Genomic DNA, 72,089 nt, shown 5'->3' on the forward strand with positions numbered 1-72,089 from the left:
ATGGTTATGTGAACTATTGGTGTTAAATCACATGGCGATGTGAACTAGATTATTAACTCTAGTGCAAGTGGGAGACTGAAGGAAATATGCCCTAGAGGCAATAATAAAGTTATTATTTATTTCCTTATTACATGATAAATGTTTATTATTCATGCTAGAATTGTATTAACTGGAAACATGATACATGTGTGAATACATAGACAAACAGAGTGTCACTAGTATGCCTCTACTTGACTAGCTCGTTGATCAAAGATGGTTATGTTTCCTAGCCATAGACATGAGTTGTCATTTGATTAACTGGATCACATCATTAGGAGAATGATGTGATTGACTTGACCCATTCCGTTAGCTTAGCACTTGATCGTTTAGCATTCTGCTATTGCTTTCTTCATGACTTATACATGTTCTACAGGTGTCTCCGAAGGTACTTGTTGGGTTGGCGTATTTCGAGATTAGGATTTGTCACTCCGATTGTCGGAGAGGTATCTCTGGGCCCTCTCGGTAATGCACATCATCATCAGCCTTGCAAGCATTGCAACAAATGAGTTAGTTGCGGGATGATGTATTACAGAACGAGTAAAGAGACTTGCCGGTAACGAGATTGAACTAGGTATTGAGATACCGACAATCGAATCTCGGGCAAGTAACATACCGATGACAAAGGGAACAACGTATGTTGTTATGCGGTTTGACCGATAAAGATCTTCGTAGAATATGTGGGAGCCAATATGAGCATCCAGGTTCCGCTATTGGTTATTGACCGGAGACGTGTCTCGGTCATGTCTACATAGTTCTCGAACCCGTAGGGTCCGCACGCTTAAAGTTCGATGACGGTTATATTATGAGTTTATGTGTTTTGATGTACCGAAGGTAGTTCGGAGTCCCCGATGTGATCACGGACATAACGATGAGTCTCGAAATGGTCGAGACATGAAGATTGATATATTGGATGACTATATTCGGACACCGGAATGGTTCCGGGGGTTATCAGATATATACCGGAGTACCGGGGGGTTACCGGAACCCGCCGGAGGTTATTGGGCCTCATGGGCCCAAGTGGTGGAACAGGAGAGTCGGCCAAGGGGCAGCCGCGCGCCCCTCCCCCCCAAGTCTGAATTGGACAAGGAGGGGGGGGGGGCGGCGCCCCCCCTTTCCTTTCCCCCTCTCTCTCCTTCCCTCTCCTCTCCTACTCCAACATGGAATGGGGGGAGTCCTACTCTCGGTGGGAGTAGGACTCCTCATGGGGCGCGCCAAGGGTGGCCGGCCCCCTCCCCCTCCTCCACTCCTTTATATACGGGGAGGGAGGCACCCCCTAGAGACACAACAATTGATCATTGATCTTTTAGCCGTGTGCGGTGCCCCCCTCCACCATAGTCCACCTCGGTCATATTGTAGCGGTGCTTAGGCGAAGCCCTGCGTCGGTAGAACATCATCATCATCACCACGCCGTCGTGCTGATGGAACTCTCCCTCAAAGCTCGGCTGGATCGGAGTTCGAGGGACGTCATCGAGTTGAACGTGTGCTGAACTCGGAGGTGCCGTACGTTCGGTACTTGATCGGTCGGATGATGAAGACGTACGACTACATCAACCACGTTGTGCTAACGCTTCCGCTTTCGGTCTACGAGGGTACGTGGACACACTCTCCCCTCTCGTTTTTATGCATCACCATGATCCTGTGTGTGCGTAGGATTTTTTTTGAAATTACTACGTTCTCCAACAGTTTGTTGAGTTGGCATAGATCGAGATTAGGATTTGTCACTCCGTGTATCAGAGAGGTATCTCTGGGCCCTCTCGGTAATGCACATCACTATAAGCCTTGCAAGCATTGTGACTAATGAGTTAGTTGCGGGATGATGCATTACAGAACGAGTAAAGAGACTTGCCGATAACGAGATTGAACTAGGTATTGAGATACCGACGATCGAATTTCGGGCAAGTAACATACCGATGACAAAGGGAACAACGCATGTTGTTATGCGGTTTGACCGATAAAGATCTTCGTAGAATATTTAGGAACCAATATGAGCATCCAGGTTCCGCTATTGGTTATTGACTGGAGATGAGTCTCGGTCATGTCTACATAGTTCTCGAACCCGTAGGGTCCGCACGCTTAACGTTCTATGACGATTTGTATTATGAGTTATGTGATTTGATGACCGAAGTTTGTTCGGAGTCCCGGATGAGATCGGGGACATGATGAGGAGTCTCAAAATGGTCGAGACGTAAAGATCGATATATTAGAATGCTATATTCGGACATCGGAAAGGTTCCGAGTGATTCGGGTATTTTTTGGAGTACCGAAGAGTTACGGGAATTCGTATTGGGCCTTAATGGGCCATACGGGAAAGGAGAGAAAGGCCTCAAGGGTGGCCGCGCCCCTTCCCCATGGACTGGTCCGAATTGGACTAGGGAAAGGGGGCGCCCCCTTCCTTCCTTCTCCTTCTCCCTTCCCTTTTTCCTATTCCATGTGGGAGGTGGAATCCTACTAGGACTAGGGGGTCCTAGTTGGACTCCACACTTTGGGCGCGCCCTATGAGGGCCGGCCTCCTCCTCCCTCCATCCTTTATATACGTGGCCAGGGGGCACCCCATAGACACACAAGTTGATCATTGATCCCTTAGCCGTGTGCGGTGCCCCCTCCACCATAATCCACCTCGGTCATATCGTCGTAGTGCTTAGGCGAAGCCCTGCGCCGGTAGCTTCATCATGACCATCATCATGACGTCGTGCTGACGAAGCTCTTCCCCGACACTCTGCTGGATCGTTAGTTCGTGGGACGTCACCAAGCCGAACGTGTGCAGATCGCGGAGGTGCCGTACCTTCGGTGCTAGGATCGGTCGATCATGAAGATGTATGACTACATCAACCACGTTGTCATAACGCTTCCGCTTACGGTCTATGAGGGTACGTAGACAACACTCTCCCCTCTCGTTGCTATGCATCACCATGATCTTGCGTGTGCGTAGGATTTTTTTTGAAATTACTACGTAACCCAACACTATATTCTAGTGACAGAAAGAGACAAGACACGTATTTGTATTGTTTCTGTTAAGGATAAAACGATGGGAACAAGAGGATCGTCTGCGCGAAGAATACCCCGCAATGTTTCCTTCTACCTCCTAAATCTCGGGACGAGATTTTTTGTAGTGGAAGAGATTTGTAACACCCTGAGAATCATGCTACAGTAACTCCCTGTGATTAAGCTAATCATGTTGCTAAACAGGGCTTGATCACATTTGAATCACCTTCCTTTTCAAACTCCTAGTTCAAACTTCAATTAAAATCAAAGTGGAAAATAAAAGTTTTCAAAAATTTGAACAAAAATGTTCGGTGGGTGCCAAATAATACACTGGTAATTATGGTGGAGAAAACACATTTTTATAAAATATCTAAATACTTTTAAATGAAATAAAACAGAAAAGAAAATAAACAAATAAAAAGAAAACAGAAAACAGAACAGACAACGAAAAAGAAAAAAAAGAGAGAAGGCCCTTCCCCCCCCCACTGGACCGCTGGCCCAACTGGGCCGACCCCCGGCCCAGCCGGCCAGCCCACCTCTCCCCCGCGTCCCCTTCCCTGTTCCCCCGACCGGGGTCGGAACAGGGGCCGTCCCCGCCGCACCCCCTCGCCGGCGACGGGGAGGATAAGGGCGCCAGCACCCCCGCCTCCTCGGGCCTCTCCCCCACTCACCCCCGCTCTCCCTCTCGGCCTCTGTGCCTTCCCCCGCCAGATCCACCTCCCTCTCCCCTTCGATCCCCTCTGCCCGAGTGTGCTCGCCGCCGTTCACCGTCGTTCCCGCGGCCACCGTGCCCCGATTGCCCCAACGACGTGCCCGAACGGCTCCCCGCCGTCGACTACGTCGACTACGCCATCGGGAACGAGCCGAGCGCCTCTGCACCGACCTCCACGAGCTCGTCTTCAACCTTCGGGTCGCCGGCGTTCGTCGCCGATTCCGGCTACCCCGCGCCCTCCCCGAGCTCACTGCCACTCCCTACGGCTCCGCTGTGAGCTCCCGCTTCTCCTCCCCCTCTCCGTTAGCTCGCCCGCGTACCGTAGCCGCTGTTTCCACGCGCGCCCGAACGCCGCGCCGCGGAGCTCGCCGCCGGCGGGTCTCCGGTGACCAAATGGTCACGGGCGTAGGCCCGCTAGTTCGACCGCATCGTACCGCACCCGCCTAGCTAGATAGTTCGGCCGCTCGCGCGCTCTAACGCCGCACCCGCCCCAGCCCGTAGCACCTCGCCGCCGGCGAGCGCGTAGCGCTCGCCCCCGCCCGTTCCAGCCCCTCCGGCCACCACCGTTGGACGCGTGGCGCCGAGCCGCGTCGAACGCGCCCAGCCACGCCCCCGCAAACCCCCTGTGCGTGAAACCCGCACCCCTCCCGAGCCGCGCCGCCGCGTTTGGCTCGCCGGAATTGCTCCGGCCGCCGTACTGACCTGCCGCCGACGTGGCTGGCCTGGGGCCACCCCAGTGCCCCTGCCAGTGGGCCCCGTGGGCCCCGTTGACTGGGTCAACGTGCTGACTGGGCAGGCCCAGTCACTGACGTGCGGGCCCCGCCGCAAAAATTAAAAAAGAAAAAGAAAAAGAAAAATGTTTTATAAATAAAAATAATTAGATTAACTAATCACTCACTGACATATGGGGCCCACCCCTCTAATTAGACTGTTAGTTTAGTTTAAACAAATATTAGACTAACAGAGGCTGACATGTGGGTCCCACTGGACCCACCTGTCTGGTTTGACTGGTCAGCCGACCTGTTGACCTGCTGACGTCAGCATTGCCTCATGCTGACGTCATAATTCATTTTTGCTTAATTTAAATAATTCCAGAAATTCAAATAAACTTTGAAAATTCATATCTTTTAAACCGTAACTCGGATGAAAATGTTTTCTATATGAAAGTTGCTCAGAACGACGAGACGAATCCGAATACGCAGTCCGTTCGTCCACCACAACCCCCTAACCTATCGAACTAGCAACTTCCCCCTCCGGTCCGTCTGTCCGATAACGCGAAACATCGGGAATACCTCCCGGATGTTCCCCCCCCTTCGCCGGTACCACCTACTGTCGCGTTAGGGCACACCTAGCACCGTTCATTGGCATGTCACGCATCGTCGTGCTTATGTTTGCATTGTATTTACTGTTTCTTCCCCCTCTCCTCTCCGGTAGACTACGAGACCGACACTGTTGCTGCCCAGTTCGACTACGGAGTTGACGACCCCTCCTACTTGCCAGAGCAACCAGGCAAGCCCCCCCCCTTGATCACCAGATATCGCCTATTCTTCTCTATACTGCTTGCATTAGAGTAGTGTAGCATGTTACTGCTTTTCGATATCCTATCCTAATGCATAGCCTATCCTTGCTACTACTGTTGATACCTTTACCTGCAATCCTACATGCTTAGTATAGGATGCTAGATTTCCATCAGTGGCCCTACATTCTTGTCCGTCTGCTGTGCTATACTATCGGGCCGTGATCACCTGGGCGGTGATCACGGGTATATACTTATATACTACATACATGACACATGTGATGACTAAAGTCGGGTCGGCTCGTAGGAGTACCCGCAAGTGGATCCTTGTGGCGGAGCGACAGGGCAGGTTGAGACCACCCAGGTGAGAGGTGGGCCTGGCCCTGGTCGGCGTTCGCGGTTACTTAACACGCTTAACGAGATCTTGGTATTTGATCTGAGTCTGGCCATTTGGTCTATACGCACTAACCATCTACGCGGGAGTAGTTATGGGTATCCCGGCGTCGTGGTATCAGCCGAAGCCTTCGTGACGTCAGCGACTGAGTGGCGCGCGCCGGATTGGACTGGAACGCCACTAGGCTAGGTCTGCTTCCGGCCGCGTACGCAACGTGCAGGTGTGCATAGGGCGATGGGCCCAGACCCCTGCGCGCATAGGGTTAGACCGGCGTGCTGACCTCTCTGTTGTGCTTAGGTGGGGCTGCGACGTGTTGATCTTCTGAGGCCGGGCATGACCCAGGAAAGTGTGTCCGGCCAAATGGGATCGAGCGTGTTGGGTTATGTGGTGCACCCCTGCAGGGAAGTTTATCTATTCGAATAGCCGTGTCCCTCGGTAAAAGGACGACCCGGAGTTGTACCTTGACCTTATGACAACTAGAACCGGATACTGAATAAAATACACCCTTCCAAGTGCCAGATACAACCCGGTGATCGCTCTCTAACAGGGCGACGAGGAGGGGATCGCCGGGTAGGATTATGCTATGCGATGCTACTTGGAGGACTTCAATCTACTCTCTTCTACATGCTGCAAGATGGAGGCTGCCAGAAGCGTAGTCTTCGACAGGATTAGCTATCCCCCTTTTATTCTGGCATTCTGCAGTTCAGTCCACTGATATGCCCCTTTACACATATACCCATGCATATGTAGTATAGCTCCTTGCTTGCGAGTACTTTGGATGAGTACTCACGGTTGCTTCTCTCCCTCTTTTCCCCCTTTCCTTTCTATCTGGTTGTCGCAACCAGATGTTGGAGCCCAGGAGCCAGACGCCACCGTTGATGACGACTCCTACGACACTGGAGGTGCCTACTACTATGTGCAGGCCGCTGACGACGACCAGGAGTAGTTAGGAGGATCCCAGGCAGGAGGCCTGCGCCTCGTTCGATCTGTATCCCAGTTTGTGCTAGCCTTCTTAAGGCAAACTTGTTTAACTTATGTCTGTACTCAGATATTGTTGCTTCCGCTGACTCGTCTGTGATCGAGCACTTGTATTCGAGCCCTCGAGGCCCCTGGCTTGTATTATGATGCTTGTATGACTTATTTATGTTTTAGAGTTGTGTTGTGATATCTTCCCGTGAGTCTCTGATCTTGGTCGTACACATTTGCGTGCATGATTAGTGTACGGTCAAATCGGGGGCGTCACAGGTTTATTCATATTAGTTGGGTTTACTTTGTCTACATTATGTCATCTTGCTTAAGGCGTTACTCTGCTTCTATTAACTTAATACCCTAGATGCATGCTGGATAATGGTCAATGTGTGGAGTAATAGTAGTAGATGCAGACAGGAGTCGGTCTACTTGTCTCTGACATGATGCCTATATACATGATCATTGCCTTGAATATCTTCATAACTATGCGCTTTTCTATCAATTGCTCAACAGTAATTTGTTCACCCACCGTATGCTATGTGTTCAAGAGAGAAGCCTCTAGTGAAAACTATGCCCCCGGGTCTACTCTAATTATATTAAAAAAATCCAAAACACCTTTGCTGCAATTTTATTTCCTTTATTTTGTTTTGCAATTTATCTATCTACCATTACGATATTTGATCCTTGCAAGTAACGAGTTCAAGGGGATTGACAACCCTCTTGCCCGCGTTGGTGCAAGTATTTGCTTTTGTGTGTGTAGGTGCTGTTCACGAGGCTTTGTGTGACTCTCCTACTGGTTCGATAACCTTATTTCTCACTAAGGGAAATACTTATCTCTACTGTATTGCATCTCCTACTGGTTCGATAACCTTGGTTCTCACCGAGGGAAATACTTATCTCTACTATATTGCATCTCCTCTCTTGTTCAGGGAAAATCCCAACGCAGCTCACAAGTAGTAGGTCCTCGCAGCTTCGACGGCTACTCGCGCACTCTTGGCGGCTACTCTAGTGCTCTCAATGACTGTTCTTGCGCTCTCGGCATATGCTGCAGCGCTCTCGACGTATGCTTGAGCGCTCTCAGTGGCTGCTCGAGCACTCTCGACATAGGCGAGCACGATCTTTGTGTATTGAGCCACCCTCATGACGATGTCTACGGCAGTAGGAGTTCCGTTTACGAGTGTAGGAGTCCTAACAAGGTGTCTCGGCTCCTCCATCTAAATTGCATTAAACAAGTTGGCATTTAGATAAAAGACATTTTTATGACAATAAAAAAGATAAAACTGTTATGACAACACTCCATATTTGTCCTTCGGGTAGACATTCCTCGCTCTTATGTTAGGTACTTCGACCGTCGATGATGGTCATTCTTCCCCCTATCCTCCTGCTTTACCAAGGTCTTAGAGGAAGAAGATGGAGAGGAACGATCCCCTATGACAACAGTATGTTCATCTCTCAAGTGGTTGTGTATATGGTGTACACTCACTCACCGTATTTACGACCGTGGGTGATGACCCACAAGTATAGGGGATCAATTGTAGTCCTTCCGATAAGTAAGAGTAAGGGTGTCGAACCCAACGAGGAGCAGAAGAAAATGACAAGCGGTTTTCAGCAAGGTGTTTTCTGCAGGCACCGAAATTGTCGGTAACAAATAGTTTGGTAGCAAGATAATTTGTAACGAGCAAGTAATAATAATGATAACAAAAGTGCCCCTCCATCCTCCCACCTACACCCTCCTCTACGGCAGCCGCGATGGAAACGGCCCGTGTGGCCCGCGTCTTCCTCCCGTAGACACGCGCTATGTCGGACCAGGAGCACGAGGGGCCGTTAGGAGGCTAGCGAGGATCTACAGCTGGCTAAAGAAGGGGAAGAAGCTGGCGAAGAGCATGGGAAACTTCATGGCGAGGAGGCCAGCGAACTTCGAGAATCGCGTGCTCGCGCTCTGCCCCACGTCGCACTTCCTCGACCTGCATGCCTTGATCGAGCGGCTTGTGCGGAGGGATGACGCCCTTACTATGGCGGCAGTCCTCGCCGGGGTGCTCCTGGTGTACCTTCTTGCGAGTTGGGCCGTCACCGATGACGCCACTGCCGACGAGGAGGTGGAGGCGGACGAGATCGTCCTCATGGGGCGTCTTCCGCCATCCACACAGCGCCACCTGATGTTCATAGCCCTCCCATTGGTGCCCCGGGGATGGCAGGAGGAGCACGTTGACCATACGCTTTGATGGGAACTTCGCCGCCACCCTACACCCACAGGTATGTGGTATTCTTGCTGATTCCTGCCCGATCCTGCTCTGTTCCGTGAAAATAGCTTTGTCAATCTTGCTGATTCTTGCTCTTGCTGATTATTTTGTTTGCTTTGCCAATTTGTTTTGTGTGGCAGTGCCTCGCAGGGAGCCATGGACGTACGCCTCTTCTTCACAGGACAAATTAAAATAAGAATTACATACCAAATATTTATCTAAAATTATTTTATCATACTAATAAATTAATGACTTTAATTTCTATTATTTAGCGGAGTAACCACATAACAACATTGTGTAATATTAATTAAGTTTTTTTTTACCATTTTAATGTTTGTTACTCCCTCTAGTCCATATTACTTGTCATTGGCTTAGTATAAAGTTAGTACAACTTTGTACTAAACCAACGAGGATTGGAGGGAGTACTAAAACAAATCAACTATGCAAAATTTTAATTGTATGTTTTAACCAAACTTGTGTTTCAATAAAAGTTGGAAAATTATAGAAATTGTATGTTTTAACAAAAACTTGCATATGCACTCTATGCTATATATATTGAGAACCTACCATTCACTAGGACGGAAGTGATCATACTCATAGAAGACACCCCATCAAAGTGAGATCTCTCAGGGTGGGACTCGCCATGATATGAAATATTGCAGATAAAACCTTCAAAAAAATATTGCAGATAAAAGAACAGGTAAATTTAACAATTAAGGCACCCGTAACCGAACATAAACATAACACACACGATGGTCAATTTTTTTTATGTAGGAACCAATCCTTGTAAATCCGTGTATAAACTAAAAATGACTAAACAATCATGTGCTCAAATACATTCCAACCAACATGTTTGTCAACGTTTCAGATGAGCTTCTAAACTAAATGTTTCTAGCCAACACGGCGTGTAGGTAAAAGAATATCTGATAATGGGGGGTTGGCTAGAGAATCCATTGAACTGGGTATAGTTTGTTGGCCATATGTTGCCTATGCCTTCGACCTTTGAGGTACTCAAATGATAGGCCACTCCCTTCTCCCTGGATCCACTAGTCAGGAACACGATCTCTCTATAAGGGTGAAATCCGAGTATTATAATATCAGGATTATAACCATAAGACACTTCATCATCCATTTGAAAATCTTCGACAGGGTTAGTATCATTGAGTTTCCATTTATTTTTTGCTTTCTTGTTCTCCGCTAGGTAACATCCTTCAGTCTTTACTTCATCGTCATCGCTATCGGAGTTCCATTCAAAGTTATCTCCAACTGTACCTTTCTTTTTGTATCCTGGAAGATGGGAGCAAAATGAGTTGTAGTTAACATCTTTTAACACCCAAGGTCCATGGAATTGTCCGCGGTGATGTGATAGAGCGTGCTCAAGGTCATTGTCATGCTTGAATACCCACTCCATTTGACCAGATGATTCGCTAAGGACCCAAACCCGAAGTCGATACTTATCAAGAGCTGCAAAGTACACCCCTTGTTCTGACCTTTCTAGATAACGAGTTGGATGTACGCTCAATCCCATGCCCATGGCTGGTTCAATTAGGCAGTACTTGTTGTTGGACAGGGACATTCTGCAAAACCAAAGCATTGTTCGAAATATGTGAACATAAAAACTTACCAAAGTAAAGAAATCCTTCCACCAAGGGAAGGCAGATGAGAAAGGATAAACAACAAACCTTAACACGAAATTAGCCTGGCGTTGCAAGTAAAGTGCTCCTCGCTAGTAGACCGCGCGTTCTCGCCATTCCACCGGCGAGTATGCGATGTTGGTCCCTGGAGCACCCCCTTCTCGAACAAAGGACCTCTCCTCCCATTGACCTGTCTTTGAAGAGAAGACACGGAAGATCCATGAAGACGACGAACCCGACGTCCGCCTAGATTCCTTCACTAAGGGATCAAAATACTCCATCTCTTTCCCATGACCGACGAAAAACGTACGGGGGGTCACGAGCACCTCGTAGTGTGGTGACACCATCGGATCAAAGACCAGGTACCTATTGAACGTAATTTGTCTGACGTGGCCAACCATCTGCAAGGGAAGCTCGGGCGCCGGCGGGCACAGGGGCAAATGATCGCAACGTCGTGTAGCAGGGTTAACCACGTATCTGCTGAGCAAGAGGAGGCCATTGCAGTGATCCACAATGCCATATCGACAATCCTTACGATAGCCGTGCTGAGGAACCTTGATGGACGTGCTGGTGTCCGGAAGGAAGTCGAGCCCGCCGCTGATGGCGAGGGCGCCCGTGGAGGAGGAGGGACGGGCGAACAACTCGGGGAACGTGTGCGGGTCGAAGTGGAGGAAGATGCCATGGAACGAGAGCGGGAGGAGGTCCGCGCGCAGGAGCCGGCGGGCGTCGACGGTGGCGCGCCAGTCCCGGCAGACGCAGCGGGACGCGGCGAGCCAGCGCGGCACGAGGTGGCGCAAGACGTTTGCTGGCATGTCCTCGGGCAGGATGCCCGTCAGGTCCTGCTGCTCAGCGAGCTCCTTGCCGTGGTCAGCGGAAGCAGTCTCCACATCGGCCTCCTGCTCGGAGGAGCCCGTGGACGGCGCCCAAGGTCGGGGCTCGAGCAGCTCACCGTCCATGGCCATCACCGCTCGAGGTTCGTTAGTAGCCTTCGATCCTATTTATTGGGGGCAGGAGCGCCGTGCACGTTTTAAGACTCGAGTCTACTAGGTCTGACTCTGTCCACCCTGTTTCAGGGTTGCAATTCCTCCGGATCTGTTGTAAATACGATTTGTCTTTCCTTTTTCACAACACGACTTTTTATAACAGAAAGAAGAGTGCTGCGCGTTGGCCCGTGGATCTTTCTAAAAGATCCGCTGCCTGGTAGCCACTGGATTAAACACGGGGTGGTCGTCTGATTGACCTGCTAGCTTTGCAACAAGGATGATATTGTACTCAGATGTTTGTAACATAATTCAAGTTGCAGAACTTCTTCAACAGAGGTATTTGTTGGAACCGAAGCTCCTGCCCTAGCGCGCTCTCTCTCTCTCTCACCCCGTAGCCCTCTCTTCTCTCTCTGCTGCGCTCAAACGACACAAGGAAGAAGAGGAAGGAAGGAAGAAGGGAGCACACAGTGGACTCAGTGATTTCTGGCGCTCGAACGCCCAGCCGCACGTACGGCCTTTTCTTTCCCCGAGCTAAAACTCCGGCACAGCAGTTACAACGCACACAGGAGGCTTTATACCATGGACACGCCCAGGGCACTATCCCACGTCCCATCTACGCGGAGCACTCGGTCCAGCCTGCTCAGTCCGTGCCCCCGACACGCACGCACACGTCCCGGTCGCGTAGAGCCCGCAATAAACCAACTCACGCACCCCCTCCCCCCTCTCACATTCACCAACAGACTGGCCACACACGCACGCACCCTGTGCACTAGTCGGACACACCCCAGACCATGGCAAGACCATACACAAGTCGGACCATGCCTGGACAGCGGTTAGACTATGCCTAGACACTGGCTGGACACGGGCACGGACGACCTGACACTCCTGGCGCGCGCACGCACACACGCTCGACGCGTCCCGCCATGGCTTATACCCAACACACACCCCCTAAGCCACGGCTCAGAGGAGGTCGGCGTCCTCGACGTCGACGTCCGCCAGCCGTGCCCGCTCCGCCGCCGGTGCCTTCTGCAGCTTTGGGCATTCACGCTTGAAGTGGTTGCGCTCGCCGCAGCTGTAGCAGCATCCGCGCCGCTTGCCTCCGCCGCCCGATGCCGTGCTGCCCGCGCCGTCGTCGTCGTGGTCGAAGCTGCCTCCGCCCTACCGTCTGATAATCCCCAAGTGCAGGGAATCATCGTAGCAATTCCCAAAGGTGGAAGTGATAAGTATGGAGTGTCGAACCCACAAGGAGCTAAAGGTAAGATCAATATTCTCTCAAGTCATATCTGCCACTGATACGACTCTACGTACACCGAACGTTTGCTTCCAACTAGAAACGAGAAATAAAACTACGTTGTGGGTATGAAGAGGATAACTTTGCATGATATCGGAGAGCTAAAACATAAAAGTAGGTGTTGTTATCATAAAGTTAGAATATATTACTAAATATTATAAATAGCGAGTGTGGAATAATGATGAATCGGTGTGCGGAATTATCCTATGCAATTGTTAACAAGACCGGTAATCACTATTGCAATTTCATATGAGGGAGAGGCATAAACTAAGATACTTTCTCTTCTTGGATCATATGCACTTATGATTGGAACTCTAGCAAGCATCCGCAACTACTAAAGATCATTAAGGTAAAACTGCATTAAAGCATCAAGTCCCCTTTATCCCATACGCAACAACCCCCTTACTCGGGTTTATGCTTCTGTCACTCAAGCAACCCACTATAAGTGAATCATGAACGTATTGCAACACCCTACAGCAGGAATCCCTCACGCTTGCACGACACGGAGGGCACAATAGGACAGCACCAAAATAAAACATACAACTCATACCAATCTAGATCATCAATCAACCCAAGGACAAAGGATATCTACTCAATACATCATAGGATGGCAACACATCATTGGATCATAATATGTGGCATAAAGCACCATGTTCAAGTAGGGATTACAGCGGGGTGCGAGAGAGTGGACCGCGTAAAAAAGATGAGGATGGTGATGTTGATGAAGATGATCACCGCGGCGATGATTCCCCTCCCGATGGCACTCCGGCGCCACCGAGAGAGAGGAGGAGAGGTTCTCCCCCTTGTGCTTCCTCCTCCATGGCCTCCCCCTAGATGGGGAGAGGTTCTCCCTCTGGTCCTTGGCCTTCATGGCGATGATGGCCCCTCCGGGATCCTCCTCCATGGCCTCCGGTGATGATGGCCCCCTCCGGCAGGGTGCCAGAGAGGGCCTAGATTGATTTCTCGTGGCTATAGAGGCTTGCGGCGGCGGAACTTCTGATCTAGGTTATTTTCTGGAGGTTTGGGCATTTATATGGGAGGTTGGCGTCGAGAACAAGTCAGGGGCCCCACGGGAAGTCCACGAGGCACAGGGGCGCGCCCCAGGGGGGTGGGCGCGCCCTCCACCCTCGTGGGGCCCACAGGACTCCCCTCCAGTAACTCTTTGTTCCATTATTTTTTATATTTTCCAGAAAAATTCTTCGTTGATTTTCAGCGCATTCCGAGAACTTTTATTTCTGCACAAAAACACCACCACGATAGTTCTGCTGAAAACAGCGTCAGTCCGGGTTAGTTCTAATCAAATCATACCAAAATCATATAAAACTATTGTAAACATGGCATGAATACTTCATAAATTATAGATACGTTGAAGACGTATCAGCACCCCCAAGCTTAATTCCTGCTCGTCCTCGAGTAGGTAAATGATAAAAGAAATAATTTATGAAGTGTGAATGCTAGCAAGTGCTTAAGTTTGATCAATGATAGTTTCAATCACTTTTTCTAGCATCATTATATATGATAACAGTAGCCCAACTCATAAAACTTCTCATAATCAAGTAACAAGCTATTCACATGTTAAAGTATAGATCATAAACTTTCTTGAAACTAACAAACCATGCTCTTAGTCATCAAACAATTGCAATTCATCTTATTTCGGGAAGGGTCTACGTAAGATCTTTGATTCAGCAAACTCCACATACTCAACTATCATTTAATCTCTCACAATTGCTAACACTCACGTCATATTTATGGGTTCAAAGTTTTAATCGGACATAGAGAAAGATAGGGGCTTATAGTTTCGCCTCCCAACCTTTTACCTCAAGGGTAATGTCAACAATAACACTTTATGAAAACCTACATCCAAGTGGATATATATATCCGGATTGCTCCAACACAAAGTGCTTGCTGCTACCTCTTGAGCACTGCGTTGGTTTTTCCTTGAATAGGAAAGGGTGATGCAGCAAACTAGCGTAAGTATTTCCCTCAGTTTTTGAGAACCAAGGTATCAATCCAGTAGGAGACCACACGCAAGTCCCTCGTACCTACACAAACAAATAAGAACCTCGCAACCAACGCGATAAAGGGGTTGTCAATCCCTTCATGGCCACTTGCAAAAGTGAGATCTGATAGAGATAATAAGATAAATATTTTTGGTATTTTTGTTGTATAGATTGAAAAGTAAAGATTGCAAAATAAGCGGCGACAGAAATAACACGTTGGCGGGAGATTGATATGATGGAAGATAGACCCGGGGGCCATAGGTTTCACTAGTGGCTTCTCTCAAGATAGCATAAGTATTACGGTGGGTGAACAAATTACTGCCGAGCAATTGATAGAATAGTGCATAGTTATGAGAATATCTAGGCATGATCACGTATATAGGCATCACGTCCGCGACAAGTAGACCGAAACAATTCTGCATCAACTACTATTACTCCGCACATCGACCGCTATCCAGCATGCATCTAGAGTATTAAGTTCATAAGAACAGAGTAACGCATTAGGCAAGATGACATGATGTAGAGGGATAAACTCAAGCAATATGATATAAACCCCATCTTTTTATCCTCGATGGCAACAATACAACACGTGTCGTTTCCCTTTCTGTCACTGGGATCGAACAACGCAAGATTGAACCCAAATCTAAGCACTTCTCCCAGTGCAAGAAATATCAATCTAGTAGGCCAAACCAAACTGATAATTCGAAGAGACTTGCAAAGATAACCAATCATACATAAAAGAATTCAGAGGAGATTCAAATATTGTTCATAGATAATCTTGATCATAAACCCACAATTCATCGGATCTCGACAAACACACCGCAAAAAGAGTTACATCGAATAGATCTCCAAGAAGATCGAGGAGAACTTTGTATTGAGATCCAAAGAGAGAGAAGAAGTCATCTAGCTAATAACTATGGACCCGAAGGTCTGAGGTAAACTACTCACACATCATCGGAGAGGCTATGGTGTTGATGTAGAAGCCCTCCGTGATCGATGCCCCCTCCGGCGGAGCGTCGAAAAAGGCCCCAAGATGGGATCTCACGGGTACAGAAGGTTGCGGCGGTGGAAATAGGGTTTCGTGGTGCTCCTGGATGTTTTCGGGGTATATGGATATATATAGGAGGAAGAAGTAGGTCGATGGAGCTGCGAGGGGGCCACGAGGGTGGGGGGCGCGCCCAGGGGGGCAGGCGCGCCTCCCTGCCTCGTGGCCTCCTCGCTTCTTTCTTGACGTCCAGTCCAAGTCCCCTGGATCACGTTTGTTACAAAAATAACTCTCCCGAAGGTTTCATTCCGTTTGGACTCCATTTGATATTTCTTTTCTGCGAAACACTGAAATAGGCAAAAAAAACAGCAATTTGCACTGGGCCTTCGGTTAATAGGTTAGTCCCAAAAATAATATAAAAGTTCTTAGTAAAGCCCATTAAACATCCAAAATAGATAATATAATAGCATGGAACAATAAAAAATTATAGATACATTGGAGACGTATCAAGCATCCCCAAGCTTAATTCCTGCTCGTCCTCGAGTAGGTAAATGATAAAAACAGAATTTTTGATATGGAGTGATACCTAGCATAATTCTCAGTGTAATTTTCTTTATTGCCACATGAATGTTCAGATCCGAAAGATTCAAGATAAAAGTTTAATATTGACATAATAATAATAATACTTCAAGCATACTAACAAAGCAATCATGTCTTCTCAAAATAACATGGCCAGAAAAAGTTATCCCTACAAAATCATAGTCTCACTATGCTCTATCTTCATCACACAAAATATTTAAATCATGCACAACCTCGATGACAAGCCAAGCCATTGTTTCATACTTTTGATGTTATCAAACTTTTTCAATCTTCACGCAATACATGAGCGTGAGCCATGGACATAGCACTATATGTGGAATAGAATGGTGGTTGTGGAGAAGACAAAAAGGAGAAGATAGTCTCACATCAACTAGGCGTATCAACGGGCTATGGAGATGCCCATTAATAGATATCAATCTGAGTGAGTAGGGATTGCCATGCAACGGATGCACTAGAGCTATAAGTGTATGAAAGCTCAACAAAAGAAACTAAGTGGATGTGCATCCAACTCGCTTGCTCACGAAGACCTAGGGCATTTTTGAGGAAGCCCATCATTGGAATATACAAGCCAAGTTCTATAATGTAAAATTCCCACTAGTATATGAAAATGACGGCATACGAAACTCTCTATCATGAAGATCATGGTGCTACTCTGAAGCAGAAGTGTGGTAAAAGGATAGTAACATTGTCCCTCCTCTCTTTTTCTCTCATTTTATTTATTTGGGACTTTTCTCCATTTTTTTCTTATGGCCTCATTTTTTCTCTTTTTTTTCTTTTCATCCGGAGTCTCATCCCGACTTGTGGGGGAATCATAGTCTCCATCATCCTTTCCTCACTTGGGACAATGCTCTAATAATGATGGTCATCACACTTTTATTTACTTACAACTCAAAAATTACAACTCAATACTTAGAACAAAATATGACTCTATGTGAATGCCTTCGGCGGTGTACCGGGATATGCAATGAATCAAGAGTAACATGTACGAAAGAATTATGAGTGGTGGCTTTGCCACGAATATGATGTCAACTACATGATCATGCAAAGCAATATGACAATGATGGAGCGTGTCATAATAAACGGAATGGTGGAAAGTTGCATAGCAATATATCTCGGAATGGCCATGGAAATGCCATAATAGGTAGGTATGATGGCTGTTTTGAGGAAGGTATATGGTGGGTGTATGATACCGGCGAAAGGTGCGCGGTATTAGAGAGGCTAGAAATGGTGGAAGGGTGAGAGTGCGTATAATCCATGGACTCAACATTAGTCATAAAGAACTCACATACTTATTGCAAAAATCTATTAGTTATCGAAACGAAGTACTACGCGCATGCTCCTAGGGGGATAGATTGGTAGGAAAAGACGATCGCTCATCCCCGACCGCCACTCATAAGGAAGACAATCAATAAATAAATCATGCTCCGACTTCATCACATAACGGTTCACCATACGTGCATGCTACGGGAATCAAAAACTTTAGAACAAGTATTTCTCAAATCCACAACTACTCAACTAGCATGAATCTAATATCACCATCTTCATATCTCAAAACAATTATCAAGTATCAAAGTTCTCATAATATTCAATGCACTCTATATGATAGTTTTTATTATACCTATCTTGGATGCACATCACTTAAGGACTAAAATTTTAACCAAAGCAAATTACCATGCTGTATTAAAAGACTCTCAAAATAATATAAGTGAAGCATGAGAGATCAATTATTTCTATAAAATAAAACCACCGCCGTGCTCTAAAAGATATAAGTAAAGCACTAGAGCAAAATTTTCTACCTCAAAAGATATAAGTAAAGCACACATAGTATTCTAATAAATTCCGATTCATGTGTGTCTCTCCCAAAAGGTGTGTAAAGAAAGGATGATTGTGATAAACTAAAAATCAAAGACTCAAATCATACAAGACGCTTCAAGCAAAACACATATCATGTGGTGAATAAAAATATAGCATCAAGTAAAGTTACCGATGGACGAAGACAAAAGAGGGGATGCCTTCCGGGGCATCCCCAAGCTTAGGCTTTTGGTTGTCCTTGGATTTTGCCTTGGGGTGCCTTGGGCATCCCCAAGCTTAGGCTCTTGCCACTCCTTGTACCATAATCCATCAAATCTTTATCCAAAAACTTAAAAACTTCACAACACAAAACTCAACAGAAAATCTCATGAGCTCCGTTAGCGAAATAAAACAAACCACCACTTTAAGGTACTGTACTGAACTCATTATTTATTTATATTGGTGTTAAACCTACTGTATTCCAACTTCTCTATGTTTCATAACCTCCGATACTAGCCATAGATTCATCAAAATAAGCAAACGACACACGAAAAACAGAATCTGTCAAAAACAGAACAGTCTGTAGTAATCTGCATCTAACGCAAACTTATGGAACTATGAAAAATATACCAAAATAGGACGACCTAGACAATTTGTTTATTGATCTACTGCAATTGGAATCAGTATTTTATCACGTTCTGCTGATTTTTAACAATTGTTTTCGTGAGCAGAAAGTTTCTGACTTTTTCAGCAAGATCAAATAACTACCATCCAAGAAGATCCTATAGGTTTTACTTGGCACAAACACTAATTAAAACATAAAACCACATCTAACCAGAGGCTAGATCAAATATTTATTACTAAACAGAACCAAAAATCAAGGAACAAAAAATAAAATTGGGTTGCCTCCCAACAAGCGCTATCGTTTAACGCCCCTAGCTAGGCATAAAGGCAAGAATACATCTAGGTATTATCATCTTTGGCATTGGGAAAGAAAAGAGAAAATTTCTTATCTATAGAATTTATCTTTGTATTTTGAAAAAGCACGTGACCATTAATGGAGGAATAAAGATTAAGCACGTTACGGAAATTTGCATCCAAGCTAGCCTTCATCTCTTTGATAATTTCATTTTGGTAAAAGCACAAAAGAGAGGTGGATTCAACCCTCTCACTCATGGGGTGCCCAAATATAGTTTTCATCTTTTCATAGGTATCTATGGGATCCCCTTCAAGTAAACCTTCTTCAAAAATAGAATCTAAAACTTGCTTGAACGAAGAGGGCAAGCCAACATAAAAGCTTTTTAGGTATATCTCAATTTGATATTGGGGCACATAGCTAGCTCGGATCCTTAATAGCCTATCCCAAGCATCTTTCAAAGACATCAGGTAAATAACGAAAAATTCCGGGATCATCTTCATCGAATTTATTCAAACTCTCATTGATAACCCCGGTAGGTCTTTCCATAGCATCATTATTTATGAGCTTAGAGAAGACAGAGAGACTATCCAAAGTATTAAAACCTTAGAGAGAACCCTTAGCCTTTTTTAATTCGACCATGGCGCAAGAAAAACGATGGGAAAGAGGCAAATAAAATGGCAAGGGTGAAGTGGGGGAGAGGAAAACGAGAGGCAAATGGCAAGTAATGTAATGCGAGGGATAAGAGTTTGTGATGGGTACTTGGTATGTCTTGACTTGTGCGTAGATCTCCCCGGCAATGGCGCCAGAAATCGGCTAGTTGCTGGGAGATCAAATCTTGACTTGACTTGGTCTAAACCTCCCCGGCAACGGCGCCAGAAATCCTTCTTGCTACCTCTTGAGCACTGCGTTGGTTTTCCCTTGAAGAGGAAAGGGTGATGCAGCAAAGTAGCGTAAGTATTTCCCTCAGTTTTTGAGAACCAAGGTATCAATCCAGTAGGAGACCACACGCAAGTCCCTCATACCTACACAAACAAATAAGAACCTTTCAACCAATGCGATAAAGGGGTTGTCAATCCCTTCACGGCCACTTGCAAAAGTGAGATCTGATAGAGATAATAAGATAAATATTTTTGGTATTTTTGTTGTATAGATTGAAAAGTAAAGATTGCAAAATAAACGGCGACAGAAATAGCACGTTGGCGGGAGATTGATATGATGGAAGATAGACCCGGGGGCCATAGGTTTCACTAGTGGCTTCTCTCAAGATAGCATAAGTATTACGGTGGTTGAACAAATTACTGTCGAGCAATTGATAGAATAGTGCATAGTTATGAGAATATCTAGGCATGATCATGTATATAGGCATCACGTCCACGACAAGTAGACCAAAACGATTCTGCATCTACTACTATTACTCCACACATCAACCGCTATCCAGCATGCATCTAGAGTATTAAGTTCATAAGAACAGAGTAACGCATTAGGCAAGATGACATGATGTAGAGGGATAAACTCAAGCAATATGATATAAACCCCATCTTTTTATCATCGATGGCAACAATACAATACGTGTTGTTTCCCTTTCTGTCATGGGATCGAGCAACGCAAGATTGAACCCAAAGCTAAGCACTTCTCCCATTGCAAGAAAGATCAATCTAGTAGGCCAAACCAAACTGATAATTCGAAGAGACTTGCAAAGATAACCAATCATACATAAAAGAATTCAGAGGAGATTCAAATATTGTTCATAGATAATCTTGATCATAAACCCACAATTCATCGGATCTCGACAAACACACCGCAAAAAGAGTTACATCGAATAGATCTCCAAGAAGATCGAGGAGAACTTTGTATTGAGATCCAAAAGAGAGAAGAAGGCATCTAGCTAATAACTATGGACCCAAAGGTCTGAGGTAAACTACTCACACATCATCGGAGAGACTATGGTGTTCATGTAGAAGCCCTCCGTGATCGATGCCCCCTCCGGCGGAGCGCCGAAAAGGCCCCAAGATGGGATCTCACGGGTACAGAAGGTTGCGGCGGTGGAAATGGTGTTTCGTGGTGCTCCTGGATGTTTTTGAGGTATATGGATATATATAGGAGGAAGAAGTAGGTCGGTGGAGCTACGAGGGGCCCACGAGTGTGGGGGCGCGCAAAGGGGGGCAGGCGCGCCTCCCTGCCTCGTGGCCTCCTCGCTTCTTTCTTGACGTCCACTCCAAGTCCCCTGGATCACGTTTGTTCCAAAGATAACTCTCCCGAAGGTTTCATTCCGTTTGGACTCCGTTTGATATTCCTTTCCTGCGAAACACTAAAATAGGCAAAAAACAGCAATTTGCACTGAGCCTTCGGTTAATAGGTTAGTCCCAAAAATAATATAAAAGTGCTTAGTAAAGCCCATTAAACATCCAAAACAGATAATATAATAGCATGGAACAATAAAAAATTATAGATACATTGGAGACGGATCAAGCATCCCCAAGCTTAATTCCTGCTCGTCCTCGAGTAGGTAAATGATAAAAATAGAATTTTTGATGTGGAATGCTACCTAGCATAATTCTCAGTGTAATTTTCTTTATTGCGGCATGAATGTTCAGATCCGAAAGATTCAAGATAAAAGTTTAATATTGACATAAAAATAATAATACTTCAAGCATACTTAGAAAGCAATCATGTCTTCTCAAAATAACATGGCCAAAGAAAGTTATCCCTACAAAATCATATAGTCTGGCTATGCTCTATCTTCATCACACAAAATATTTAAATCATGCACAACCCCGATGACAAGTGAAGCAATTGTTTCATACTTTTGATATTCTCAAACTCTTTCAATCTTCACGCAATACATGAGCGTGAGCCATGGACATAGCACTATATGTGGAATAGAATGGTGGTTGTGGAGAAGACAAAAAGGAGAAGATAGTCTCACATCAACTAGGCGTATCAACGGGCTATGGAGATGCCCATTAATAGATATCAATCTGAGTGAGTAGGGATTGCCATGCAACGGATGCACTAGAGCTATAAGTGTATGAAAGCTCAACAAAAGAATCTAAGTGGGTGTGCATCCAACTCGCTTGCTCACGAAGACCTAGGGCTTTTTTGAGGAAGCCCATCATTGGAATATACAAGCCAAGTTCTATAATGTAAAATTCCCACTAGTATATGAAAATGACGGTATAGGAGACTCTCTAACATGAAGATCATGGTGCTATTCTGAAGCACAAGTGTCGTAAAAGGATAGTAACATTGTCACTTCTCTCTTTTTCTCTCATTTTTTTATTCGGGACTTTTCTCCTTTTTTTTTCTTATGGCCTCTTTTTTCTCTTTTTTTTCTCTTTTTTTTTTCTTTTCGTCCGGAGTCTCATCCCGACTTGTGGGGGAATCATAGTCTCCATCATCCTTTCCTCACTTGGGACAATGCTCTAATAATGATGGTCATCACACTTTTATTTACTTACAACTCAAAAATTACAAGTCAATACTTAGAACAAAATATGACTCTATGTGAATGCCTCCGGCGGTGTACCGGGATATGCAATGAATCAAGAGTGACGTGTATGAAAGAATTATGAGTGGTGGCTTTGCCACGAATATGATATCAACTACATGATCATGCAAAGCAATATGACAATGATGGAGCGTGTCATAATAAACGGAACGGTGGAAAGTTGCATAGCAATATATCTCGGAATGGCTATGGAAATGCCATAATAGGTAGGTATGGTGGCTGTTTTGAGGAAGGTATATGGTGGGTGTATGATACCGGCGAAAGGTGCGCGGTATTAGAGAGGCTAGAAATGGTGGAAGGGTGAGAGTGCGTATAATCCATGGACTCAACATTAGTCATAAAGAACTCACATACTTATTGCAAAAATCTATTAGTTATCGAAACGAAGTACTACGCGCATGCTCCTAGGGGGATAGATTGGTAGGAAAATACGATCGCTCATCCCCGACCGCCACTCATAAGGAAGACAATCAATAAATAAATCATGCTCCGACTTCATCACATAACGGTTCACCATACGTGCACGCTACGGGAATCACAAACTTTAGAACAAGTATTTCTCAAATCCACAACTAATCAACTAGCATGACTCTAATATCACCATCTTCATATCTCGAAACAATTATCAAGTATCAAACTTCTCATAATATTCAATGCACTCTATATGATAGTTTTTATTATACCTATCTTGGATGCTCATCACTTAAGGACTAAAATTTTAACCAAAGCAAATTATCATGCTGTTCTAAAAGACTCTCAAAATAATATAATTGAAGATCAATTATTTCTATAAAATAAAACCACTGCCATGCTCTAAAAGATATAAGTGAAGCACTAGAGTAAAATTTTCTAGCTCAAAAGATATAAGTGAAGCACATAGAGTATTCTAATAAATTCCGATTCATGTGGGTCTCTCCCAAAAGGTGTGTACAGCAAGGATGATTGTGGTAAACTAAAAAGCAAAGACTCAAATCATACAAGACGCTTCAAGCAAAACACATATCATGTGGTGAATAAAAATATAGCATCAAGTAAAGTTACCGATGGACGAAGACAAAAGAGGGGATGCCTTCCGGGGCATCCCCAAGCTTAGTATTTTGGTTGTCCTTGGATTTTGCCTTGCGGTGCCTTGGGCATCCCCAAGCTTAGGCTCTTGCCACTCCTTGTTCCATAATTCATCAAATCTTTACCCAAAAACTTGAAAACTTCACAACACAAAACTCAACAGAAAATCTCATGAGCTCCGTTAGCAAAATAAAACAAACCACCACTTTAAGGTACTGTAATGAACTCATTCTTTATTTATACTGGTGTTAAACCTACTGTATTCCAACTTCTCTATGGTTCATAACCTCCGATACTAGCCATAGATTCATCAAAATAAGCAAACAACACACGAAAAACAGAATCTGTCAAAAACAGAACAGTCTGTAGTAATCTGCATCTAACGCAAACTTCTGGAACTCAGAAAAATATACCAAAATAGGACGACCTAGATAATTTGTTTATAGATCTACTGCAATTGGAATCAGAATTTTATCACGTTCTGGTGATTTTTAACTATTGTTTTCGTGAGCAGAAAGTTTCTGACTTTTTCAGCAAGATCAAATAACTATCATGCAAGAAGATCCTATAGGTTTTACTTGGCACAAACACTAATTAAAACATAAAACCACATCTAACCAGAGGCTAGATCAAATATTTATTACTAAACAGAACCAAAAATCAAGGAACAAAAATAAAATTGTGTTTCCTCCCAACAAGCGCCATCGTTTAACGCCCCTCGCTAGGCATAAAGGCAAGAATAGATGTAGGTATTATCATCTTTGGCATTGGGAAAGAAAAGAGAAAATTTCTTATCTATAGCATTTATATTTCTATTTTGAAAAAGCACATGGCCATTAATGGAGGAAGAAATATTAAGCACGTTACGGAAATTTGCATCCAAGCTAGCCTTCATCTCTTTGATAATTTCATTTTGGTAAAAGCACAAAAGAGAGGTGGATTCAACCCTCTCACTCATGGGGTGCCCAAATATAGTTTTCATATTTTCATAGGTATCTATGGGATCCCCTTCAAGGAAACCTTCTTCAAAAATAGAATCTAAAACTTGCTTGAACGAAGAGGGCAAGCCAACATAAAAGCTTTTTAGGTATATCTCAATTTGATATTGGGGCACATAGCTAGCTCAGATCCTTAATAGCCTATCCCAAGCATCTTTCAAAGACTCATCAAGTAAATAACGAAAAATTCCGGGATCATCTTCATAGAATTTATTCAAACTCTCATTGATAACCCCGGTAGGTCTTTCCATAGCATCATTATTTATGAGCTTAGAGAAGACAGAGGGACTATCCAAAGTATTAAAACCTTGGAGAGAACCCTTAGCCCTTTTTAATTCGGCCATGGCGCAAGAAAAACGATGGGAAGGAGGCGAATAAAATGGCAAGGGTGAAGTGGGGGAGAGCAAAACGAGAGGCAAATGGCAAATAATGTAATGCGAGGGATAAGGGTTTGTGATGGGTACTTGGTATGTCTTGACTTGTGCGTAGATCTCCCCGGCAATGGCGCCAGAAATCGGCTAGTTGCTGGGAGATCAACTCTTGACTTGACTTGGTGTAAAACTCCCCGGCAACGGCACTAGAAACCCTTCTTGCTACTTCTTGAGCACTGCGTTGGTTTTCCCTTGAAGAGGAAAGGGTGATGCAGCAAACTAGCGTAAGTATTTCCCTCAGTTTTTGAGAACCAAGGTATCAATCCAGTAGGAGACCACACGCAAGTCCCTCGTACCTACACAAACAAATAAGAACCTTGCAACCAACACGATAAAGGGGTTGTCAATCCCTTCACGGCCACTTGCAAAAGTGAGATCTGATAGAGATAATAAGATAAATATTTTTGGTATTTTTGTTGTATAGATTGAAAAGTAAAGATTGCAAAATAAACGGCGACAGAAATAGCACGTTGGCGGGAGATTGATATGATGGAAGATAGACCCGGGGGCCATAGGTTTCACTAGTGGCTTCTCTCAAGATAGCATAAGTATTACGGTGGGTGAACAAATTACTGTCGAGCAATTGATAGAATAGTGCATAGTTATGAGAATATCTAGGCATGATCATGTATATAGGCATCATGTCCGCGACAAGTAGACCAAAACGATTCTGCATCTACTACTATTACTCCACACATCGACCGCTATCTAGCATGCATCTAGAGTATTAAGTTCATAAGAACAGAGTAACGCATTAGGCAAGATGACATGATGTAGAGGGATAAACTCAAGCAATATGATATAAACCCCATCTTTTTATCATCGATGGCAACAATACAATACGTGTTATTTCCCTTTCTGTCATGGGATCGAGCAACGCAAGATTGAACCCAAAGCTAAGCACTTCTCCCATTGCAAGAAAGATCAATCTAGTAGGCCAAACCAAACTGATAATTCGAAGAGACTTGCAAAGATAACCAATCATACATAAAAGAATTCAGAGGAGATTCAAATATTGTTCATAGATAATCTTGATCATAAACCCACAATTCATCGGATCTCGACAAACACACCGCAAAAAGAGTTACATTGAATAGATCTCCAAGAAGATCGAGGAGAACTTTGTGTTGAGATCCAAAGAGAGAGAAGAAGGCATCTAGCTAATAACTATGGACCCGAAGGTCTGAGGTAAACTCTTCACACATCATCGGAGAGGCTATGGTGTTCATGTAGATGCCCTCCGTGATCGATGCCCCTCCAGTGGAGCGCCGAAAAAGGCCCCAAGATGGGATCTCACGGGTACAGAAGGTTGCGGCGGTGGAAATAGGGTTTCGTGGTGCTCCTGGATGTTTTCGGGGTATATGGATATATATAGGAGGAAGAAGTAGGTCGGTGGAGCTACGAGGGGCCCACGAGGGTGGGGGGCGCGCCTCCCTGCCTCGTGGCCTCCTCGCTTCTTTCTTGACGTCCACTCCAAGTCCCCTGGATCACGTTTGTTCCAAAATAACTCTCCCGAAGGTTTCATTCCGTTTGGACTCCGTTTGATATTCCTTTTCTGCGAAACACCGAAATAGGCAAAAAAACAGCAATTTGCACTAGGCCTTCGGTTAATAGGTTAGTCCCAAAAATAATATAAAAGTGCTTAGTAAAGCCCATTAAACATCCAAAATAGATAATATAATAGCATGGAACAATAAAAAATTATAGATACGTTGGAGACGTATCACTTGCCAAAGGAGAAAGTGTAAAAAGGAAATGTGAAAATCACCATGACTCTTGTATAAGGGTGGAAGGTAAAAGTAAAAGATAGGCTCTTCGCAGAGGGAAGCAGAGGTTGTCATGCGCTTTTATGGTTGGATGCACAAAATCTTAATGCAAAAAATGTCACTTTATATTGCCGCTTGTGATAAAGACCTTTATTATGCAGTCCGTCGCTTTTATTTCTTCCCTATCACAAGTTCGTATAAAGCTTATTTTCTTCGCACTAATAGATCATACATATTTAATGAGCAATTTTTTATTGCATGCACCGATGACAACTTACTTGAAGGATCTTACTCAATCCATAGGTAGGTATGATGCACTCTCATGGCAAAACTGGGTTAAGGAATGTTTGGAAGCACAAGTAGTATCTCTACTTGGTGCAAATAATTTGGCTAGCATGAGAGGGAAAGGCAAGCTCAACATGTTGGATGATCCAAGACAGTATAACGTTTCGGATATAGGAAAACATAATCCATTAAGTTGTCTTCCTTGTCCAACATCAACTTTTTAGCATGTCATATTTTAATGAGTGCTCACAATTACAAAAGATGTCCAAGATAGTATATTTATATGTGAAATCTCTCTTCCTTCAATATTCTTTCATGAATTGTTCAAGTGACCAATTCTGCGTTTGCTAACTGTCAATAAGTTTACTACCTATACTTATTATGTGTGAAGTCATTACTCCCCATGTTATAAGCATATGAAACGTATATAAATTCATATTTATGATATTCAATTCATTCAACCATTTACTCATAGGATCTACGTGAAGCACGTGAGTAAATGATAAACTACTCCAAAAAGATATAAGTGAAGAACACTGAGTAGTCAAATAATTAACTAGCCATGGGAGGATTCTTTTTCATTCAAGATTTAAGATCCAGTGATTTTATTCAAACAGCAAGTAAAATTGAAAATACGCTCCAAGCAAAACACATATCATGTGACGAATAAAAATATAGCTCCGAGTAAGGTATACCGATAGTTTTGAAGACGAAAGAGGGGATGCCTTCCGGGGCATCCCCAAGCTTAGGGTCTTTCCACTCCTTATTCCCCTCATATCGATATCTCACCCAAAGCTTGAAAACTTCAATCACACAAAACTTAACTGAACTTCGTGAGATAGGTTAGTATGATAAAGAGTAAACCATTCACTTTGGTACTGTCAAAGACAAGGATCATAATTGTTCTCACACAATGCATACTGTACCATATAATTTCTACAATTTATATTGAGAAATATAAGCCATAGAAACTAGAAAACAAGCAAACTATGCAATGAAAACAGAATCTGTCAGAAACAGAACAGTCTGTAATGATCTGAACAGCAAACATACTTCTGCTACTCCAAAAATTATGAAATAAATTGGTGGACGTGAGGAATTTGTCTATTAATCTTCTGCAAAAAGAATCAACTCAAAAGCACTCTTCTGTAAAAAAATGACAGCTAATCTCGTGAGCGCAAAGTTTCTGTTTTTTACAGCAAGATCACATTAACTTTCGCCCAAGTCTTCCCAAAGGTCTTACCTGGCACTTTATCGAAACAAAAGCTATAAAACATGATTACTACAGTAGCTTAATCATGTAAACACACAAAAACAGTAAGGGTAAATATTGGGTTGTCTTCCGACAAGCGCTTTTCTTTAATGCCTTTTAGCTAGGCATGATGATTTCAATGATGCTCACATAAAAGATAAGAATTGAAACATAAAGAGAGAATCATGAAGAATATGACTAGCACATTTAAATCTAACCCACTTCCTATTCCTGGGGATTTTGTGAGCACACAATTTGTAGGAACAAGAATCAACTACCATAGGAAGGCAAAACAAGTATAACTTCAAAACTTTAAGCACATAGAGAGGAAACTTGATATTATTGCAACTCCTACAAGCATGTTTTCCTCCCTCGTAATAATTTTCAGTAGCATCATGAATGAGTTCAACAATATAACCATCACATAAAGCATTCTTTTCATGATCTACAAGCATAGAAATTTTACTACTCTCCACATAAGCAAAATTCTTCTCATTTGGAATAGTGGGAGCAAACTCAACAAAATAACTGTCATGTGAGGCATAATCCAATTAAAATTAAAATCATGATGAAAAGTTTCATGGTTAACATTATTCTTTATAGCATACATGTCATCACAATAATCATCATAGATAGCAACTTTGTTCTCATAATCAATTGGAACCTCTTCCGAAATAGTGGAATCATTACTAACTAAAGTCGAAACTCTTCCAAATCCACTTTCATAAATATCACACTAAGATTGAACACCCTCCAAAATAGTGGGATCACTAATTCCTAAAGTTGACACTCTTCCAAACCCGCTTTAGATGATAGTATTATTCATACTCCAAAAGATATAAGTGAAGTTCATGGAGCATTCTACAATTAATATAGAATAACCAATATTCAAGCTCACAATACATAAGTGAAGCACACGAAGCATTCTATAAGGTCATACTCAAAATATATAAGTGAAGCACATGAATCATTCTATAAATCGATGAAGGGATATCTCATAGTAGCATGGTTATTAAAGAAAAAGAAAAACACAAAGGACACAAATCATGTGACACTACAGGAAACAGCTATTTTGCCGTCTGCCACGGCGGACGGCAAAGGCCTTTGCCGTTAGCCGCGGACGGCAAAAGGCTCCGGCAAAGTAGGCTACGGTAAATAGCTGCTTTGCCGTCTGCTTCCTGGCGGCTGACGGCAAAGGCCCTTTGCCGTCTGCGGCGGACAGCAAAGAGAGCGGACGGCAAAAATTGTGCTCTCAGCCCGTTAAGTGGCTAACGGCAGGCCTTTGCCGTCCGCCAGCGGACGTCAAATTTTCTACTGTCTTTGCCGTCCGCCGTATGATGTCATCTACACGTCACCACATGGCAGGCCTTTGCCGTCCGCCGCTGACGGCAAACTCTCTTACTCTTTGCCGTCTGCCACTGTAGGCAAATTGACCAAATGGGTCAGCTCCCAGGAAGCACAGCTGGATGCCACGTGGCCTCTTTGCCGTCCGTGGCAGACGGCAAAGAGCCCGTTGTCGTCGGTGGCAGACGGCAAAGAGCCTGCATATTGGCTCTTTTTTCTGTTTTTTATTAAATCCAACAATTTTCATCACAAATATATATGACATATACAGATATATTTCACAGCAAACATATAAGATATATATGATATATATGACATAGTTCCATCACATAGATATCCAACATGCAGAGTTCCATCACATATGTTCCATCCAACTACCAAGTTCCATCATACATAGCATAGTTCATCCAACTACCAAGATACATGCATAGTTCAACGATACAAAAGAAACAGAGAAAGGGATAAGGAGCACTCCATCTATGCAAGCTTTCGTCAAGTGAATGAAATCTGCAAAATGAAAAATAAGAAAGTTAGAAATAGGTGACTAGAACAAGAAGAAGACTAGAACAAGAAGAGTATGTCATTTATGGGCTAACTTACGTGAAATGGATCATATATGAGCTAACTAAGTTGAAATGGGTCGTTTATGCGCTAACTAAGGTCAAATAGATCGTTTTTGAGGTAACTAAGGTGAAATGGATCTTTTTTTAGCTCACTTAGGTCAAATGGATCATTTATGAGCTAACTTAGTTGAAATGGATCGTTTTTGAGCTAACTTTGTTGAAATGGATCATTTATGAGCTAACTTAGTTGAAATGGATCGTTTTTGAGCTAACTTTGTTGAAATGGATCATTTATGAGCTAATTTAGTTGAAATGGATCTTTTTGAGCTAACTTTGTTGAAATGGATCATTTATGAGCTAATTTAGTTGAAATGGATCTTTTTGAGCTAACTTAGGTGAAATGGATCATTTAAGAGCTAATTTAGGTGAAATGGATCGTTTTTTAGCTCACTTAGGTCAAATGGATCATTTATGAGCTAAATTAGTTGAAATGGATCGTTTATGAGATAACCTAGGTAAGATGGGTCATTTTGGAGTTAACCTAGGTGAAATGGGCCATTTTAAAGCTAACGTAGGTAAAATGGATCATTTAGGAGCTAATCTAGGTAAAATGGGTCATTTTTGAGCTAACTTGGATGAACTGCATCATTTATAAGCTAACCTAGGTAAAATGGGTCATTTTGGAGGAAAAGAAGCTAACTCTAGGTCATTATGGTAAGCATATTGGAGGAAATAAAGCTAAGTCTAGGTCTTTATGCATTTGTTAAGCAAAACACTAGAGAAACTTACCGTGATCAGGGAGGTGTAGGAGCGGGGTGGCTAGTGCCGCTACCTGGAGAAGGATCGTGCGATGCGTTTCTGGAGTTAAGCTGCACCAAAGATCATTTCCAATGTCTCGTTAGCATTATGACACTCAAATGTTAAGACTAGCAAGTAATGTCCATTCAAATTAAACTCACCGTGCTCCCAGGAGAAATCACTGGCATCGGCGGAGCGGGCTGACCGGACTTCTCGCACACAGACTGCACATTTGGTTTTCACAACAGAGTCATACTAGTTAGTAATGAGACTCAAATGTTAAGACTAGCAAGTAATCTGCAGAAGAAACTTACCACAAGGAGCTCGTACATGGCCCTTGCCTGCATGTCATTCCGTGCCCTCTCCTCCTCCATCATCTTTCTCCTCCTCTCCTCCATCTCCCGCTGCCTCTCCGCCGCCTCCGCCAGAAGTTTCTCTGTTCTATCTCTCTCAGTCTGTATAGCAGCCTGCAACACCACTCACATGACCATTTGTAATCATTGATGGAAGCGCACACAATGTAATGGAGAAAGATAACTGAGTACGTATCACTAACCTTGATGGCGAGTTGCACTGGCCGTTCACGAGGCCTTATCTCAGGAGCGGAGCTCGACTGGCGCGCCTTGATCTCCGGGAGAGTGCTAGGACAACGGATAAGTCCATCTCCAATGGCTATGGAGCCATGGGACCTCCCGCCACCAGATATCATCACCAGCTCTGGATCAATGGGACCCTGGCTCGGGTTAAAGTCCTCCCCTTTCCTCGCCTTCCCCTCATCTCTATATCTCACGAGCTTGTTGTGGGAGGAGATGTTGGTGAAGTTGTTTGCATCATCGAGGTCAGACTGAGAGAAAGTCTTGACTTTCTTGAAAGAGGCAGTGTGGGCCATGGCATACAGGTCGTACACCTCTGGCACCTTATCCGCCTTATTGTAGCGTGCCTGAAAGAGAGAAACAATGAAAATTAGTAATTAAAGGGCTCAAGCTAGCATGATGAATGAATTGCATGAATCATGAAGCAAACCACATACCCAGTTGCGCCCGAACTGATATAAGTTGGAGCTGCCTTGATGGTGTGGCACACCTTCCATTTGGGCACGTTTGTCCTTGGCCTTGTTGTGGAGGGCTAGCCATTCTTTTGAGCACCACTCATCGACCAACACCTCCCAACAATCCATCCGATCCGCACACCATCTCGGAGGCGCCTAAGTTAGCAAATAGAAACTTGAGCGCTACGGCTAAGAATTACTAAATGAAGGAACTTAAGTAGAAGGCCTTAAGAATTACCTTCATCTACTGCTCCTTACTCAGGAACTTTTCGCGGCACGCCGGCTTGGTCTTCTTGATACCACGCAAGGCGTAGTAGTCTCGAACAGCCTGCACCCGAGCCTCGTGCCGTAAGTTCTGGAGTAGGCGCTTGCAGACGTTCTGGATAACATTTGCCGCGTCCTCCTCGTATCCCTCCTCACACCTGTAGAATGTCTGCAATCAAATGAGACAATATTGATTAGTACAATTAATAACTAGCTAGTTGAAGATTTTGAAATGTGTAAAGGAGAAATTACACAGAACGTCCTGATCACCATGTCTGCCCTCGTGTCGCACACGACACCGTCGATAATGACATCCGGCGGGGCCGGGGCAGCCACGTAGTGCTCCCAGCTCAACCCAAGCTCTGGAAGCCGACCCTCACCAGGCAACGTGACAAACCCTGGGAAGTTTTGCCGGCAAAGAACTCCAAGGACGGAGTTGGGCCGGCGGACACTATGATGGTGGTCCCAACCCCTGCAGCATGACAAGGCCAACGCATTAGTTATTTGAAGAAACGTGAATGCAGAAGGTACAAAAATATTAAATGCACTTACGTACCTCTCCCCATCAGGGAAAATCAACCACCTCTGCTCGCGGGTCGCCGGCACGGACGGGAGCCGTGTAGCACCACGCTGGTAGACGGTGCCACCCTCCTCCTCAAGATCAGTCGGCTCCCCGCCATCATCAGCATGGCCACTCGGCTCCTCGGGCTGATCCGGCCAGGTACCCCATCCGGACGTGTGCTCCTCCGGGGTCTCGTGGGCCGAAGGCCAGTCGACCCGAGGCTCGTGGGCCCAAGACCCGTGGATCGGAGGCTCGTGGACCGGAGTCCGTGTAGCCTCCTCCTCGGACGAGTCCACCCTAGCAGTCACGTGCTCGGGTGAAACAGCTGGGGGTGGCGGCGAGGAAGGCGCCGTAGCAGTCACCCTACCTCCTCTCCCGCGACCACGTGCCCCACCTCCTCTCTTCCTACCTCGTCCCCTGCTGGGCACCGCGGTCGACGAAGAAGGGCCCGGCGGTGTGGACATACTGTCCAGCAACGCTCGGCGGAGAGGTGCGTCTGGAATCGAAGACCTCAGACCACGCGCCGACGAAGAAGGGGCCTTGGCGCGCTCCCGACCAGCGCCCACCATCTTTCAACACCTGCCATGACAAACAGTAAACGAAATTAGTACAACATAAAAAAAGACTGACATGAATAATAATATGTGTATCACTTAAGTGTATCATCATCAAGTACAACATTAAAAAATTTAATACCTGACACTACTAATAATCTCAATCAGTATCATCAATAAATGCATAATCATCATCATCACTATAATCAATGACGGGCTCATAGGGTTCAGTGGCATCAACATGTGGAAGGCCACCTTGACGTAATCGGTCAAGCAATGACAGGTCATCCGCAGCAGTAACCTCTTCTTGTTCCGGCTCTTCTTGTTCCTCCTCTGGGGTGATGTCGGATTCACTGTCGCTGTCTACTTCAATGTTTTGGGGTGAAGTATAGCGGTTCTTGAAACGCTTTTTGGAAAGACGTGTCTCTTGGAAGAATTCTCCTTCATATGTGTCTGGGTTAATGTGAGGTTCATAATCCTCTTCCTTTGGGGGAGATAGTCTAGCACGTGGCGGCACTTCATAAACGACATCCCAACCTTTCAGATTTGGATTAGCTTGGCAGGCCCACGGTAGATAGAATACTTGGGTCGCCTGTTGAGCCGTAATATAGACATCAGGAACATCTAAATGGGTGCTTTGGTTGATTTCAACTAGCCCTATATGTTCATGAGTCCTTCTAGTCTCCTTCGGCTGAAACCAATAACATTTGAAGACTACGACATTCGGTGGGTTTTCACCATAGAATAGAAGTTCATAAATTGCTTCAACTCTCCCATAATACTCGGTACCTCCTTCGCCGATAGCAGATACACAACAATTTGTAGACTTTCGGTCGGCCATAGATAGCTCTTTGCCATAGGTACGAAAGCGATACCCGTTGATGTCGTATTTGTCAAATGAATGGACCTTATAGTCAAAACCATTAGCGACTTGTCTCAATTCGGCGTCCATAGACTCTGAATTAGCCTACAAGTTTAATATGAAAGGATTGTTGCATTACGCACAAATTAGCGAATGAAACCGGGATAGCCGCCTACAAATTAGCCTACAAGTCTAATAGAAATTACCGTTTGTTTGAACCAAGAGATGAAACCGGGATAGCCGCCTCCTTGCTTTGCGAGAAGCTCATACTCTTCGACAGAATCCTTTTGGATCACCGCTCCATACGACAATAAGGCGACGTATCGACTGTATGAAATATCCAGGAATAAGAGCAGTTCAAAGGAAATAGAAGTTGTGAAACTATGTACCGAGAACTTACTCGATGTACGGCCGCACTTCTATCAGGTTGTTGAAGATATACAACGAAATGGTCCGCCATTGTTCGTTATCCAAAGATACTGGATTTGAAACACTGGCTGGTGCGAGATTCCCTTTGAATAGGCTGAGGTTGGATCCACCCTTTTTAGGGTCGTCAGCATTGTACCGAGGCTTCGGATTATGCAAATGACGATTTTTGGCTTCGTAGTGTGCTGTCACGAAGTTTGCCGCCTCCTCAGTGATGAATGCCTCAGCCATCGATGCTTCAATTCTACGTTTATTTTTACATTTTTGTCGAAGCGTCTTCTACATCCTCTCAGTTGGGTAGCACCAACGATTTTGCACGGGCCCCCCCAATCTTGCCTCAGTCGGGAGATGCAAAATCAAATGTTGCATTGGATTAAAGAAGCCCGGTGGAAAGATCTTCTCTAACTTGCAGATCAACTCCGGCGCCAACTCTTCCATTTCTTCTAGCACGCCAGGCGATAGTTCTTTCGCACAAAGAACACGAAAGAAATAGCTGAGTTCTGCCAGTACTAGCCATTCATCCTCAGGGATGAAGCCACGAAACATCACCGGCATTACCCGCTCAATCCATATGTGCCAATCACGACTCTTGAGACCAAATATCTTCAATTTATCAAGACTGGCTCCCCTCTGTAGATTCGCTGCATACCCATCGGGGAACATCAACTGCATTTTCACCCACAAGATAATTTCCCTCATAGCTGGCCTTCCAAGATTGGACCATGCCTTTGGCTTCGTCCAGTTCTGCTTTCCTTTCGGTTCTTTCATGTTTCATAACGGCCTATCACATAGCGCCTCCAGATCGACTCCAGCCTTAGTATTATCCTTTGACTTCCCATCTATGCCGAACAATGTACCAAAAAGTGCCTCGGCGATATTCTTCTCAGTGTGCATCACGTCGATGTTGTGTGGGCAAAGGAGGTCTTTGAAGTAAGGCAGATCCCATAAGCATGTTTTGTGAGTCCAGGCGTGCTTAGAATTATACCCCTTGAAGTACCCTGGACGCTCTGGATCTGGCTCGAGAGCGTTTAACTGATCCAGGGTCTGTTGGCCTGTCAATGCAGGTGGTGCAGAGTTTTTGACAACTCTACCTCTGATGAAGTTCTTCTTGTCTTTCCTGAACTTATGGCGAGGATTCAGGAACTGTCTATGCATGTCGAAGCAAGAAAACTTGCGACCGGCCTGAAGCCAACGAAACTCAAGAGCTCCCTTGCATGTGGGGCACGGGAACCTTCCATGCACACACCAGCCAACGAATAGCGCATACGCCGGCAAGTCATGCGTCGAGTACATGTACCAGACACGCATTATGAAGTTCCGTTTGCTATAGGCATCGTATGTCTTGAACCCATTATCCCAGGCTTCTTGCAATTCGTCCTTAAGCGGTTGCATGTACACATTCATATTTTTCCCCGGATAGTTGGGCCCTGGAATTATCAACGTCAGGAAAATGTTCTTTCTTTGCATAATCTGTCCGGGGGGGAGATTGAGTGGAAAGACAAATACGGGCCAAGAACTGTATTGGGCTGCCGTCATACCAAACACACTGAACCCATCCGTGCTGATGCCGACTCGAGGATGCCTCGGATCTGCCGCTTTGTCACCATGTAATTCATCAAACTTTTTCCACGCAACACCATCCGATGTGTGTACAATCATCAGATTCTCATCTGCATCTAGTTCGGTTCTTTTGCCCGTTTTATGCCATGTCATCTGTCTGGCCGTCTCTTCGACCATGAAAAGACGTTGAAGTCTTGGTACGATTGGCATATACCGAAGAACACTAACGGGGATTTTGGTCTGTGTCTTCTCACCCATACCGTTGTCTACCACAACATACCTGGAAGACTTGCAAATGGGACAATAGTTCAAGTCCGCATAGTCAAGCCTAAACAAGACACATCCTTTCTCACAAGCATGTATCTTATCATAGGGCATCTTCAGTGCACGGAGGATTTTGTCCGACTGGTACAGGTTTGCAGGCATTACATGGCCTTTGGGTAGAAAGCGTCCAAATACTGTCATCATTGCATCGTAGCATTCTCTGCCCAAGTTGAACTGAGCCTTCAGAGCCATTACTTGTGAGATGGCATCCAACTGACAAAGCTCAGTGTGCTCATGGAGCGGACGTTTTGAAGACTCCAACATTTCATTGAAGGCCTTTGCAGATTCCTCCATCTCCTCGTCCGAATCCCGAGCATCATCAAAGTCTTGCACCATGTTTTCCATCCCGGTACCATGCTCGTCGGTGCGACGACGATCCACCTCAGCTCGGTCACGTTGGGCAGACTCACCATGAAATGTCCACACCGTATAATCGGGCGTAAAACCACTCTTCTGCAGGTGTTTGCCCATTTCAGCCTCTGTCCTCTTTTCCCAATTGCCGCACCGTAAACAGGGGCACCAGGTTTTCCTCTGGCCATTTGCAAATGCGGCTCGCACAAACCCCTTGGTTTTTGTGAACCATTCAGTGCTCCATTTGTTCTGACCAGTGTGACCGGTGTACATCCACGCACGATCACTCATCTTGACTTTCAGAGCTACTAGACACACAACATATATATATATATAAAAAATTCACCATGTATATATTCATCAGTTGATCTACTTTGTCAATTTTATTACGTCCATGCAACCTACACTCTAATAGGTAATGATAGGTCCTAATCCCACCCGAATATGTTTAGATTGGGTTCATTTTCCCATGCTATGCTCCGGATCCTACGCAAAATTTCGGCAGCACCTCCCCGCTGTTCTCCTGATACACGTCTCTGCAATAAACAGAGAGGATGTGTACCCGGAGAACAACAGGGGAGGCACTGACGAAATTTATGCGTCGGATCCGGAGCAAAGCATATGGGAAAACGAACCCAATCTAAACATACTCGGGCTGTCCATGGATAGCGTTGGACAATTCGAAAGAATCAAGGTTATAAATATGCAAATGCATGCATATTTATAACTATGACGCTTTCGAACGGGAGACACATATTGGTTACGCATACTGATGATTCAAGACACATATATAGCTAGCTATCAAGTTTCATCGGAATAGATCAAATAATTAATGGGGGAGGAGGACATGTCATTTGTGCTCACCCACGAACGAAGGGGCAGAGCTCGTCAAACGCACGGCGAGGTCGTCGAACACCAAACCTCGCAGCGATGAAACAACTGCACATTTAAAACTACCCGATCAACACAATTATATACGATGTTTTTCATAACAAAATCGAAAGATATATGACCTAACTAATAATTCACAAATATATGACCCCGTCGGCTTCTGGAAGGCCAAAGAACACCTTTTCGGGAGGTGTCGGGGGTCGGGGTGTCGTGTCGGTCTCGGGGTGCCGTGTCGGGGTCGGGGTCTCGGGGTCGGGGTGTCGGGTCGGGGTCGGGGTGCCGTGTCGGTGTCGGGGTCGGGGTGTCGGGTCAGGCTCGGGGTCGGGGTGTCGGGGTCGGGGTCGGGGTCTCGGGGTCGGGGTGTCGGGGGTGTCGTGTCGGGGGTCGGGGTGTCGTGTCGGTGTCGGGGTGCCGTGTCGGGGTCGGGGTGCTGTTTCGGGGTCGGGGGGTCGGGGTGTCGTGTCGGGGTCAGGGGGTCAGGGGCTCAGGTGTCGGGGTGGAGTCGGGGTCGGGTGTCGGGGTGTGGTGTCGGGGTTGGGGGGTCAGGGGGTCAGGGGGTCAGGGGGTCTTCTCATTCTTCTACTACTTCTACTTCTTCTCATTCTTCTACTTCTTCTCATCCCCCGTCTTCTTCTCCTCCTCCTCCTCCTCCTCCTCCTCTTCTTCTTCTTCTTCTTCTTCTTCTTCTTCTTCTTCTTCTTCTTCTTCTTCTTCTTCTTCTTCTTTCTCCTCCTCCTCCTCATCCTCCTCCTCTTCTTCTTCTTCTTCTTCTTCTTCCCCCTTCTACTTAACCTAAACCTAAACTAAAAACCTAAACTAATTAAAACTAAACTATTTAAACTAATTAAACCTAAACTAATTAAACTAAATAACCTAAACTAATTAATTCTAAACTGAAAAAACTTAAACTAAAAAACCTTATCTAAACAGAAAAGAAAAACAAAAAAACAGAAAAGAAATGGCAGGGGCTCACCGTGGGGGGCGGCGACGGGTCGGGGAGGGGGCGGCGACGGGGCGGCAGCGAGGCGGTGCAGCGATGGGGAGGGGAGGGGCAGCGATGGGCGGCGCTCCTCGGGGGGCGGTCGACCCGCGGCTGCAGCGGCAGCGGCGGTTGGTCGGGGGTCGGGGGCGGGGACGGGCGCGGCGGTACAGGGACTGGACGGCCGCGGCGCGGCTGGCCGACGTGGAAGGAGCGGCGGGGCCGCGATGGAGGTTGGGGAGGGGTGCGGGGTGGCGGGGAGGCCGGCTACGCCGGACGGGGTCGGCGGCGGCACGGGCTGGTGTGGGCGGGGCGATGCGGAAGAGGCGGCGAGGGTGCGGTGCGGTGGAGGTCGGGGCGCCACAGGGGAGGGGTGTGGGGCGGCGGCACGGGCTGGTGTGGGCGGGGTCGGCGGCGGCGGCGCGGGTGTGGTGGGGACGAATGAGAGAGTGGGGAGAAGAGACGGGGCGGGATGGCCGTTAACGTAGCCGCCTCTTTGCCGTCCGCCAACGGTCGGCAAAGTTTCTTTGCCGTCCGCTTGCGGTCGGCAAAGAGGTGGGGCCGGTGGGCTTGAGTTGGTTAAACAATAACTGGACCCACCCACCTCTTTGCCGTCTGCTAGCGGACGGCAAAGATTCTTTGCCGTCAGTCAGTAGACGGCAAAGAACTGGCTGATGGCAAAGACTTCGTTTGCCATCAGCCGCATCTTTGCCGTCTGTTTTCTTGTGGCTGACGGCAAAGACCTTCTTTGCCGTCAGCCAGCGGACGGCAAAGAGGTGGCAGATGGCAAATAAGTGGATTCCAGTAGTGTGAACAAAACAAAAACCAAGGTGTACCGATAATTGTTGAAGAAGAAAGATGGGATGCCAACCGGGGCATCCCCAAGCTTAGATTCTTGAGTATCCTTGGAATATTTACTTGGGGAGCCTTGGGCATCTCCAAGCTTGAACTCTTGCCTCTCTTTATTCTTCTCACATCGGTAACTCCTCGTTCTTCGAACACTTCATCCACAAAAACTTAACAAAAACTTTGTGAGATCCGTTAGTATACTAGAGCAAATCACTACCTTTAGGTACTGCTGCAAACTCATTCCAATTTCATATTAGCACTTTATCTACTGTATTCCAACTTCTCCATGGTTCATACCCCCCGATACTACCCATAGATTCATCAAAATAAGCGATCAACACATAGAAAACAGAATCTGTCAAAAACAGGACAGTCTGTAGTAATCTGGAAGTTTAGTAAACTTCTGTAACTCCAAAAAATTCTAAACAAATTATGAAAATTTAAAAAAATTCAACAGAAGTAATGTGCAAAAAGTTTCAGACCCATTTGACTTTCTAGTAAAAAAATGTAAATTCACGCGCTATAGCCAAAGTTTCTGTTTTTTGTACTGCACATAGTAAACAAGCAATCTAATCATCTTAAAACCGAAGCTTGGCACATTATTTTTATAATAAAATGGATATATACAAGGGGATAATTATTTTCAGAGAAGCTTCCATGAATTTTTTTACATTGTTTCCATGAGCATGAACACAAGTGTTCAAGGTCGACCCTCACTTCTCCAATGCATAACTTTTCAATCACTTCTCTTATTGAAAAACTTTTTAGGCATGAGAGGCAAGTAATTTTTTTGTATTTTCATTCTTTTACATTTTTTTGTATGTTTCACCCACAACTAAACATAAACAAAAAGGAAAAAGAAAATCTACTTAGTGAAGAAAGCAAACAAGCACACACGAGAATATCAACCCCACGCTATTGCTCCCCGGCAACGGCGCCAGAAAAGAGCTTGATAATTCCCAAGTGCAGGGAATCATCGTAGCAATTCCCAAAGGTGGAAGTGATAAGTATGGAGTGTCGAACCCACAAGGAGCTAAAGGTAAGATCAATATTCTCTCAAGTCCTATCTGCCATTGATACGACTCTACGTACACCGAACATTTGCTTCCAACTAGAAACGAGAAATAAAACTACGTTGTGGGTATGAAGAGGATAACTTTGCATGATATCGGAGAGCTAAAACATAAAAGTAGGTGCTGTTATCATAAAGTTAGAATATATTACTAAATATTATAAATAGCGAGTGTGGAATAATGATGGGTCGGTGTGCGGAATTATCCTAGGCAATTGTTAACAAGACCGGTAATCACTATTGCAATTTCGTATGAGGGAGAGGCATAAGCTTGAAGGAAATATGCCCTAGAGGCAATAATAAAGTTGTTATTTATATTTCCTTATATCATGATAAATGTTTATTATTCATGCTAGAATTGTATTAACCGGAAACTTAGTACATGTGCGAATACATAGACAAACACAGTGTCACTAGTATGCCTCTACTTGACTAGCTCGTTCAATCAAAGATGGTTAAGTTTCCTAGCCATAGACATGAGTTGTCATTTGATTAACGGGATCACATCATTAGAGAATGATGTGATTGACTTGACCCATCCCGTTGGCTTAGCACTTGATCGTTTAGTATATTGCTATCGCTTTCTTCATGACTTATACATGTTCCTATGACTATGAGATTATGCAACTCCCGAATACCGGAGGAACACTTTGTGTTCTACCAAATGTGACAACATAAATGGGTGATTATAAAGGTGCTCTACAGGTGTCTCCAATGGAACTTGTTGAGTTGGCATAGATCGAGATTAGGATTTGTGACTCCGATTGTCGGAGAGGTATCTCTGGGCCCTCTCGGTAATGCACATCACTATACGCCTTGCAAGCAATGTGACTAATGAGTTAGTTGCGGGATGATGCATTATGGAACGAGTAAAGAGACTTGCCGGTAACGAGATTGAACTAGGTATTAAGATACCGACGATCGGATCTCGGGCAAGTAACATACTGATGACAAAGGGAACAACGTATGTTGTTATGTGGTTTGACCGATAAAGATATTCGTAGAATATGTAGGAACCAACATGAGCATCCAGGTTCCGCTATTGGTTATTGACCGGAGATGAGTCTCGGTCATGTCTACATAGTTCTCGAACCCGTAGGGTCCGCACGCTTAACGTTCGGTGACAATCGGTATTATGAGTTTATGTGTTTTGATGTATCGAAGGTACTTCGAAGTCCCGAATATGATCACGGACATGACGAGGAGTCTCGAAATGGTCGAGATGTAAAGAACGATATATTGGAAGCCTATGTTTGGACATCGGAATGGTTCCGAATGAGTTCGCGCATTTACCAGAGTATCGAGAGGTTATCGGAACCCCCCGGGGAGTATATGGGCCTTATTGGGCCTTAGTGGAATAGAGGAGACGAAGGCGAAGGTGGAGGGCGTGCCCCCTAGCCCAATCCGAATTGGGTGGGGGGCCGGCCCCCCTTTCCTTCCCTCTCTCTCCCCCTTCCTTCTCTCCTACTCCAACAAGGGAAAGGGGGAATCCTACTCCCACCGGGAGTAGGACTCCCCCCTTGGGCGCGCCTAGGAGGCCGGCCCTTTCCCCTCCTCCACTCCTTTATATACGGGGGAGGGGGGCACCCCATAGACACACAAGTTGATCATTGATCTCTTAGCCGTGTGCGGTGCCCCCCTCCACCATAATCCACCTCGGTCATATCGTCGTAGTGCTTAGGCGAAGCCCTGCACCGGTAGCTTCATCATCACCATCATCACGCCGTCGTGCTGACGAAGCTCTCCCTCGACGCTCTGCTGGATCGTGAGTTCGTGGGACGTCACCGAGCCGAACGTGTGCAGATCGCGGAGGTGCCGTACTTTCGGTACTAGGATCGGTCGATCGTGAAGACGTACGACTACATCAACCGCGTTGTCATAACGCTTCCGCTTTCGATCTACGAGGGTACGTGGACAACACTCTTCCCTCTCGTTGCTATGCATCACCATGATCTTGCGTGTGCGTAGGAATTTTTTTGAAATTACTACGTTCACCAACAAAGCTAACATACTTTCTCTCCTTGGATCATATGCACTTATGATTGGAACTCCAGCAAGCATCCGCAACTACTAAACATCATTAAGGTAAAACCTAACCATAGCATTAAAGCATCAAATTCCCTTTATCCCATACGCAACAACCCCCTTACTCGGGTTTATGCTTCTGTCACTCAAGCAACCCACTATAAGCGAATCATGAACGTATTGCAACACCCTACAGCGGGAATCCCTCATGCTTGCGTGACACGGAGGGCATAATAGGACAGCACCAAAATAAAACATACAACTCATACCAATCTAGATCATCAATCAACCCAAGGACAAAGGATATCTACTCAAAACATCATAGGATGGCAACACATCATTGGATCATAATATGTGGCATAAAGCACCATGTTCAAGTAGGGATTACAGCGGGGTGCGGGAGAGTGGACCGCGTAAAAGAGATGAGGATGGTGATGTTGATGAAGATGATCACCGCGGCGATGATTCCCCTCCCGATGGCACTCCGGCGCCACCGAGAGAGAGGAGGAGAGGTTCTCCCCCTTGTGCTTCCTCCTCCATGGCCTCCCCCCTAGATGGGGAGAGGTTCTCCCTCTGGTCCTTGGCCTTCATGGCGATGATGGCCCCTCCGGGATCCTCCTCCATGGCCTCCGGTGATGATGGCCCCCTCCGACAGGGTGCCAGAGAGGGCCTAGATTGATTTCTCATGGCTACAAAGGCTTGCAGCGGTGGAACTTCCGATCTAGGTTATTTTCTGGAGGTTTGGGCATTTATAGGAGAGGTTGGCGTCGATAACAAGTCAGGGGCCCCACGGGAAGTCCACGAGGCACAGGGGCGCGCCCCAGGGGAGTGGGCGCGCCATCCACCCTCGTGGGGCCCACGGGACTCCCCTCCAGTAACTCTTTGTTCCATTATTTTTTATATTTTCCAGAAAAATTCTCCGTTGATTTTCAGCGCATTCTGAGAACTTTTATTTCTGCACAAAAAAAACACCACGGTCGTTCTGCTGAAAACAACGTCAGTCCGGGTTAGTTCTAATCAAATCATACCAAAATCATATAAAACTATTGTAAACATGTCATGAATAGTTCATAAATTATAGATACGTTGGAGACGTATCACTGTCGCTGCCGAGCCACCCACTGTGCCACAGTCGGCAACAGCTCCTCGTTGTCGCGCCTGTCGCCATCCTGCCCACGATGTCGGGTCCGTTCCTCGAACGCCTTGAGCCGCCCCAAAGCCTCCTCGAGTGCCATCGTTTCCACGTCACAGAACTGTTCAATTCCGGCGACGGCGGGGTACAAGCGGTCCGACACCGTGTCCAGCATCTTCTTCCCGAACGCCGCATCGTCGAGCACCGCCCCCAGACCTGCATAGCGCGCCGTCATGGCCCCGAGCTTCCCGGCGTAGCTGTCCAGATCGTCGCCGTCCGCCATCCGCAGCCGCTCGAACTCGCCGCGTAGCGACGTGAGCCGGGCCGCGCGCACCCGATCGGCACCGACGAAGAGCACCTTGAGGGATTCGCATACCTCCTTCGCGGTGGGCTTCGTCGACACCGGCAGCAACACCTCCTCCGACAGTGCCCCGAGGAGCATCGCCTGCGCCATCTTGCTCTTGCCGGCATCGATCGTTGCGCCCTCCGCCGGAGCAACCACCCCCCACAACCCCTGGGCATCAAGGAGAACCTCCACCTTGATCACCCAGGAGGTGTAGCTCGTCGTGGTCAGCGGCGGGACCGGCATCAAGTACGAGCCGCCGCCGCCACCGTGCGGCACGAGCGCCATGGCCGCCGGCGTCCACCTCCGAAACCGAGCTCTGATACCAATTGTTGGAACCGAAGCTCCTACCCTAGCTCTCTCTCTCACCCCGTAGCCCTCTCTTTCTCTCTCCACTGCGCTCAAACGACACAAGGAAGAAGATGAAGGGAGGAAGAAGGGAGCACACAGTGGACTCGGTGATTTCTAGCGCTCGAACGCCCAACCGCACGTACGGCCTTTTCTTTCCCCGAGCTCAAACTCCGGCACAGCAGTTACAACGCACACAGGAGGCTTTATACCATGGACACGCCCAGTGCACTAACCCATGTCCCCATCTACGCGGAGCACTCGGTCCAGCCCACGCCCCCGACACGCACGCACACATCCCGGTCGCGTAGAGCCCGCAACAAATCCACTCACGCACCCCCCCACGTTTGCCAACAGACTGGCCACACACGCACGCACCCTGTGCACTAGTCGGACACACCCCAGACCATGGCCAGACCATACACAGGTCGGACCTTGCCTGGACAGTGGCCAAACTATGCCTAGACACTGGCTGGACACGGCCACTGACGACCTAAAGCGCACGCACACACGCTCGACGCGTCCCGCTGTGGCTTATGCCCAATTGTTGCAGAAGTTGTTCTGCAACGGAGTTAATGTTGCGGAATTTTTTTATCGCTATGAAAGAAAGTTTTGCAACATCACTCATGTTGCAGAAATCTTTCTCGCAACAGGGAGAACGTTTCAAAAGAGTCTTGGTAACGACGTTGTCTGCAACAAGGGCCAGATTGCGAAAACGCTTCTAAAACGCGTGTCAAGTTGCAGGAACGAAAATGCTTCTGAAACACGTGTCAAGTTACAGAAAAGTGAAATAGCGGAGGTTGGCTCCCGATCGTCTGATCAATAACAGATCTGACGGCCAGGAGGCGGTCAACGTGAGCGGATAGATCTGCCGGATGAACACAAGTGTTCCCCAAAGAAGTAAGAGCATCTAGCCGCGCCCCCAACAGGCCCCCCGAGGCGATTTTTCAGCGCTGACGCCCAAAAATCAGCCCAGTCGCGCCCCCAGGAGCATGTTTTTCGCCGGTTTGGGCCGAAACTGGCGCCGGTGGACCTAGGCCAAACCCGGCGCGCTGGGGGCACCCGGGGTCGCCGGGGCAAGCGATTTTGGCGCGAAAGAACTGCGGGCCCGCCGAGTCAGTGACACTCGCCTCGTCGTCCTCACAACGCCTCGGTTTCCTGCGGGGAATCAATGCCAAGGATGCCGCCGGTCAGCCTTCCATTGATTCCTCACGGGCGACGCGGCGACGCCCCCCTCCCGCCACGCGTACACACGGCGCCCACCCCCCGGCCGCTATAAAGCAACGCCTCCCCCTCGCTTGTGACCACACACCACCCACAGCGGCCAAGCTCTGCCTCTCTCCCCGTGCGCAGCCGCCGCCGACATTCCTCCCCTCTCTCCCCGTGACGATGGGCGATCGTTTCCCCGGCGATGGGGCGGCGGCCAATGGCTTCGGCCGCCGCTCGTTGCACGAGTGGGAAGCTCACTTGTTGTTCGAGGCGAACATCCCGACGCCTCTCGACATGCGCGCGCCGGGGCGGTGGAAGCTCAGCGCCGGTGGCGTCCCCATCCCCCCGCTTCCCGACGACGCCGTGCGCGCTGACTACTTCGCCGACGAGGTCGACCGCGTACGGGCGTCGCTGACAGAGGAGCAGCGGGCCCTCCCGCAGTACGCCGCCGGCAACCACGAGGCGTGGGCGGCGTACTTCTAGCACCGGCAGGCGCAGCGGCTGGCCTCCACCAACAACGCGCCGGTGGTGCGGGGGACCAATAACAGCGAGGGCCGCCGCCTGTGGTGGGGCGCCCCCGGCCGCACGCTCTACGCCATTCTCCGACACCTCGAGGGCGGCAACGACCTGCCATTGACGTACCCTGCCGCCCCGGTCCGGAGCGGCGGCCAATGGATGCCGAGGAGGACGGTGTCCTCTTCTTCCTCCTCCTCCCGCTCCTCCTCACACTCCTCCGGGTCGCCGGCGCTGTTCAGCGTCAAGGCCGAGCCCGCGGAGACGCCGCGGGTGCGCCGGCATCGTCATTAACGAGGGCGGGCACGCCTCCTCCTCGACTCCTCCCCGCTTCGTCAAGCCGAAGACAGAGCCAGGACTCGCCGCCGCCGTGAAGACGGAGCCCGGGCTCGCCTCCGTGAAGACATAGCCAGGGCTCGCTGCCGTGAAGACGGAGCCGGGGCTCTCCGACGCGGTGGCCTTGAAGTGGGCGCGCGAAGACTGGGCGCGGACGGAGCTGGAGTGCCAGTGACGCGCCCTAGAGGAGATCGCCGCTAGGCGCCGTGGCCGCGACGAGGGAGGCGTCGTCGTTCTCGACGACGACAGCGACGACGACGCGCCGCCACTGGTCCGCCAGGGCGACCCCAGGCAGAGGTCCAGCAAGGGTGGCCGCGTGAAGGAGGAGAAGGACAACGAGGACAACGGCGATGGCGGCGACGGCGCTCAGCGCGTTCTTCGGCCTGTAGTTGCGGCCTTTGTTTTTTTAAGTATTTCAGTTTCCTATGTAAAAAACTATTTAAGTCGGCTAAGTAATGTCATGTTCGCCGAATTTTAGCCCAATCTTTGTCCCGTTTGCCGAATTTTAGCCGAATTTCTTTTTTAAAAATATTAAAGACGCCTTCTGAGGGGCGATCCTGGGGCCGGCAGCTGGGAACCCCAGGCCGATTTTAGCGCCGGTCGGCCCCAGGCGGCGATTTTACGAGCCGGCGGGGGGCCCAACGGCTGGAGATGCTCTAACGTCACACCACAAAAAGTCAGTTCATCAAACACAAGCCACTGGCTCACAGCACGAACACTGAGCAGGGCAGGCACCCTACCGTGAGGGCCTTCCCCTATGCTGCCTCGGAGGTTAGGCCCGCGCCTATGCTTCGCCTGTGCCAATTCCACCGCCGCATCATCTTCCTCCACTCCGTCCCGTCGGCGCCCGCGCCCGCGCCTGCGCCTCCTGCCTTACAGGGGCCATGCCAATCCCATCGGCTTCTCGGCGATGCGCGCCGCCGGTTCCCTGCCCGGCCCTGTCGCGCAGGACGACGACGCAGGTGCCTGTGCTTCACTTGATTAGTATCGGGCGGGGATTCTATCCGGGTGTCTTGTAGTGGTCGGAGATTCGCCTGTTTCGCGTGCTGAATTTTAGTCGCCTGACCTGTTTGTTCTGATAATATTCAGTTAGCTCAGCTCGTCGGATCTCCTTGATTAATCGTGGGAATGACTGGAATTTCAGATGCTTTGTGATCTTAGGGGAACAGAGTTGTTAATCTTCTGTAGTTTAGCCAGGAAACATACTGCTTTTGCCTTTTCATTTGTTTTAATCTTATTAAGGAAATGCTGGTTCAGACTTCAGAGTTAAATGTGCTTCACCCATCAAAACGAATCTGCTCATACTGTCCACTCCAGCCTCAGTTCTGAAGAAAATGGAAGATTTAGCCAAGGGCGCTTTAACTTTTGTATAATTAGCAGAACCGTAGTCCAGTTTGTCGATGATACGTCTACCTGCAGTGTCAGGATATCGTCTCCCTCCAAAGGAAATCCAGGAGATTGTGGATGTGCCACCGAATGCCAGCTACCATCTCTCTCCTCGCCGAGATAGGATCATGTTCCTGAAACGTAGAGCTATGCCTCCATTGTCCGAGCTCGCAAAACCTGATAAAATACTTGCTGGCATACGGATCGATTCCAGTTGTAACATGAGGAGTCGAATGTAAGTACCATAACTTTTATCGTTTCAGGATAATATGCGGTCGTAACCTTCCTATAGTTAACAGTTGGCTGATTTCTAGGTCCTTTTATACTGGGATTAGTATCCATTTGCTGATGGATGATGGAAGTTTGGGTCCAGAGAAAGTGGTCCATGGATATCCAGATGCTGCAAAAATTAATTTTGTAACATGGTATTTTTTTTTTCTGAACACTCTTCAGTGTGTCTCTTGTAGCATACAGCCGGATTATGGTGTGTCGTCCCTTTTTCTCAACTACTTCCTCTTGTATCTTTCTGAATTTCAGGTCACCAGATGGTCAGAATGTGGCCTTCACTGTGCGTTATGAAGATGAGGTGATTAGCTGATGCTTTAGATATGAAATGGGAGCACCCTTTGAGGGGATATTAGGTTGCTGATTCTGTTGTCTATTTGATGCATTTCATGCCTTGTGTAGGCGGGCAGTGACAGCAATTTAGCATTGTGGGTTGCTAATGCAGAATCTGGAGAAGCTCGGCCACTTTTCAGACAAACAGACATAAGACTGAATGCTATTTTTGAGCTGTGAGTGCCTTTTGGGTTTTTTCAGGTGAACCGTCTTTCTGTTCTTTGTTTCTCTCAGAAATTAACACTCATCTTATACAGATTTGTGTGGGTGGATCATTCTACCCTGTTGGTCTGCATTATTCCTTCATCACGTGGTGATTCTCCGAAGAAGCCATTGGTTCCTTTTGGTCCAAGGATTCGCTCCAATGAGCAGAACAATGTCATTCAGATGAGAGCCACAAAAGAAATGCTGAAAGATTTGCATGAGGAAGAATTGTTCGATTACTATGCAACCTCTCAGTTAGTACTGGTTTCGTTGGATGGGATAGTGAAACCAGTAGCTTCCCCTGCTATATATACTTTCCTTAATCCTTCACCAGATGAAAAGTACTTGATGCTCACCTGTGTTCACAAGCCATATTCTTCTATAGTCTCGTATAAAAGGTTTCCCAAGAAGGTTGAGTTGTGGACAGTTCATGGTAGATTTGTCCGCGAACTTTGTGATCTACCCCTTGCTGAAAATATTCCAATTGCAGCCAACAGCGTCCGTAGGGGAAAACGTTTAATCAGGTGGAGGCCTGACATGCCTTCAACCTTATATTGGTGAGTCACAGAGGCTTAGTCTTTTAATTCATGATGCACAAATGCAGTTTGTGTTAAAAAATGATACTATGTTCAGTTCTGATAAGCAAATACTAGGTAAACTCATTCCTGTGGTATTTTTAGTTCCAGTGAAGTTATGCCTCTTTGTCGCACTTGGTGGTTATGTCTTCGCTTATTTATGCAGTTGTCTTATTCTTATAGACAGTCCAAATTTGTCGCTTACATTATTTATGCACTTGATGAAATCCTTCTAAGATCAGGGATGAAATTAGTTACTTCTAGATTTGGTTTACTAGTCAGAAGTTACCTGCGATAGCCAACCTCAAATTAGTTAGGAATTAGTAAGAGAGTGAAACATTTGTGAACAACATTTTGCCTTCCGACCTCAATCATGGCCTAATTGTATGTGATGTGGTTTCTTTTTGTAGAAAGGCAATCACTATACTAATGATAATCCCTGATTCATTAGTTGTTTACACCACACATGTAGACACGCATGCTTAACTATAACAGAGGACCAGTGTTATGTTCTTAAATCACATCTGATATTTTCCAAGGGTGGAGGCACAAGATGGAGGAGATGCAAACGTTGAAGTCTCACCACGTGATATAGTTTACATGGAACCTGCTGAGCCTTTAAATGGCGAGAAACCTCATGTCCTGCTTAAACTTGACCTTCGGTATAGGTATTGAACTACTGCGGGGATAACACTTTCTTCTCATGATGTTACAATTGAAGCACTACTTTAGCTTCATGGAGAAGATAGATTTTAATTTTGGCATTGAAACTGTAGCTTGTAAAAAGAAAATAGCCTAATTGTTTTTGATCTTGCACTTAAAATACTCACACCTACTTTCTCCAGCTGCCCATGTCTATGCTGCTAGACTACAACTCATGTTTTTGTCAAATCTGCAGAAGGATCTCTTGGTGCTATGGATTGCATGCACTGGCATATGAATATTGGCACAAGACATGCAGAACAAGAACATGGATCATCTCTCCTGATTGCAATGATCTTAGCCCACGATTATTATTTGATAGATCTTCTGAAGATGCTTACTCGAGTCCAGGCTCTCCAATGATGTGCAGAACTCCTGCAGGCACCCTTGTCATTGCAAAAATTAAGACAAACTATGAAGGGACCTATATCCTAATGAAGGGACAGGGTGCCACACCAAAAGGAAGCGTCCCTTTTCTTGATCTCTTAAACATGTATGCTGATCTCCTTCAATCATTTCTGCTCCACCTCTTATTTCCACTGTTGTGATTGTTTGAATCTGTTAACATAACATGGGGCTCAACTTGCTTTTTTACAGAACTACGGGAGCGAAAGAGCGGATATGGGAAAGTAGTGTAGACAAGTACTATGAATCTGCTCTTGCACTGATGTCATACCATCCAAAATGTGAAATCCAGCTAAATGAACTAAAATTTCTCATATCGAAAGAGTCAAGAAGCGAAGCTGCCCAATATTATGTTAGTATCTGGCCTGATAAGAAGCAAGTCCAGATTACAAGTTATCCCCATCCATATCCTCAGCTGGCATCATTGCAGAGAGAAATAATCAGATACGAGCGAGATGATGGTGTTAAACTTACTGCTACATTATATCTGCCTCCAGGCTATAATCCATCGAAAGACGGGCCTCTTGCATGCTTGATTTGGTCTTATCCTGGAGACTTTAAAAGCAGAGAGGCTGCTGGGCAAGTCCGTCGTTCACCCAATAAATTTGCACGCATTAACAACAGTTTTCCTCTTCTTTGGTTAGCTAGAGGGTACTATCTTCTTCTTACTTCATTTTTTGATGCATAATTTTTGTAATTTAATGCCCCGTCATTTGGAAAATATTTTTTTATTTATCTTTATGCTACATCTTATCTTACAGGTTTGCTGTTTTGGCTGACCCGACAATCCCTATAATTGGTGAAGGAGATCAGGAGGCGAATGACAGGTGGTGTTCTACCTATTCAGCTAATTTTTTTATTCACTTTCCTGTCCTTTAACTTCTAGGGCTGCTACTTCATAAAAACAGTGTACTCACATACTGCTACATTAAACACATAGTCATCAAGTTGAAATAGACCTTATTGTTGTCATGAGATAACTAGATATGATGCTCACTTAGACGGGTGATTTATTGCTTTTCTAGGTACATAGAGCAGCTGATTGCTAGTGCGGAAGCAGCGGTAAATGAGATTGTAAGAAGAGGGGTAAGATTGTCTCTTACTTTGTTTTATGCAGATAGTTTCAGATTTGCATGCCCATCTTCATGCGTTTATGTTTCCCTGTATTTTCTTCTTACCCTTCTTTTGGATTAGTCATGCTTCGAGGTTAAGTACCTAAGCACTGGAAAAAGGGAACACATTCATAGAACCTAAAATCTGTATAATCCAGTCATGCACAGTGTAATTCAACGCATTACTCTCGAGACCTTTGATTATATAAATTTGTCCTGTTCTTCAGGTTGCTCACCCTGACAAAATTGCTGTGGGCGGTCATTCATATGGTGCATTTATGACTGCTAACCTCTTGGCACATGCACCTCATCTTTTCTGCTGCGGAATCGCTCGCTCTGGAGCCTACAACAGGACACCGACTCCATTTGGCTTTCAGGTTCAGCTCTGCCCATTCATTTAAGGAAGGAACATAACTCAAATGTTGTGTCACCTGTCCCAGGTGGACTCCCTCTAGACACCACTGCACAACATGCTTTCAGGTGGACTTGTCTCTGTTGATTTCTCCATATCTTTTGCTTGCAGAAAGAGGTGAGGACGCTCTGGGAAGCTACCGATACCTATATTAAGATGAGCCCTTTCATGATAGCTAACAAAATCAAGAAACCAATTCTACTGATACATGGAGAAGAAGACAGCAAAGTAACAACAGCAATGCAGGTAGCAACAGTAGCTTCAGGGGTATTATGGGTTCTGAATGTCTTGTTTGTCCTAAAGTTGTAGTTACTACTATCTAGGACTGAAATATTGCGATACTTCTGCAGTCAAGTCAATTTTATGATGCTTTGAAAGGGCATGGGGTGCCATGCCGTCTTGTAGTTCTCCCATTCGAGGGGCACCGATATGCTGCAAGGGAAAGCGTTATGCATGTAATTTGGGAGACTGATAGATGGCTACAGAAATATTGTGCAAGTAATTCTAGCAGCACCCTGATCAAATTCAGTGGTGAGCGGTGAGACAACACAATCACATGTTGATGGTGCACCAGCATGTGAAGCTTTAACATTAAACTTCACCAAGATATCTAGTCTGGTAAGCCTTTCTGTGCAATTGAGTTGTCCTTGTGTGATACTGCAACTAGTATGTAGCTGAATTATTAGATATCTTAATTTCGGTGCTTCCTTGATTCTTTAGTATGGTACTCCCTCCGTTCGGAATTACTTGTCGCAGAAATGGATGTATCTAGACGTATTTTAGTTCTAGATACATTCATTTCCAAGACAAGTAATTCCGAACGGAGGGAGTAATAGTTAAAATTCGTGTTCTTGTGACTGGTGGGACAGGAGTTTTTTTTTTCCTTTTGCGAGGGACAAGTTTTCTTTCCGAAGTTCATGTTTATAGATCACGACACACTTCTTTATTAATCTATCTGAGTTGCTGAGCTTGAGACTCAAATACACTTTAACGAGTGCTTCCCTACTAAATTTGATCTGAAATTCTTGTTTATTCTTAAGTCATGAATTTGATGGTATGTTCCTTTGCAGAGCAAGCTGATACTAATGGCCTTGGATTATATCGGTGTAGGAAACTTTAAAGATAACTCACAATGATATTGATGTGTTTCCATGTGCACACAGAAGAGTATCACTTCATTCACTGCTCTGTTTCCATATCATTCTTGACTCTTGTAACGCGAGACTCGGTAATCATATTCATACATGCCAATAAACACCGTTGCTATATATGTACTTGTTGTCTGCTTCTCAAGTTGATATCTTCTTTGGAGTTCCTTTCTTGAATGTCACGTCATCATATCAAAGTGTTATATTATGAAGCTTTGCTAGTACAGAAATTTAAGGCCTGAAGACACCAACACTACAATTCCAATTATGATGAAGCATAACGAGGGTAAAATTCGATCCCATCATGTTAACCAATGGTGCTTCAGTGAGGTCATTATGTTCGTTCCTAAACTCATTCTGCACATATGCTCTGTATCTGAGGCACGAATCGATGCGATTCTAACCTCTTTTTACTGGTAAAATTGCAAAACAGTGAACAGTTGTAAGGTTCTATACGATGGGTATCTCGAATTAAGCATAACCATATCAGAAATCGCAAGAAGGAATCAGAGAAATTGCTTCAGTAAACTGATGTCTGTAGAATAATATGTCCTCACCTTACCACCAGCGTATCTTGTTTGCTTTGGATAGATGCTTGGTGTTTCTGTTACATATTCCGTTCAGATTAAATTGCTCCTATTGGCCTTCACAAAGTCCTCTCTTCACACCACACAAGATGATAAGGGTACTAGCAAAGAAATCCTCTAAAAACATGGAAGGAAAAATAAATGTGTCACAAAATGGGATTTAACATCTGAACTTATTTTATTCTTTTGACTTCCTTCGACAGTGAAAGCTTAAAGTGAATGTGTCTCATCTCTAACTGATTGCACTCAATTGTTTTTTATTGTTAGGGCTGAAATAAACTTGGAAGCACTGAACATTTTCTTACCTGACAATCCTCTACCAAAAAAAAAGGAGACGTTATTATACGGGGTGAGTGAGACTATTGTTGGATATAACAAAACAAAGGGTGAGTGAGACTATTGTTGGATATAACAAAACAAAGCAACGGGAAGGTCAATTATACGGTCCCCATCATCTGTAAATAGTTATAAACAGATACAAAGACTGTTCTACCATGTGAGCTTCTGTTCATGATGCCTAGCAAATAAAACTTATTTTGTTGGCTTTGTGATTGTGATACACCCAGGTTTTAATCAAACAAGATCATCTTGGATAACATCATAGACTAAGTCAGGTCTAGCTTCATCATATGCACAAGGACATGATTTGGTCATCAACATTAGGACGAACAAGACAGCATACTTTGGTCTAACTACAACTAGCGTCAATCATCAGGCAAACATTTCCTTGTGGTAAATGACAATTTTTTAAATCAGATTAAAACTTTGGATGTAGTCTTATTAATGACGCTTCTTTTTTGGCATTCAAGAAATATGACATGATTTATTTATTATCGAAGAAAACCACGGGGCCAAGGGCTCTGTCCATTCATTAAAGAAAGTAAAATAATGTAAAGTATGTTGGACACATTAAAGGACCAATTTATAGAAGAGAATTTTGGATAATGAACTCTATCCACTTTGACAATACTACCATGCTGATTCAGAAGGCTAGCTAGGAGCCTAGGTAGGAGAATTGCTTCATCTGTGCTCAGATCAAAGAAGTGACATAGATGCTGACCAAAGCAACTGTGAGCACAAAGTAGTTCAGTATTACCTTGCTGGCAATACTATTATTCTGCACTGAATTTCGACTCCTCTTTAACCTGCAATTCAAGTTTCATTCACCACTTCATTTTAACATTGTAGAGGAAAATTCATCAGTATATATACTTGCATAGGTGTATCACTATGGGTCAATTATTTTTTTAAGAGATTGTGTGGATGAACACACCACATGCACGTCACACTCATGACATAAACGTACGTAGACGCGTGCGCGTGCTCTACACGCGCTATATTTGCAGGGGCAAGATTTTTTGATAGCATTTTAATGTAGGTCGTCGTTGTCAGGGAATCAAATCCAAGCACACATTTTTAGACCATGTACAACCACATCAATTTTTTTGCAGGAGAAAAGACAAATGGTGGTCTGAATTCTACGAGATGTCAGAAACATCTCCGTGTCATAGTCTTGCAAGACTTGTGCAGGCCACAAGCCTCTCTAGCTGTTCTGTCCATACAAGCAACACCCATACCATTCTGGTACGTTTCCTTACAACTTGGTGAGTGTAGAATTTTATCAGGTCACAGCAGAAGGCTGAACAGTAACTGTCATAGCCTCATCCAGCGTAGGGCTCTGTATGTTGCCCTTATCTTGTTCTCCGGAATACAATGCCTTCATCTGAGCTAGAGCTGTCCACGCACCCCATTCATCGCCGAAAGTCACACTGACCGGCTCTGATCAATACAGAATATTTGCCTCTGTTTCGTTCCTTTCGTCTAAAGGCTCCATTCGGGGTGTTTTCAGTCAGGGGGTGCGAGCGAACGGCTGTGACGATGTCTGGGAGAAGTATCGGAATGATTGGCCCATTTCGTGTGTGTGCGCAAAGTCAACAATCCTAAATGGTTCTCATGGGCACCTTTAGTACCTGTCTTTTTTGGGTGCCTTCCAATGATTCCCAAAGGCCAAGAAGGCAGGCCAGGCCTAGGAGCAACCACTTGCACATCCGATGGCTGTTACTGTCTTACAGTGGCAAGCAAAAGGAGAGGCGGCGAGAAGACGGGGAAACGCAGCAGCAAGCAAGCGACCGAGAAAGCAACCGTAGACCGGTAGGTGCTGGAATTCAGAAAGCTCCCGGGGCACGCAAATTTCACCCCGAGTTGTCGCGTTTTCGCCTTGATTTGTAGCCTCCTGTTTGATTCAGACCAATCACTGCCATAATAAAAGGTAGTAGATCATATCATTTGGTACCTCGCTTGACTATTGTGGTATGAGATTGTTTTTTGCCAAATCAGCGACTCACAGCCGGCCAGGGTAGTTGCCCGTTGCCTTCACTGGCACTGTATTATTATTAGCCTGAAACTGAGACATTTTGACATCTTCTGTCACTCAATCTATTTGTACTGTTAATTTCATTCACATGTATCCTTAGTAGTTTGGCATTTCCTGAAATTTGGATACCCAGACCAGGTTGATGTGGTAGGGTTATGAATTTCGTTCAGGTATGGCGTTTACAGTCACAGCAGGGTTATTTTCTCAGAACTGAGTGAGAAATAAGCTCATTTGTTGTAAACAGCTAAGAGATGGCCAGTATCCCAGTACATTAAACTTAATAGGATCTGAGTGATTCTAAAAGAATAAAAGAGAGGAGATCAGATTGATTTCAGAACTTCAGATATGTGAGCATATACGCGCTGAGAGCAAAATCACTCGGGTGCGATCTTGTCAGAGGAAAAGGAACAATTCTTTTTCGCATTTATTTACTATATATGTGCTGCGTACTGAAAATTCCAATTCATCCCTTGAGTAAAAAGAAACATTTCCACTTACAGGAACCGGGATTTTCCCGCGTCGACGTACCCACGTAGTGCCAGTTTGACATTCTATAATCGACGTTGATACCAGATCAAAGATTTGTTTTAAAAACAAACGGTGCCGAATTAGATCGATGTGGCTAGCAAGCACCTTTGGCAAAGTCCAAGCTCTCACTATAGACGTAGATCACGCTGCACTGCAGCCCTTTCAGGTGGCAATCACATAATTAAAGCCTTGTGACGCATATATTCAGCCGGCCAGCTTTACAGCAGCAGCAAGCCTAGAGAAAAAAAAGGTATGTTTTGCTGCATATTTGCACTGTAACTTTAACAGTCTTGTGTTCCATATTTTGGCGATCACTCTTTTTGGAGTAGTAGTAGTAGTGTAGGGCTGCTGTGCGGTCTGGGGTTTGGTCCACTTTAATACTACTGGTCCTGTCGGCACCAAGAGATTCCCAATGTCACCATGATCCTAATTATGGCGACATTGTCATCGTGTGTGTGTTGTAACCTTTTTAGTAGTAGGAACTTATTGCGGCATGAACTTGCCCTGCTTCCCACTAATGCACATTACTGTAATTGATGCATTTGGAATGTATCCTAAGAATCCATCCATCGGCTAAATTGTTCTTTTGGGATGATTGATTTCATATTGAAGTAATAAGAAAAAAATTTAGCATCAGCTTGCTTTTCACTTGGGTGTGTAGGAGATCCTTTTTGTTGCGTAGTAGATTTCCCTTTTTGCATAGGAGACAATTTTGGAAATCCACAATGGTTAAGAACTTAGGATTATAAGATAACGCAACATCGTTGAAAAGCTCCACTTTTAGTGCGCATAAAAAGAAGCAGCCTAAACATATAGGGGCTATCAAAGCAACATAAATAAGACAAGTTCCGCAATCCATTTAAACAGATATTTCAGAGCAGGAACAACACATAAATATGGCAAAGATATCTTATCTATCTTTGGAATATTTATGTGTTCTTCTCGCTCTGAATTCCATGCAAAAATAAATAAATAATCTAAAACCTGTGAAAAGAGTTACAAGCAGAAACTTTTCACGAGCTAGACAGCTCGAAGCTAGGGTGCTCCGATCGAATCGGTAGCAACCTGCCTACAGTACGGAGCAATAGTTTTTTTTGGAAAGGAAGTGTCTATACGTAACATGCAATGGTGCCACCAACCCTAGGGCGGGCTACCTAGCTGGATTTCTTCTCGATGAATGACGACACTGTGAACTCATAAGGTACAAAGGGCCTGTTGGTCTGGCATCATGCAAACGTACATGCATAGTTGCCCATGGCATTTTGGTAGATACAATAAGGTTCGGCTATGAGTTGTAGCAGCCACTGAGACACTGACAATGTGGAACTATTTTTATGAGGCCCACCTGTTAGTCGGAAATAGGATCAAAGCGGGTGTGTTTTTGTTACCGGTATTTTAAATAGTTGTGTGAGATCCACGAATTCATATCCGGCAGTACTTTTGTCGTAAGTAAAGAGTGTACCACACGATGCCGCCAATAATCTCTTCCGTGTATAGTTGTCCCACATGTGCATCCGGTTGTATTATATAGTGCATAACACAGAAGTCGGCATACAAAACTAGGTCATCGACATAGAACTTGCGTGTTGTATGATCCGATGCGTTGTATTATCATTTTCTAAATCTTTTGTTATATTATCATCCATAGAAGTCACCGACAACGTCGAACTATTCTCATGCAACTAGCCTATCATTTGGCATTTACTTTAGATGGTTATGTTGTACTACCAACACTTTTGAATAGATCCATGATTCATATATGGCAGTGGTTTTGTTGGCGTTACTACATACTTCTTAGCTTTTTTTTGTGAGCTCTTTACTGCCTATTAGTTGATGTTACTTGAAGTCCCAAATAGGAATGGGCTAGTACATTATCACTGTTATATTACCAGTACTTCCAAATAGTTGCGTGAGATCCATGAATTCATATTTGGCAGTATTCTTATCTCAAGTAAAGAGTCTACCAGACAAGACTGCATACAAGTCCTTCCGAACATAGAACTAGCTGCATAAAACTAGGTCATCAACACAAAAGTTGTATGAGATAGTTGAATCCAAGGAGTTTCATTATCATTTTTATAATCTTCGACATGTTATCAATATGATCATACAAATTGTGGCACTAGATCACCGACAATGTGAAACTATTCATGAGACCCACCTATCAGTTCATATCTAATTTAAAGGGGTTTTGTTGTTAGTATTTTTAAATAGCTACATGAGATCCAAAATATATTCATATATGACATCAAATTTTATCATAAGAAAAGTGTGTAGCGGGTGATGTTATCCATCAACCCTTTTGTATGTAGTTGTCGAGCATGTACATTCAATCGTATTGTATAGTGCGTAATATATAGACGGAGACCAGTAAAACAAGGAGGGCTTCTGCAAAAACGGCTCAAGCTTAATTCACCCCACCAAAATAGCGATGGGAAAAATCCCCTAAAAACTACTTCCTCTGATTGGAAAAAAGTGTCACAACTTTGAACTAAGGTTAGTTCAACCTTATTAGTTCAAAGTCGCGACATTTTTTTTGGATCAGAGGGAGTACATCGTAGTTCTTTATAGGTTTTGCCTTTTGTCGAGTGAGCTTATTTTCTTATCTATCTATTGAAAAGTCATAATGCCTTTGTACTGGAATAGATGAAGAACTTGTGTCAGGTTGTCAAATATGAGATATTATACTACAAATGCCTTCAGATTCTTATTCATATTTCACCGTAAAGTTGCTTATTTAATTTTAATTGTAGGTTTGGAGCCTGCCACATCTTGCTGTTATTTTTAATAAGAGAGCTTCATTGAAATAGTGGACAGACCCAGTTGAGCATATATCCATATCGGCACTGAATGTGCATAAATTTTGTTTTAGCCCAAGTCTACCCATCAAAACACGGTAGTATAATAAGATTCCACCATTTTTGTTTACTTTTTGACAAAACATTCTGTCAAAAAATTTGGTTAAGGTTTTCTTGCCCATAATTTGATATACAGCAATACTAGCAATAAAGTACTCCCCGTCCGAAAAAGTTGTTCCTCAAATGGATGTATCTAGCACTAATTTGATGCTAGATATATCCATTTGAGGGACAAGATTTTTCAGACGGAGGGAGTATGAACTGGGGTAGACAAATAGAAAAATGCATGTTAAGCACCAATCCAACACAAGGTCCAAATTTTTGATGATAACCAATGACCATTCAGTATATGCGAGGTCTTGCACTAGGGCATCGAGATATATATAAGAAAAGAGTATAAGCTGGAGCAATAAACTTTGTAAAAGCAGGGGCAATGGGGCACGCACGCAACCTTTGCTAGACATCAGAGGTCAGAGAACGAGCTTTATGTATTCCAGTGTGAACAAGAGAGATATTCTCTCTTTCCAGTCACTAATCTCTTTAGACGACTTTGAAAGTGGCACCCATGCATAGCTCCAATACAGATCTTAAATAGCATGCAAAAGAGTCTGGACCAGCGTCCGGATGCACTTTGTCATCCAACGCGAATCCGTATTATAGTTCACAGACACATCCATCTGTATGTTTTCTCGCAAACCGAAAGCAAACTTAAAGGGATTCCGAACATTCACATAACACGAATCAAAAGTCACCACGTACCCCACGCAATGCGTCCTCCCTTTTCTCGCTCTAGCTAGCTCAAATGGCGGAAGGTGTGCTAGCTAGCTAGCTAGCTCAAATGGTTGAAGGGAGACCCGTGTGAGATCAATGAGATCAATTTTTTTGAAACAAAAAAAAACACATGTTCAAACATTCTTAATTTTTTTAAGCATACATCAATGTTTGATGTACAACCTCAAAAAGTTTCACCTCATAATTCAACTTACATTAATAAAAAAAGGACAAAATCAGATGTGAATAGTATCAAAGTACTATTCACCCAAAGCTGCCGCTATTCACATACAATTTTGTCTTTTTTGAATCTCTAAATGTACATCGAATTTTGAGCTGATTTTTTCCGGAGTTGTATCATACCCCACACGGATGTTGCCAAATAATTTCAGATTTTTTTCTAAGTGTCTAAATATGAATTTTTGAGGTTCATTTCACGATCTCACTTAGTACGAGATCTCATACAGGTCTCCCCAGTGTAGCTAACTCTAGTTTTTTTAAGTGCTTTATTATTAGCACATACATTTATGTTTGACGAAAGACACTGGCTGCAATGCTAGCGAAAGGTTATTGTTTGACGCGGACATTTGAGAATTGGGATATAAGGGTGGACGGTCCGTGGACGAAGAGTGTTTACGTTTTAGGGGATAGTGTTGGAGATGCCCCTACCCTTATGTATACCCCAATCTTCAACCCCACACGTACACACTGCGGTTGCGTACGTGAACAAAACCGAACAAAAAGGCGGAAATTCCCAAAGGCTCAGATAAGACTGCGCAGAGGTAAATCGATCCGTGTCGATAGGACGAAGACAAGGCCGTAATTCTGGAGCCCATCGAATTGGACGAACAGACAGCGGCTGCTTTCTAGGTTTCGGCACAGATGGATCGAGCATCGGGGAGGTTTCGTCTCTCTTGTTACCACCAAAATGCGAAGGAATCAACGAGCGCCCGTGCGGATCACTCCTAATCGTGTGTCGGGCTGGCCACGCATCCGTATCGATCCCACACGTACGCGCCCACCGTCGCTGTCGCGGCGAAGGTGCGTGTGCGTGTGGTGCGCGCGCCCGCGCGTGCCCACCACGCACAGATTCGCCACGTCGAGCCTCGCGCGCCACATGCGCGCGCACAAGTCAGCTGGGGAGAATCGCATCAAGGCGATCCGGACGGGAGCGGCGGGGAGGGAGAACACTTTGCATGGAGGTGTTGCCTTGCACGCCAGAGCTAGCGAGCTACTGGTCGCCGGCCGATCCGTCGGTCTGATTGTTCCTATTCCTGCATGCCGCATGCTGATATTTTCTTCGGTTAATTTGTTTTTTTCCTGGAACTTGGTTGATCTGTTGTGTGCACGTCTCGATCTCTCTGGCTAGCCATACCTGCATGTCTTTACTGTTGTGTGTTCGTGTGTGCAACACACTCTCGTTTCCGCCAAGAGTCTCCGCGCCCACGCCGGATCGAATCTCAGCGCCGACGACGGCGACCGCCGCCTCCATTCCATGGCCGGTGACGCCGGTGATGGCGGGTGCCACGTCAGCAAAACCACGGGGAGCTAGAATTGACATAAAAAACGTGAGATGTGACAGCTTTTTAGCTGTTATAAACACAACCTTTTCATAATCCTATGTTAAAAGGCTAAAATGTTTGGGCTGCCGCACAAGAGATTTTCCAAAAAAAAAAAAATTCAGCCAAGGCTTCTTTTCGTTTCCTCCCCTAACCTAGGTGGCTAGGGCAAAATTTTCCTTTCAAACTTCACCGGTGAGCCCGTGGATTCGCCTCTCCTCTGCTTGTCGCTCCGGTTGCTGATTGTGGGGAGAGGAATCCCGGTGCCTCCGCTCTGGTTAATAGTTTAGGTTAGGGTTTTTTAGTCCTCGCAGGTGCGACACTTGAGCGGATGGCAACGCTTCTTCTTTGAGTTTGTTTTTCGAGCTTCGATTCTCCTCGAATTCGTTCGTTTGGACGTGGTCGACGGAGCTCCGGCGTAGATTCCTACCGTCTCTTTGGGCGGTGAGGTCAGGGTTTCTCATCATGTGGCGAAATTTGATGTCAGGTGCTTCAGATCTATGCAAGGGTTCAATGATGACGACTGCGGCTCCAAGGCGCTGGTCCTTAGGGACATGTGCACAAAGACTTCCTGCCTGTCATCGACAAGATCAAGCCGACTCCCGTAGAGGGGAGCCGTGACAGTGACACATCAGTGGCTCGTCATGGTGACAGTAGTGGTTGTTCGGCGGTCTCGAAATCTTAATGTAATTTTATTATGTTTGAGATATTTTTTATTGAACTTATATTTCCAAAAACAAGTCGGACAAGAGTTGCGGGCGCAGTAGTCAAACAGCTCAATATGGGCCCATTCTTCTTTTCGAATACAAGAGCTAAGGGCATCTCCAACGGCAATGCGCAAATTCCCTTCCGCATCCGTCTATGGACATGGAGACCAGTCTGCGAACACGGATGCAGGAGATCGCCAGCGAACCGTAGCCACATACATCCAGCCTTTCTTATTTTTTAGTCTGCGCGATCAAATAGCCGCATACAAAGGGTACAGGTGTTCAAATAGCCGCATGCAACAGTAGTTCAAATTTTAAAAAGTTCAAATATTATATCCCAACATTGTTTTCCCCTTAAACCACCCACTGATGCTCAATCAGATCTTCCTTCAGCTGCCCGTGAGTTGGTCGATGCCGAATTTGTTGATGCATTTGAATAAACTCTTCAGATGTGGCTGGATTCTTGTCTAGAAGTTGGATAGGATAACCCATGTTCTGAAATCTAGAGCTGCGGCAGCATCGCCACCCTCATCCTCGATGATCATGTTGTGCATGATCATGATACGTCTTCAGCATATCTATAATTTTTAATTGTTCCATACTATTATAGTATCAATCTTGGATGTTTATTATGCAATTATATATCTTTTTTGGGACTAACTTATTAACCTAGAGTCCAGTATCAATTGTTGATTTTTATTTGTTTTTGACTTTTCAGGAAATATATACCTACTATTAAAGGGAGGTGATATTCTTGGTTTCGTCCCGCTTCGTTTGGTCCCACTTTAATTAATTTCATGTACGCCATTTGGTTTCGTTACTTGCCACCCGTTTTAGCCCAACGGAAGCCCATCTGACGGTGCACTGTAGCCCACGTCCGAAGAGCTGGCAAAAAAAAGCCAATAGCAGGGTTGGCAAAAAATAAAACAGCCAATAGCAGGGTTCGATCTCATAACCCGCCAACCGGCCACACACAGTTCGTCCAACTGACCCAGCTAGACTATTAAAAGGGAGGTGATATTCTTGGTTTCGTCCCGCTTCGTTTAGTCCCGCTTCAATTAATTTCACGTACGCTATTTGGTTTCGTTACTTGCCACCTGTTTTGGCTCAACGGAGAAAGCCCATCTGGCGGCGCACTGTGGCCCAGGTCTGGAGAAAAATAAATTATCAGTGCGAGGGTTTGATCTCATAACCTGTCAACCGACCATGCACAGTTTCTCCAACTGACCCGGCTAGAGATATGAGTGGATTTTTTCTCCCGTTGCAACGCACGGGCCTTTTTGCTAGTCAATATCAAACAGAGTCGAAACGGAGAAAAATAATGGATTAATTTTTTCTAGACCAGAAGAGACCCTAGAAGGTTCGGGAGAAGACCTGACGAACCACGAGGGAGCGACAAACTCGGGAGGCGCACCCCGGGGGGCGCCCCCCCGGGCTTGAGGGCTCCTCGTGGCACCTCTTGACCTAATTCTGCCTCTATAAATTCTCAAATATTCCCCATACATCAGAGAGTCACGCGAAATACGTTTTCCGCCATGATGACCCACAAGTATAGGGGATCAATTGTAGCTCTTTTCGATAAGTAAGAGTGTCGAACCCAACGAGGAGCAGAAGGAAATGACACGTGGTTTTCAGTGAGGTAATGTCTGCAAGTGCTGAAATTGTAAGTAGCAAAGTAGTTTGATAACAAGATAATTTGTAACGAGCAAGTAACGATAGTAGCAACAAGTATCCAGGAAGATAGCCCAATCCTTTTGAGGGAAAGGACAGGCCAAAATGGTCTCTTATGATAAGCAAAGCGTTCTTGAGGGTACACGGGAATTTCATCTAGTCACTTTCATCATGTCGGTTTGATTTGTGTTCGCTACTTTGATAACTTGATATGTGGGTGGACCAGTGCTTAGGTGCTGTTCTTACTTGAACAAACCTCCAACTTATGATTAACCCTCACGCAAGCATACACAGCTACGAGAAAAGTATTAAGAATAAATTCTAACCATAGCATTAAACTCTAGGATCCAATCGGTCCCTTACGGAATAGCGGATAAACTGGGGTTTAAGCTTCTGTCACTCTCGCAACCCACCATCTAATTGCTACTCCACAATGCATTCCCTTAGGCCCAAATATGGTGAAGTGTCATGTAGTCGATGTTCACATGACACCACTAAGGGAATAACAACATACATACTATCAAACACATATCAAGTTCACATGATTACTTGCAACATGATTTCTCCCGTGACCTCAAGAACAAAAGTAACTACTAACAAAAAATAACCATGCTCATGATCAGAGGAGTATTAAATAGCATAATGGATCTGAACATATAATCTTCCACCAAATAAACCATATAGTAATCAAGATGTAATCAACACTACTAGTCACCCATAGGCACCAATCTGTAGTTCCGGTAACAAGATTGAATACAAGAAATGAACTAGGGTTTGAGATGAGATGGTGCTGTTGAAGATGTTGATGGAGATTGTCCTCCCCGAGATGGGAGAGTTGTTGGTGATGATGATGATGATTTCCCCCTCCGGGAGGGAAGTTCCCCCGGCGGAATCGCTCCGCCGGAGGGCAAAAGTGCTCTTGCCCACGTTCCACCTCGAGACGGCGGCGCTTCGTCCCGAATGCCTTCTCCTTATTTTTTTTCTAGGTCAAAATGACTTATGTACCAGAAGATGGGCACCGGAGGTGGGCCGAGGAGGCCACAACCCACCAGGGCACGCCTGGGGGGCCTGGCGCGCCCAGGTGGGTTGTGCCCACCTGGTGGCCCCCCTCTGGTAGTTATTGGCTCCAATATTTCTTATATATTTCATAAAAAATCTCCGTCAAGTTTCAGCTCATTTGGAGTTGTGCAGAATAGGTAGCCTGACGTAGCTTTTTCAGGTCCAGACTTCCAGCTGCCGGAATTCTCCCTCTTTGTGTGTACCTTGCAAATTATGAGAGAAAAGGCATTAGAATTACTCCAAAAAGCATTATTATGGATAAAAACATTATAAATAACAGTAAGAAAACATGATGCAAAATGGACGTATCAACTCCCCCAAGCTTAGACCTCGCTTGTCCTCAAGCGAAAACCAAAATCGAAAAACATGTCCACATGCTTTGAGAGAGAGGTGTCGATAAAAACAAAATACGGACATAGAAGCATCATGTTGATTATTATAACAGCAACAAAATTAAACATAGGACTTTTATCATAGAACTTTTATCATACACTTCCCATGAATAAGTAACAGTTCATCACATAATCAAAATATAAAGCAAAAACTCTATTAGAAACCAACAAACTATGTTATTAGTCAACTTTGCAACCACAATTCATCATCTTTTCAGGAAGAGTCACGTGTCGGAGCCTTTTAAGCAAGTCCACATACTCAACCATCATATAGTCTTCTATAATTGCTAACACTCACCTCGTACCCATGAGCAAAACGTGTCAACCGGACACATAGAAAGATAGGGGCTTATAGTTTTGCCTCTCAACATACTCACCTCACGGGTGATGTCAACAATAATAATTCATGCTATCTATATTCAACTGGACATATGTGCCTAGATCTTTCCTCACCACATGATGCTTGCCAAAAGGGAAAATAAAAGGAATAGAAGGACAACTTTGACTCTTTGCATAAAATTAAATACATAAAAGTAAAAGATAGGCCCTTCGCAGAGGGAAGCAGAGGTTGCCATGCACTTATTTGTTTGCATGCTCAATCCCTTAGTGCAGGAGAACGTCACGTTGTATTGCCCCTCAAGATGACAACCTTTATTATGCAGTCTGTCGCTTTTATTCTTTGTCATCCAAGTTCGTACAACCCTCAATTTTCTCTTACACTAAATGATCTCACATATTTAGAAGCAATTTTTACTGCCTTTTGGCACCGATGACAACTTACTTGAGGGATCTTGCTCAATCCATAGGTAGGTATGGTGGACACTTGAAAAAGATTTGGGTTTAAGGGTTTTCTCCTGGTAGAGTACCCACATCTATTTGAGGATCAGCTGAAATCTCGAGGACGAGATTTTTCCTAAGGGGGTAGGTGTTGTGACACCCAAAAATTTTGTTTGGCTTTTTCAAACTTTTATTTGATTTAAGGGATGTTATTTAAAATTTTCTGAAGAACTCTCCCTCTGAAAATATTTTCTTTTATGACAAGTGTTTTGTTTTGGATTCACCCAAGACTTGATTTTGGTCTTGGAGGTTTTTCCTTCTTATGTGGACTCAAAACCAAATGCTTTTCACTTGGGAGATTTCTTTTGAAAAATCTTTTAAATAGCCCTATGGCATTTGGAGTGATCTCTTCCCCTTTCAAAAATCCCTCTTGCCATGACCTAAGTGGAAATCCCCTCCCATAAGCCTTTCCCCATCTTTGGATCATGATATACTTCAAATCCAGCAGTTTGAACCTCCCCATAAATTTTCTTCCATTTAATTCTTATCAAAAATAATTTCTGCCCTCTACTCTAGCTCTTGGAGATTTACAAAGGAGCTACCCTTTCTACTTTGAGTTTTGCCTCCAAAACTTTTTCCCTGGCTAGTCCTTAGAGCCCTCAACCAAGATCCATGAAGATCCACTGGTCTCCAGTTCAAATATTTCAAATTGTACTTGCTGCAAGTTTGGACCCTATTTGCCAAATTTGATGAAACTCATTTGAATTCTCCTCCTAAAAATATGAGAAAATTCAGGCAACCTCTGGGTGCATTGAGAGGTCACCTCACCAAGTCCCAGCCCCAGAAATTTTTTTCTTCATGCCAAATCATTTCGTCGAGCACTTGAAGGGCACTGTTGCTGTCATGTTCAGAAAATTCAGTTAACAGTTTCAGGAACTGCTGTCGTTTTCTTCAGAGTCCGTTCTCGATCTCGCCAGTACCGCAGTGGCGCCTTGCTCCCTGTCCCCTCCTTCTTATCCCTGCGCCGCACGATCGCCTGGAGGTTTGCGGGCGTCGGCGACGAGCAGGAGGAGGTGCGCCACCCCGTGAGCGACGGCAGCAGTGGCTTTGCGGCTGCCAGAGAGAGGCGCAGCGTGGACGGCGCCGTCCAGCGCCGCCCAAGCCACCGGAGGCCGCCGCGTGGCCACCCACTCGCCCGTGCGCGCTGCCATCCTTCGTCGTGAACTGCTAGGCGCGGAGCGCGCTCTCTGCCGCCGCCGTGCCCGTACGGCCGCCCCGTCGAGGATCGGCACATTACGCCAAGCCCGACCGAGGTTTAGCGGGGGAACGGCACCAGTGAACCACCCTGATGGTGCCTAGCCTCCTAAACCCACTGCCTCGCCGTAATCGCTCGCCGGAGCTACCCCGTTCACGGCCACCCCCTCGGATCGCCTATAAATAGAGGCCCCGAGCTCGAACTCGAACCCACACCACCTCTGCACTCCACCAATACCACGCCAAGCCACTGGAAGGGCCCCGAGAGAACCTCCTTCCCCAACTCCGGCCGCCTCGACCCGCCACGGGGTCCAGCTCGATTCACTCCCGTGCGTGCACCTCTACCTCTCAACTCTTTCCAGTAGCTTCCTAATGCATCCACTCTCCTGACCTGCGCTTCAATTTGGAGTTTGCAGCGCCCACCGGAGTACTCCACCATCGCCCGAACCACCGTCCGCCGGAGAAAGTGTCGCCGTCGACGTGGTGCTCTCCGTCGGCCAAGTCCACCACCCACCGACGCGGAAGAACACACTGAACCTCTTGGTACCCTCCGATCTCTCTATCTCGCCGCGGTTCAACGCCGGCGACCACCGCAGCCTTCGGGCGCCGGCGAGCTCCGTTGGAGTTTTTAAACCTGACGTGTGGACCCCCCCGTCAGCCTCTCTTCTATTTCCCTCGAACCGTTTTCTGATGGCGCCTTCGGGCAGAATGCGTTTTCTCTTTGGGCTGGCGCATTTCTTTCCGAACCGTTTTCTGTTTTCTCAGTTAAGTCCCTGGATCTTTTCTGTTTCATCACAGATTAGTCCCTTGACTAAAACGCTTATATCTTTTTAATAAAAGATGATTTTTGATTGATTCTTTTTCTGTCAGTCTTATATTTTTGTCTAGTTTTTTATAGTATTTATTTGGAAAAATTTTGGAACAATTTTTATGCACGCATCGATGTTCACGTTAGTATACGGTTTCGCTATATCGTAGGTTCCGGAAGAGGTGACGGAGCCGCGAACTTCGCCGAGCTAGACTTCGACTTCTCCGAACCAGGCAAGCATGTTTGAACCTTGGATATGATAGGTGTTTTGCATGTTTGCTTGAATGGTTTGTGCATGGCATATGAGCATCGGTGAGTATCTCGTTGCATGTAAGGCAACTATCCGTGTGTTCCGAAGTTACTGTGATCTCTGATGAGAGATGGCCTAGTCATGTGGTGACATGAAAGGCAGTAAGGTGGTATTGTTGTAGCATGCCAGCCTTACGACATCCGATGAACTCCGACGTTAACGTGGACTGAGTCACGTTATCGTTCTTCCCCTTCCGTGCTGCCACATGTTTTCTGCCAAGAATACGGTTTAGTAAGTTGTTAACCTCTTTCCTTGTACACACCAAATAGAGGGGCCGGGATGAGGGTTCCATGGCCCTGGATTAAAGCCAGTCATCCGGTCAGGGGGCATGGGTGTTTCTGGTTGGGACCGAGAGGGGGGCACCCCTTAGAGCGCGCGTATATAAATTTGATCCCATGCTACGCGAGGTTGTAGCCTCCCTGTCTCAAGGTTTTTCTTGAACGTTGCCGAGGGTGATTCCTGGCATCGGAATGTTGAATGGGTGTGTACTGGTTAGATGTGTTTCTTCCAAAACACCGTAAACGGAACTAGTCCCTTGTGACTACTGAAATCCGTTGGCTGTGGTTAAAGTACAAACTCTGCAGAGTCAAATCCTTCCGAGTCATCGTGTCCATGGTCAAGGGCCATGGCCAGTATATCCATATCTATGTCAATCCTCGTGGTAAATCCCCGGTGAACAAGCTTGAGTGGTATACACGTTTGAATTGTTATTCTTGTGGATGGACTAACCTTTATTTTATCTCGTACCTGAATATTCCCTTGAAATGAATTAAATTCATAAGCTACTGGAATATTAAGCTGTGAAATATAAGCCCTTTATGTTATGTCGCTCAGACGTCCGACTGTGGCACTCTTGTCATTTACTTTCAATATAAGCCCTTTATGTGATGTCGCTCAGGCGTCCGACTGTGGCACTCTTGTCATTTACTTTCAATATAAGCCCTTTATGTGATGTCGCTCAGATGTCCGACTGTGGCACTCTTGTCATTTACTTTCAATATAAGCCCTTTATGTGATGTCGCTCAGACGTCCGACTGTGGCACTCTTGTCATTTACTTTCAATATAAGCCCTTTATGTGATGTCGCTCAGACGTCCGACTGTGGCACTCTTGTCATTTACTTTCAATATAAGCCCTTTCTGTGATGTCGCTCAGACGTCCGACTATGGCACTCTTGTCATTTACTTTCAATATAAGCCCTTTATGTGATGTCGCTTCAGACGTCCGACTGTGGCATGCACTGTTATTTATTTTTCCGTTATAAGCCCTTTATGTGGTGTCGCCTTGACGCCCGACTGCGGCATTGTTATTTCATTTGTATCCTTTCGAGGAGTCATTCAGACACTCGATTGGCCTTTGGTACTACTTTGGGATTTCGGGAGGACTACCGCCCGACTTCCCTTTTATTTCCCATGCATTATTATCTCATTGTCTGATGCGCTTGTTAATCTGTTCATATGCATCATGTTTACATTTGTTATATCTTATGTCCGAACTGTCTTGCGAGTACTTTCATAGTACTCACCTGGCTTGTTGATTTGGCCAGATGTTGACGAAGGCGATCTCATGGATGAAGAGTTTGATAGTGAGTCCGACGCCTAGAGGAATCCCAGTCAGTCCCGTGCGATCCTGGATATTGGTCACTTGTTTTATACGCTTCCGCCACCCGCAATAAGTATCCTCGAGCCTCACTCCGACGCTCGAAGAGCTGTTAGATTCAGGAGTCATGTCACCCACTTCGCCGTGACATATCCACCACCGCGTTTATTTGTGAGCTAGTAGTTATGCCACCTTATTCGCCGTTATGTTTTATCGGCGTGCTTGTAATAAATTGTTGAGCAGTCTCTGCTCAACCTTGTATTATATTTAGTAATCCTGGTTTCTCTTCTGTGATCAAGATATTGTCTGCCAGTGAGAAGGATTCTTCTCTGCTGGTCCGTAAAAGGGATCGTTTTCTCAATAAATATTTTTATTGGAAAACCGGTCGTGACAAGCTTGGTATCAGAGCCAGGCTGACTGTAGGAAGCCACTAGGTGCGATCGCTAATCGGTTATTAGCGTCTTTAGTGCTTTTTCAGCATTTTGCAAATGTAGCTATTTTCTGTTGGTCATCATAAATTTATGACATGACTACTCAGAATTTTTGCCTACTTTTGTAGATGGCTGGCAGCAACTGCGAGACTCGGGTGTTCACTAATGTGCCCGAGGGGTTTGTCAAACTCCTCGTCCCCATCACCAAGCTCGCGATCGGGCCAGCGACTCGTCCGGAGTTCACGCTTTACCAGCACAAGCTCAGCGACGACGTGTCTATGCACCAGGCCGTGGTGCAATTCAAGGGAGGACGTTCTGCGTCTCGCCACTTCCATTTTGTGGGAAGGGCCATGCCTACGGAGAGGCATGCCATGCAGATGGCTGCCCGTGAGGCGATAGCTCGCCTTCGGGACATTCTTCCTTCGATGAAGACTCGTCGCTACCGCTACCTCCCATGCCATGTGCCATATACTTGTCACTATGCATTCGCCTGCCATAGGGGAGAGCGAGATGAAGCTATCGAGATGATTGTGGAGTTTCTCAAAGCTCTGGAGGAATCTTTCGACAACCTCGTGGACGATCTTGTGGCTGCCCGCATGGACTTAGTTCGGGGCGGTCCTGCCAGCAGGAAGGAGCTTCTCCACATGGCACCGCCACTGACGTTCGTCTCGTCCTCAGCATCCTATTCACCGGCCATTTTGGCCACTGCTCGCCGTTTGCCTACCACTGAGGAGTTCGACCGAGTCATCGCTCCTACTCCAGTCAGAGCTGCACCGCCTGCCACACCCGCACTGCCGCCTGTCGCACCCGCGCCATCACCTCAGCGCAGTGCTACGCGCCTGGAGCCTACTAGGGAGGAGGTGGAGGTTGAGTCTCCTGCACCGCTGGGTCTTACCCTCGGCAAGGGGAAGGACATCTTCACCATCTCCGACTGAGTGCGCCGAGTAGCCGCGCGTTGTGTCTGCACGTATGATATGTTTTATATGTACGTTAGTTTGTAGTTTTTGTGTGCGCTTCATGTAGGGTCCCGGAGGAGTATGCTAGCCTAAATAACATGTCAGGAGTGTGTGCGCACATCCTGAGTGATGTATCGTATGTTTGCGTTTCGCGTGTAAGATATGTGTTAAGCA

At 45.5% G+C, this 72,089-nt stretch overlaps 2 protein-coding genes across 10 annotated transcripts; one reads left to right on the forward strand and one right to left on the reverse strand.

Moving 5' to 3' along the window:
- Positions 1–12,429: 12,429 nt before the first annotated feature.
- On the reverse strand, positions 12,430–44,595 carry LOC109762303 (uncharacterized). The gene is made up of 2 exons (XM_020321139.1): positions 43,955–44,595; positions 12,430–12,616 (listed from the first exon to the last, which is right to left on the reverse strand). Exons 1-2 carry the CDS (start codon positions 44,593–44,595, stop codon positions 12,430–12,432), a joined length of 828 nt encoding a protein of 275 aa, XP_020176728.1.
- A 2,798-nt stretch (positions 44,596–47,393) lies between these two features.
- On the forward strand, positions 47,394–56,319 carry LOC109748873 (probable glutamyl endopeptidase, chloroplastic). Of its 9 annotated transcripts, none has more exons than XM_073507929.1 (19): positions 47,396–47,675; positions 48,133–48,334; positions 48,414–48,524; positions 48,637–48,685; positions 48,787–48,893; positions 48,975–49,478; positions 50,036–50,164; positions 50,395–50,691; positions 50,796–51,254; positions 51,365–51,430; positions 51,629–51,689; positions 51,943–52,092; positions 52,239–52,373; positions 52,478–52,745; positions 53,198–53,355; positions 54,130–54,248; positions 54,429–54,594; positions 55,314–55,446; positions 55,532–56,319. In XM_073507929.1, exons 1-14 carry the CDS (start codon positions 47,471–47,473, stop codon positions 52,667–52,669), a joined length of 2,667 nt encoding a protein of 888 aa, XP_073364030.1. In that variant the 5' UTR covers positions 47,396–47,470; the 3' UTR covers positions 52,670–52,745; positions 53,198–53,355; positions 54,130–54,248; positions 54,429–54,594; positions 55,314–55,446; positions 55,532–56,319. The 9 variants fall into 9 exon arrangements, with proteins under 9 accessions (XP_040257495.1, XP_073364030.1, XP_073364031.1 ...); XM_073507930.1 differs by having other exon boundaries at positions 55,537–56,319; XM_073507932.1 differs by having other exon boundaries at positions 55,712–56,319.
- The last annotated feature ends 15,770 nt before the right edge of the window (positions 56,320–72,089 follow it).

The sequence above is a fragment of the Aegilops tauschii genome, chromosome 2 (genome assembly GCF_002575655.3).
Source record: "Aegilops tauschii subsp. strangulata cultivar AL8/78 chromosome 2, Aet v6.0, whole genome shotgun sequence".
Classification (NCBI taxonomy): domain Eukaryota; kingdom Viridiplantae; phylum Streptophyta; class Magnoliopsida; order Poales; family Poaceae; genus Aegilops; species Aegilops tauschii.

Coding starts and splice junctions, on each gene's coding strand:
- LOC109762303 (XM_020321139.1), bottom strand. CDS start 44,595: ATGGCGCTCGTGCCGCACGGTGGCGGCGGCGGCTCGTACTTGATGCCG. Junction 12,617..43,954: donor CTGTTGCCGACTGTGGCACA/GTGGGTGGCTCG, acceptor GGGCGGAGGCAG/CTTCGACCACGACGACGACG.
- LOC109748873 (XM_073507929.1), top strand. CDS start 47,471: ATGCTGCCTCGGAGGTTAGGCCCGCGCCTATGCTTCGCCTGTGCCAAT. Junction 48,686..48,786: donor CTGTGCGTTATGAAGATGAG/GTGATTAGCTGA, acceptor TGCCTTGTGTAG/GCGGGCAGTGACAGCAATTT. Junction 48,894..48,974: donor CTGAATGCTATTTTTGAGCT/GTGAGTGCCTTT, acceptor CATCTTATACAG/ATTTGTGTGGGTGGATCATT.